We start from the raw sequence: 72,089 nt of genomic DNA, 5'->3' as shown, positions 1-72,089 counted from the left end.
CCAGGTTGTTCTCCTATAGGTGAGCAGATATATTAATTTAGATTCAGTAAGAGAACAACACTGAAAGGGAATGAGCTATCAAGTCATGAAAAGATGTGGAGGAAACTTAAATGCATATTCCGGTGTGACAAAAGCCAATCTGAAAAGTTACATACTATAAGGATTTCTATATAATACTCCAGAAAAGGTAAAACTATGGAGACAGTAGAAATATTAGTGACTTCCAGGGGATGAATGGACACAGAGAATGTTTAGGGCAGCAAAACCATTCTGTATAACATCACAATGGAAGATACAAGTAATTAAATACTTTTCAAAACCCACTGAATGTACAATAACAAGAGTGAAGCCAAATGATAATTATGGATTTCTATTGATAATGATGTGTCATTGTAAGTTTATTGATTATCACAAATGTGGGGGACATTGACAATATATGATGGCAGAAGGATATCAGAACAGTTCTCAATGTTGCTATGAAGAAAACAATATTCTAAAAATGTCTGTGAAGGCAAAAGGAGAAACTAATCAATAATGAAATGAAAATTAAAACATCAATAATAAAAAGTAAACTTTATCAACAAAACCAAGATTCAAGTTGCAAGTTTGATCAAGAATGATAGGTGAAAATAGACTTCTGAACCTTCTAGAAATGTAACATTACAAACATGTACTCACATCAAGAATGTCTGTCATTACTCATCCAGAAATAGTTGTCATTAAAGCAAAGAAAGGCTGAGAAAAAGGGATAGTGCCAGATTCTGATGAAGAATACAATGACAGAACTGTTTTATAATTTGAAACATTTGGAGAAGGAAGCCTATTAGAATTAAATGTATTCAATATACTGAAGTCCAAATCATCAAACAATTTAGTTTTAAAAGTTTGGTGCAATGAAGTGCAATTTTAAGTCCTTTATTTTAACTGAGTGTTTCCAGAAAATAGTTCTCTATTCTCACAAAAAGAAGCCTAGTATAATCTCATCCTTAATCTCTAAGATGGTTTTGATGAAAAAATATAATTTTAAAGCCCTAAATTAACACTATTACAAAATACTGATGGCATTTTCTTTTTATCTATAATGATTCTATTGAGGTTCCAGAAAATTCTCCCTAAAAAGATAAAATGCCATAGGAAGGAAGCAATTCTGTACTTCAAGATGCAAGAGCAATTATGCTTCTATTAAGTTAAGTCATCTCTGTAGATGCTGAACTGTAATTTGGCCCGTGGACTGTTGTGAAATCTGTCTGTTGACTTCAGCAAAAGCAGGCCATTTCAGAACAGAAAGGCCCAGATCTAATAAAAAGGTGATTCATGGCTGAACTCTGCCAAACAGAAAAGAAAAGAAACAAAGTCACAGGAAAAAAAAATCTGGCAAAAGAAAGCACAGCCTTGTAAAAGTTCTCAGTTGGACAGTGTCTAAGGAGTCTTTGAACTTGACCTTCACCACAGGCTCCCTCATGTTACTGAAGAACTGCTGCCACCTCATGGAGAACTGAAAGATCTCAGACACACTGATTCCACAATCACATATTTTCATCTTCCTTTTCTCTTTTATAAAAAGCAAAATACAAACAAAAAAACTAAAAAGAAAACGATAACATGAATTTCCTTATAAAAGACATAGTCTTCTTGATACAAATTTTCCTTTACATTAACTTCATTAATAAATACATTTGGTGTGGGGGGGTATTGGGGATTGAACTCAGGGAACTTGACCACTGAGCCACATTCCCCAGCCCTACTTTGTATTTTATCTAGAGACAGGTTCTCACTGAGTTGCTTAGTACCTCACTTTTGCTGAGGCTGGCTTTGAACTCATGATCCTCCTGCCTCAGCCTCCCAAGTGGCTGAGATTACAGGCGTGCACAACTGTGTCCAGCTAATCCTTATGTTTTTTGCATCAGTTAAAAAAAATTTTTAAGTTAAAAAATAATGAATTCAAATCTTTTTTTAAAAATATTTATTAGTTGTCAAAGGACCTATATTTTGTTTATTTATTTATTTTTTTAATGTGGTGGTATGAATTGAACCCAGTGCCTCACACATGCTAGGCAAGCACTCTACCACTGAGTCACAACTCCAGCCACATGAATTCAAATCTTGATAGCCATAGAATTATATAGCACACACATATGAGTGAAATAAAATATAATCTCACTTTAAGTAACCTAGATACACCATCAGTCAAACTCAAACATGACTGTGCAGACAAATAGTCTGACATGACAGGCTACAATTCTTCCCTGAACACATGCTTTACAAAGCTAATATCTAAATTTCAAAATTTGGGAACAAATTGAAATTGATTTTTATGTTCTTGATTCATCATCTTTTTTACAATATCCTAACAAAGTCAAATTTCCTTATTTTCTGTATTGTTGTCTCTCAAATTTCAAGTTCTATTCCAAATCATGTGATGTTAGCATTAGAAATAGGAACTGAAATATAACAATAAATTTATGTCCAAGGAGCTTTTATATCTTACTGACAGAGCAAAACAACATGGGCTTTCTCTGCAGAAGTGCCATAGTGTGGGTGGTGTTTCACACAAAAAAAATTACTTCTAAATATATGGTGTAAATTTTACAAATAATATCCTTCACTGGAGATTAAAATAATATTTTTAATAGCTATACCTTGGTCATTTGAAATTGGGTGAATTTAGACATTTCTATGTCCTCCCCTTCAAATGCTTCAACCACATGCTCTCCCTCACCAAATTTGTACATGAAAGTGAGTTTTGGGCAATTTTGTTCACCTAACTTTGAATCTATCCAAACTCTGTATACTGTTTGGGGCTCCACTCAAACTTTAGTAAAGTTTGAAAACAAATCTGAATTCCTGATTTTGTATTTTGCATGTCCTTCAAATTTTTCAAAAGTTGGAAGAAAAAAATGTATGAATAAATAGTCTGTTTTGAATTATATTACTATATCGAAATTTAAGAAACCTCTAAAAATAAGCTACACAATCTATATATGTATATAAGTACAGATATACACAAATGGTAGGACTTCAATGGTTCATCATATTATTCTTCATAATAGATCTATATTATCTGTACTATTTTGTAAAGATAAAAGTGATATTAAAATAAAAACAAAAGATAACTTGGTTTCAACATGATGATATCAAATTAAGCAAATTCAAGGCCCAATTAAGCAAAACAAATAGAGAGTATTGTGTAATGATAAAAGTTAAAACAATAAAGAATATATGCATTTTATTTCTTCACACATTAAATAACATAAAGCTCAAATGTTCAGAGCAACTAGAACCTGATAAAATCATCTATCATTATATTTAATACAACTCTTTCAGAATTTGTCAGTTCAAATACACAAAATAATGTTACAGATGTTAATGATACATGTTTTATTAATAAATGTATCTGTGTAAAAGTTTGTTTTCTATAAATAATATAAATCATTTCTCATATCCATGAAGTAGTTTTAAAAAATCAAAATCTCAACTCTATCATTTATTAGCTAGGTGACCTTGATAAGGTTACTTATAAAAAATAAAAATAAAAAATAAAACAAAAATATTTCTGAGTTTCCATTTCCTTCTGTGTACAATAAAAACCATCACTTCTACTGTTTGGATTATTGTAAAGGTTTAATGACTAATGAGTAAAAGAGTAGCAAAGAAACTGATACCTACGAGATAGAAATAATAGTGTTCTTTCTATAATATTTTTTCTTGATCTTTACCTTCCCCAACTTTAATACTAAGTGCTTTTTACTCAATTTTCACATCACTGCCCTCTACTACTTGGGAAAATTTTATATCCCCATGCTGGGCTAACCCATAACATCATTGCAGCTTAAAGTGAGTCAGATATCTCATTGAGCAGCATACCAGATGAAATGCTCTTGCCATTGGCTGTCCTATGTTACCCAACAATAAATCTAAAACGAGTAATGATAAAGTATGAACCAAACAATGAAAAAAATCATCAATTTAAATTCTTGGCCATGAAGACATTAATGGACACCAATATGTAGAAAGATCCGTTTCATATCCTGCAACTACAACTCAAATATAACCTAGAAGTTTACAGAAGAAAAAATAACTTTAAGGGAGAATAAAGTCCATACAATATGAAATTGACACACTTCTCAAAATAGGTTCTACGCAAAGATGAAATTCAAACTGATACACAAATAAAAAGGATACAAGATATAAAACTAGAGTGGGTTGTGATAGCATGCACCTATAGTCCCAGTACTTGGACTGCTGATGCAGAAGGATCACTTAAGCCCAGGAGTTCAAGGCCAATATGGAAAACATAGCAAGATCTAAAAAAAAGAACTGTGTGTATGTATGTATGCATATATAAAATGTCATTTTTATAAATTAACATGTAAATTTAATGCAGCTTCTATCAGAATTCTTTAGGACTTTTATTTGTAACTGAATAAAATGATTGACATAACAATAGCTATTAAAAACTACTGAGAACTTGCTTTATAAAAATATACTATAAATTAAAATAGTCATGATTTTGGCATAGGACTGTTAGTGAACCAGAATAGAATCTAGTAACAGATTCAACTATGTATAGGAATGTATCCTTTGATTGAATACCCAGCGTCCATCTAGCACCTGGGCCTCCTTGCTTTAATACCACCTCAAGCATGTATACATAGCTATGACCTTGACCTATCCCCTAATCCCAAGGCCAAGCTTCTCTGACATTGCTTGTCTTTCAAGTTCACTTGCCTTGATATACCCGTACCAAAATATTTCACCCATCCTTTGATTCTACCTCCCCCCTACTTCTATCAACAATTTTTTTTTGTTGGCCTCACTTTCCTCTTTATCCAATTCAAACTTCATAATGAGTTATTATAATATTGTCCCATGCATTTTTGTTCTCAAATAACTTATGCATCTATCTCTCATTTCACTCCCTTAGAAAAAAATCCAGCCCTGGCCAAATTCAACTTCCTACTCATTCAGTGGCTCTGACAGAACATACTGAGAGAAAAATATAAAAACAGATTAGCCTCCATATTTGATTGCAAATTTCAATCTTTGCATTGCTTCTTAATTCTACTATGTTCCCCAAATAAAAATTTCCTTCCTATTTTAAGATGATTATTTTTCATCTTCTCTTTCCTGAAACTCTCTCCACTAATTGCTTTAGTGATGACTTTAAAAACATGGATAACACAGAAGCAATTGAAAGAGAAATCCACCATACTCCCACCCCAAATCTCCAAGCCTGTCCACACCCATGCTCATGTGTTCTTTTCACATGGGGCTGTACTATCTCTTCTTCAATGTAAATTAATTTTTATTTATGTACCATTTTCATTCAAGCAGTGAATTTCATTCTTTCTCATCTACTCAAGAACTTTGTTCCTCTAAAGTTTGCCTGCTTGTAACTATTATTTTCTTTCAAGTAGAGCATACCCATCAATATACATTCTGTAACATCTCCTATCCAATCTCTTCCTGGACCCAATATCTTTCCATATATAATTCCATTCCAGCAAGAAATCCACTCTCTGTTTCCACTTTCTCCTTTCCCAGTGATTCTTTAACCACTACCACCAGGCCTTCATCTCACCTTTAAAAGCTGACAAGGTCACCCAAGACCTTTAGATTACCAAATCCAAATGGGAATTATCTGTCCTTGTGTGTTTTGACTCTCAACAGCATCTAAAAGAAGGCATCTCGAAGCATTTTATACTACAGGACAGCACAGGCTGTGGAGCCAAATGCCTGGTCTTGAATCAGCTTTGAATACACAGACAAGTTCTTTATCTTCCAGTGTCTAGGTTTATCCATTTGTAAAAGGAGGATAATAATACTATTCTAACACTATGTTAAAGGGTTTGGGAAGATTCCATGATTTAATGTGTCAAGTACTTTGGAAATACCTGGCAAACCATCAGCATTCAATATGTGTTGGCTATAATTGCAATTGATTGCTCCCTTCTTCTTGAAGTCTTTATTTCTATTGACTTTCACGATAACACATACTCCTGATTTTTAGGGCAACTCCCTCAGTTTCCTTTGGTGGATTCTCCTACTAGTCTTTTAAGTAGTGAAAGGTGGTCAGATTTATTACTTACCTTTTCTTCTTATTTATACTTTCTCCCTTGGTGATCTATATATTTCATTTGTTTATAACTTTAAATTTCATTTATGTACTAATGATTCTTTATACATACACACACACACACACATATATGTTGTAGTTGGACACAATACCTTTATTTATTTATTTTTATGTGGTGCTGAGGATAAAACCCAGAGTGTCTCTCGTGCTAGGCAAGTGCTGTACCGCTGAGCCACAACCCCAGCACCTATACACACACATATATATATACACATATACATACACATATACATACATATATGTATATATATTTCCAGCTCTCTCCTCTCTCCTGAACCCTAGACTTGTATAAAAATCTTTATTCAAAATTTCCATTTGGATATCCAAAGGCAACTCAAATTTAGTAAGCTCAAATTAATTTCCCTCTCAAGATCTGTTTCTCCCTATTTCCTACCTTCTAATGGAGTGTCATTAACCAGTTATTAATGCTAAACCACCAAGAATTATCCTTTGATTCCTCTCTTCTCATTTGCTTCTCCATCTATTAGAAAGTTTAATTGTATCTATTTTTAGAATATAATTATGCATTGCTTAATGACAGGAATACATTCTGAGAACTGTGTCATTGATTTTGTTGTGCAAACATCATGACAACCTAAGATGGTTATGATATCCCTAGGCAATCTGAAAAGACCACAGTCACATATACGATTCATTATTGATTGAATTTTTATTATGTGGTGCATGATTGCAAACCTTGGATCTAATTACTTCTTACCACCTTTAGTCTAATACATCAGCATCCCTTCCTTAGACTTTAACATCCTCCTTATAGAACTTTTATGCCACTGAGAACAGCAATAGTCTAACCTATATTTTCTAGCTTTCCTTATAGTTAGGCAGCTAGGTGATTACATTTCAGTCAGTAAAATAAACAGGAACATAATCTCTAAATAGTTTCCCTAAAGGGAGCTCACCCTGAATATGCTCTTTTGTTCCTCTCCTTCATGCTGGCTGGAATATGGATATGATAAATAAAGCTACTTTCCTCTAGCCAATTTAAACCATGAAGTAGTTTTGAGGATGGAAGCCTAAAGGAAGGATATGTTTAATGGAGCCATCAACAATGGTCTTGAATGATCATTTTGGGGCTTCTCATAAGAAAACCTTTGCACATTTAAACAACTATTATCTTGAATTTTCTTATATAAGGTGGAAGCTAATCCTAAGTAATACAATTCCTCTTAATTAAAGTTTGTCATTGGTGTCCTATCACACTTAGCATGAAATTCAAACTTCACTCAGGTCTACAAGGTCCTATATGGTCTTTCACTCATGGTCCATAAACATGGCTTTGTTATTTTCCAAGCTCACTAAGCTGGATATGCTCAGGCCCTTTCACATTTGTTACTCCCTCTGCCAGGAATGCTCTTATCCCAGATTTATATGTAGCAGGATCTTATCTTGTTACAAAAGTCTCCCTTCAAGCCTTACTTGCTCAGAGAGAATTTGCTTGAGGCCAACTGCACTTTTTATCCACTTATTGTGGTCATTTTCTTATAGTTCTACTTGTTATTTCAAAACCATGTAATTTGTTTAAGTTTTCCACTCTACTAAACGACTTGAGGGCATTCACTGTCTTTGATTTATTCACCCCTGTATTTCTAGGACTTGGAACAGTGTCTGGCAAACAGAAAGTATGAAATGAATCTTTGCTAAAGAAATCAATGAATTATGGCATTTATATTCAAGAAAAAAAGGCTTGTTTAATAGATTGTGTTGGCATACGTTGCTATCAGCTAGAAGAAAATAACATTATAAAAACACCATAAATAAATTTCAGACAGATTACATACCAAGAATGTGAACACAAAAGCAAGCAAACAACAAAACTACGAAAGCACAGGAGAAAACAAGAACATTTGTATAAATTGAGATAGGGTTGTCTTTTTAAGTAAAAGGGAACTTCAGAAACCATAAAAGAAATAGCTTTAAGTACATAAAAATGAAATAATTAAAAAATAAATAACTACTCTTGACTTAGGAGGGTATACCCAAGCATACATCTTAAAACTTTTTCATGGGTTAAAATATATTAAAAGCATTGAAGAAAAGAATAAACTGTAATAGCAAAGTCTTTGAAAAACATATTAAGATATTTATATAATTTATGCTAAATGGAAAAAAATAGATTAAAGAGGAGGAAAAAGGAAATCTACAATCAGTAGTTGGCAACAGTCAACAACAGCCAATCTGCCTGGGGGTTGCCAAACAAGCCTTTTGGTCAGTGAAGGGAGAACCAAATAATGTACTTTTTGACAATAGGAATGTCATGTATCTTGATTGTGATAGTGTTTATACAAGTGTACATATTTACTAAAACTCATAAAATGTCTTAAATGGGTGCATTTTATGTAAAATAAACCTCAATAAAGATTTTGAGGGGCTGGGGATATAGCTCAGTTGGTAGAGTGTTTGCCTTGTATGCACAAGGCCCTGGGTTCTAATCCTCAGCACCACCAAAAAATTAAAAAAAAAAAAAGATTTTGAGAATTGCCTTAGGAACCTATCCTCTGTAGATACAGAACAATGCAATACATAAGTTATTCACTGTAGAATTATTTATAATTTAAAAAATATTAGAAATATTGTAGGTAACTGTTTAAATAAACTGAACAACCCACAGTTTATTGTGCAATGCACAATTTGTGCAGTCATAATACAATAAGGAAGTGCTCTATGAAATGATGATTTATAGAGTGACTTTTTGGGCTATATTCTAAGGTAAAAAAGGAAGATTCAAAAGAGTATATATAGAACACTACCTTCTGTGAAAAAGTGGGCTGTAAGTTGCATTTTTGCAAAAAGAAACACAGGAAGAAAGGAAGAATAAACCAGAAGCTAGTGTTAACGACTTGCACAGTTCACTGTTCATTAACAGTAGCATGATTAAATCACTTAGAAAATGGTTTCAGTATTATACTTCCAAGGAACAGAGAGGGATGGGAACATGACTTCACTGATAGATCTTTTCATATAGTATCTCATTTTAACCACATCAATAATTATTCAAAAGATTAAAGGATGAAAAAGAACTTATAACTGAATACAAGCAGAAAAAAGTCAACTTAACTATATCACACTGATAATAAAACCACACAGAAAAAAGAATTTATTCAAGTAATTTGAACGTCTGATTATGTATGCCTAGTGAGATAACACCTAAAGACAAAAAGAAAGCAAACAAATTTTTGTTATTTCATTAGGATTGTGGTTCATAGTTCCATGGAACTATAATACTGAAACCATTTTCTAAGTGATTTAATCATGAGACTGTTAATGAACAGTGAGTGAACTGTTCAAGAGGTAAGTATATGCAGACATGTTTATAAAAATACATGATATGATGGATCTTATATGGTATGATAAAATTTATTACTGTAGTTTTAGAGAAAATTTTGGTTGTGTGCTTATCCTTAAAAAATAAATAAATAAATAAAGATATGAGCCAGGCACGGTGGTGCATAACCCCAGCAGTTCAGGAGACTGAGGCAGGATGATCATGAGTTCAAAGCCAGTCTCAGCAATTTAGCAAGGCCCTAAGCAATGCAGTGAGACCTGTCTCTAAATGAAATACAAAAAAGGGCTGGGAATGTGGCTCAGTAGTTGAGTGCCCCCGAGTTCAATTCCTGGTACCAAAAAAAAAAAGGTATGAGTGTGACACATGGAAATATTAATTAGCTTAAAATTCCTAGTGAAGAAAATATGGCTAAAGGAATACAAAACTAAGATTATAAATGTCTTATGACCAGGCATCTATACTATTTTGTGACATAGCAAGCTCAATGCTTCAAGCTTCTTTGATGTGTTAACTTCAGTGTGCTGAGACACTGGAGTTGCAGGGGAAGCCTGTTGTTAACATTCAGGTCTTCACAAAGAAGGAAACCTGTTAAGTATTCTCAACAGGTACCTCATTTGCAATTACCTACTCCCATCTCTTTATAAATCACTCCCGATTGATTTCCAGTTCACTTTTCAAGACTTGTTGTCTAAAGTGACCAAAAAAAAAAAAAAAAAAAAATCAAAAAGACCATAAACTGCTTCCAAAACAAAACAAACCCAAAACACTATACATACAATGCATATACACACACCAAATAAGGAACTTACTCAGAAACTAACTTTTTTGTGTGGTATTGTTATAGGACCCAGGGGCACTCTATGACTGCATACATTCCCAGCCCTTTTTTTATTTTTAATTTTTAAACAGTGTCTCACTAATCTGTCAAGGTTGGCCTTGAACTTATGATCCTCCTGCCCCGGCCTTCTGAGTTGCTGGGATTATAGGTGTGTATTACCAGTCCCAGTAGAAAAATAACTTTAAAATTATTTTTAACTGGAATACGTCCAGTTTTGTTCCAGGAAAAATTTGATCCTAGAAAAAAAAAAGTATTGTTTCCCTATGTGAATTATAAAAATGAACTCAAGACAACAGAAAAGCTGAGAAGACCAAAAGACCATTAGCCAAGGTAGGCTAATAATTAGCTTCTAATTGACACACACTGTGTTTTATGCTTCCTAATGCATTTAATGCTCACAACAAGCCTGTGATTTTTTGAGATCATTATTACGCTCACTTTCACTATGAAGAAACTGAAATCCAAAAGGTTAAAAAGGTTAATCAAGCTGGGCTAGGCTATGAGCCCAATTTTATAACAAAAGTCCACACTATTATGTTACACTGACTTCTGAGAAACTTGCAATAAACCATCATTTAAACTCATTTTTAAAAATTATATATTCCAGCATATAGAAAAAGAAATCTTACCAATCTTCTGGATCTAGTCAAACATGGAGTTGGCGACAACAAAAACACAATGGTTCAGTCTCCCTCTGACATGTAAAAAGAAAATCAAAGTGACCGACACTAGGGAGAATTTGACATATGGAAATCTAGGAAGAGTTGGCCTTAGAGACAGATAGGAGAAACTGTGGCCAACATGGCCTAGGAGTTGCACATCTGAGTCACCTCTATTCAAAGCTAAGCTTCATATCAGTTGTTGCATGGGAGGTTTCCTCCAAATGCTTGTCAGAGACTGGCTTCAAAATATTAAATTTTTAAATGCCTACAATTTCCTCTGTGTAAATATATAAACATTCAAAAACTATCAGGTTTTTTATTCTATTTTACTTAGAAAACTAAGGAAACCCTACTTTAAATAAAGTACCCATGGAGCTGGAGACTGTAGTGCTAAGTGAAATAAGCCAATCCCTCAAAACAAAGGTCAAATGTTTCTCTGTTATGTGGAAGCTAACCCACAATAAGGGGGAGCAGGGTGAAAACAGAAGTTCAGTAGATTAGACAAAGGGGAATGAAAGGAAGGGAGGTGGGATAGGAAAAGAAAGAATTCAACATAATTTTCCTATGTACATATCTGAATACATCACAGTGAATCTCATGATCTCATGATCACTGTACATCCACAAGAATGAGATGTCTCAGCTTCAGTATGTCTGTAAATGAAATGGTACTTTTTTTGTAATTAAACATGCAATATTGATGTTTTAAAATTAAACCTATTATTTTAGCTATGTCAATACAAACTTTTTCTGTTTTCACCATATTATCAGTATTTACAATCCCTCTTAAATATGAATATGAATATTTTGATTAGTGTGCTACTGGGAGTTAATTACTATAATTGGGCATGCAAAAATTGTGTGCCTTCAAATTAAAGTGCTGCAAATTTATAACTTCTTAACATTAATATTTAAAGAATATATTTTTAATATAAAAAATAAATCAAGTACACAGTTAAAGAAATTGATTAGGTGGCTGGATAAACCTAGAAGTCAATAGGTTTTCTATATTAGTGACAACTCCACAGGTTCTGAAATGAAAAAAAAAAAATTTATGTTCTATTCACTGATGAAAACACTTCTAGGAATAACTTTTATAAAAAAAGATACAGGACTTATGTGAAGAAAACTATAAAATATTGAAGAACAGTATAAAATATGAACAATACAAAAATGCCCATATATCCTAATGGCAAGTCTTTGACATTTAATTATCAGTTTTCTCAGAATAAATGCAGACTACCAGATGATTTCAATTTGAATGCTAATCTTTAAAAGTTGATTAAAATCATTACACTTTTGGTTTTTGAAAACTTTTTAGTATGCAATGTTTCAAACAAATTCCAAAACAAGTCATGGGTGAAGATGATGCAATACATAATAACAAGACCAGTATCCGTAACACATTTTAGAAAAAACCTCTTTCATATATTTTTTAAAATGACCCATCAATAGGAATAATGAACAAAGGAAATCTTTAAGCTTGATATGTTAAAAAAATGCCTTACAAGTGACTAAACTTTATAAGGACACTCACCATTAACAATTCTGCTTTATCAGGCCTCTATGGCAGTCTGACAGTAAATGACCTGCAGAGCCATTCTAAAAATGTTTTTTAAAGCACAAAATAAAAGAAAACCAATTAACTAAAATACATTACATTTCAAAGAGACTTTAAAATATAAGGACAAAGTAGATTATGGGAATCTCATCTATAGAAAAGTAGTGTTTCAGCTCAGTGAGAAAAATGTATGGTTCTGACACAATTGACTGTCCACACGGGAAAGAATGAGATGGCTCCTTAACTTGTGCTATATGCCAATGTGAATTCCAAATTACTACAAGTATGAACAAAAAATCTCAAACAAGGTTAAAGAGACTGTATGCATAATTTAAGGGTTGGGGAATCCAGATGATAAAAAATATAAATATTTTAAATTGTAGGGAAAATACAGGACAAAAAACATTTTTAAAAAACAGCCATAGGTTAGGACAATATGCTTATAAGATACACATGAGAATTAATATCTGTACTATATAGAAAACTTACATAACTGTTTAAAAATTACAAAAAACTGAAAAGAAAAACTGTCAAAGGATATGAATAATAATTTCAAAAAAGGCAACTACAGATGGATTAGAAATGTGAAAAAGTACTCTTTAGAAAATGCAAACTAAAATAACACTTGTGCTTCACAAAGTGTATCTTATAAATATCAAGGCAGCAAAAATTAAAGTATGAGAATACCTCTTGAGGCTGATGGGGAATGCAGGGAAAACAATGTCACATATTGCCATGGGAATGTAAATTAATGTTACAGATTTTTGAAAGCTATTAGCAAAATACATCAAAAATTTAAAACAACATGCTTTCCTAAACCCATGAATCTAACACTTAGATCCAAAAAGATATGTGTACAAGAATATTTACTGTGGTGATATCTGCGGTGGCAGAAAAATGGAAATACAATAATAATCCTTACCAGAGAGATAGTTGAATAAACTGTGGTAAGTCTATACCATGGGATATTAATATTGTACAACCATCAAAATGAATGTTACATGTACATAATAAACTGGCTTGTAGGCATTTTCATAATCTATGTTAGGAAGAGTAACATGCAAAGATGAATATACAGATTATCTCATTTCTGTAAACTATGTTCTTTAAATATAAGCAAATTGTAACTATATAAAAAATAAAGCTATGTATGTATGTACATATATGCATGATTTAGAGGCAAGGAAAATACAAAGAGGGTACATATGCCATGATCTGAAATTGATACCTTGGCAAGGAGAGGGGTGACAGGGAATGCTTTGGTGACTGTTATGGTTTGGATGTGAGGTGTTCCCCAGAGGCTCATTGTGAGACAATGCAAGAAGGTTCAGAGGAGAGATGATTGGGTTGTTAAAGTCTTAACCCAATCAGTAAATTAATTCCCTCATAGGGATTAACTGAGTGGTAACTGAAGTGGCTGGAAGGAGGTGGGAATTGGGTTATGACTTTGGGATATGTATTTGTATTCAGCAAGGCAAGACCTCTCTTTGCTGCTTTCTGATCATCATGTGAGCTAGTTCCCTCAGTCACACTTTTTGCCATGATGTCCTGCCTCATCTCAAGCCTCAAGGAATGGAGCCAGCCCTCCTATGGACCTCCTATGGACCTTAGTCCATAGTCCTCTGAAACTGTGAGCCCTCAAATAAACTTTTTCTCCTCCACAGTTGTTCTGCTTAGGTCCTTTAGTCACAGGGATGAAGAAGCTGATGAAAACAGTGACACAGAAACTAAATGACAGAATATAAGACCTTACAAATCAAGTAGCCTTAAAACAATGTATGAAGTCAACTATGTACATATCCATACAGAAATATATGGAAGTAATATCACTAAAATGTTAATAGTACTTAAGAGTAGTGGCTTTTCAAAGTAATAGACTTACTTCTTTCTTCCTAATGCAATATATACACCAGCAAATTGAACCTGATGTACACAAAACTCCTAACAATAAGAAAAACACATGTACTTATATAATATACATTTAGTTGTTGGGAAAAAATAAACTATGTCTAATTGGCTTAAACAAAAAAGAAATTTACTGGCTCACATAAGTCAAAGTCCAGAAATATATCTCACTCCACATCCCATGGGTTCCAGATTGCATCAGGGCTCCAACTTAGATGCCCTCTTATTTTCTTGTTATTGCTTAAGGTTGGCTTATTAGAAAAACTAGCTGCAGGAAGAAATTTACTCATCCCAGAATACTTTCTGCAAGAAAGTGTCTTTTCAGCAAATATCTTCTTGCATCTCCATAGTCTGATCAGGGTCAGGTACCCATTCCTAAACCATTTACTACTGAGGAGGGGAACATTGCTTAAAAGGTAACTGGGCCAGTCAACCTAGACAGATGAGCATGTAATAATGCCACCCAACCCACATACATGATTATCTGCAGGGATGTAAGAGGGGTTATTCAAACAGCAAATTGTGTGGTATTGGTGAGAGAAGTAGATGCTAATAGGTAAACACAACACACATAAACAAGAAATTCAAGTAATCCAAGTATCCAATTAGATATTACAAGTAATCAAAGAAATGCAAATAAAACTACATAATTTATTGTTTATCAACTTAAAAAAAGAGAGACATATAAGAGATGGTAAAGAGGCAAAACTGGTATTCATACTGTTAAAATGCACACATCAAAAATTATGTGTACCCATGTGCACACAGTGTGTACGTATGTATATATGAAGCAGCTTAACCTAAGAGGCATGTAAAGAAACACTGTTGATTCTTAAATATGAAACAATAAACTAGCAATGAAAATAGTAAAATGTAAACCTCACAAAGAAATTACCTTTTTTGTCCTCCAACCTGATTAATGTTCCCACTAAAATAAAACACAAAGATTTCTGAGGAATTCTACACTCCTTATTCCCACATTTTTGACTTCATCTATGTGACTCAGTCTATTTCTAGTATTCTCTTCTTCCAATATCTAGACAAAACCTGAGATAAAGTCTATAGTTGACTATCCATAGAAGAGTTGAAATCAGAACCAGAAAAACGTCTGAAAACTGACTACATGTATTTTTTGTTTGTTTGGTACTGGGGATTGGTACTCAGCCACTGAGCCACATCCCCAACCCTATTTTGTATTTTATTTGGAGACAGGGTTGCTTAGTGCCTTGCTTTTGCTGAGGCTGGCTTTGAACTCGTGATCTTTCTGCCTCAGCCTCCCGAACTGCTGGGATTACAGGCATGCACCACCACACCCGGCTCTGATTACATGTTTTTATCCTTCTATCTAACTAGAAACATTAATGGATGAAAACTTTTTAAGTATTATTAGCAAAATCTATGAGAGACATATAATGCTTGAATTCTGAAATCTTTATAATACTTAACACAATAGGATTGTTGTCTCAGGTCACTTGGAGAAACCAGAAAAAAAATCAACTAAACTGTACCTAAAAAATACTATGGATATGAAGTAAGTCTGTGCTGTCCCACAAGTAAAATAAGTAATGGTGTAAGAACTGCCTTATGAGCTTGGGGCTAATCTCACACTTAGAGAATTATTGGTATGTCTTGAGTATGCAAACTACAATTCATCAAAATCAAGACTAATTCCACTAGACTCAACTAAAAATGTAAATAAAGTGTGAGTTTATAGCTGGAAATTAAGTGCTTGAAATAAAACCACCCCAGATTTTTAAGCAAAAGACTGTTTCTAAATTTAATTGTTTTTTCATGTCCAATTACAAGTACCTAGGTAAGGGGCCATAAGCTCCCTAACATTTTACCTTTACTAAATCAGGGATGAGGGACCATATACTCTACTACCTGAACATTTAGGTCAAATGGGATTTGTTCTATAGCCAATAAATTTGAAATACTTCACTTATAACCAAAGAGACTGATAAAGCAGGGGAACTCCTTTAAGTTGGCTGTGTTCAAACAAAAGCTAGCAACTAGCCATAATACAAGGAGCAATGGTTAAGAGTGGGGTCAGGAGTGAATAAGCCTTGGAATCTAACTTGCTCATTGATTAGCTATCTTGATCTGTGGGAAGTTATCTAATATGCCTATTCCATTTTCTTCTTCATTAAAATGGACATAATAGGAATACCATTCTCTTAAAGTTGCTGTAAGGTTTACCGAAACAATTCAGCATTAGAACAGCACTTACCACCAAGGAAGCTTTCAATAAATGTTAACTATTACTCATAAATTGAAAAGTTAATTTGTTTAGGTCTATGTTGGTACTCCTAGAACTCAAAATACTATATTCTAATCATTTTATTTTGTACCATCTGCAAAAAGATCTTTAAAATACTTCAAATTATTCTGAAAGGCATTAACAAAATCCTGAAGTTGTTCAGGTGCCTGATTTTAGATATTACAACTATTTCCTTTAAAAAAACCTTCACTACAAAATATTGTGCATATAACACAAAATAGTAAAATGAAAGACACATAAATAAGAGAATTTGATAGCACTAAATTAAAATGCTCCTTAATTAATGGGAGTAAAAGGAAAATGTATAATACGTCCTGCACAAATGCATCTAGGGAAAGCAGGCTATATTTATTCAAAAACTACAAAAGATTACAATATAAATCTATCAAACAAAATTCATTTTTAAGGTTATATATGAGTGACTCATACGTATCCAAATTCTATCCAAATCAAGACAACAATCCAATGCACAGAAATATTATTATGTCACTCAAGGAGCAAAAAGTAATACACAGAAAAGTTTTGTCAATACAGACTACATAAATACACAAATCTAAATTTTAATGTAACATGAACAAATCATAAGTACACAGTTAACTACCTTTTTTCTAACATTGTAGAAGTAAATGTTTTATATTTAGTGAAATATACAGGATGTATGAAACCTTTAATCATATGTAATGTAGACTAACAAGTGTAAACCAAGTAGAAAATGAAGTTTTCACATGTGAGAATGTGCATTTCAGAAAGAATCCAACTTGAAGTAAATTCATTAACACATACTGCAAAGGTCCACAAATATGTTTATCTCATTTATAATTGTACAGAGATTAAATTGATAAGAAATTAGTATCAGAATCTTACTGAGGGGTATTGTAGTGACTACCCTTTAAAAGACATATTATTTGGGGGCTTAAAATAGCAGAGATCAATGTAAATTAAATAACATATGGATAGGAAAAATCATACAATTTGCAACAACAGAAGATTAGAAAACCGAATACTGCAGAAAAGATGTTAATGTATACAAAGTTGGTTTTAATAAGCTATTTGTTACTTGTTATAATAAATCGTCAAGATTTTCATTGCAATAGCATTTTCCCACACAGGTCAGAATCTGGAAGCAGTATACTCTTCTCAAATTGTCATTTAGTTTTGTTTTTTTCCTTTCCCATTTCTCAAAGTACAGAAATAGGTTTTGAATATCAATTAGCTATTTTTGGAGGTCATAAGATACAGATAGTCATAAAAATTACACAAGCTACACTGAGGTACCTGAATAAATGCTAACAACATTTATGAGAAAAAAAGATGGTTTTAAAAGTGGTAAGTATTAAAGGAGTTATGATCAACACACTATTTACGTCCTTCTGAAACCCCAGTGAGGGAAACCTTATTGCCATTCTGCCAAATGCGACATAACTAAAAGCACTGCACATAGGATTATGAATCCAATGTACATATAGAGGATCAAAAATCCAGTTAAAACAACTGAGCTAATCAATGAAGTAAATTAGAAGGTAATATGAAACTTCTTTAACATATCAGTACTATTTTAGAAGCATCATCAGAACAAATAGAGATTTAATTATGAATTGGCCTGGGCTACATTCTGTACTGAGAATTTTGCTTAGTACTAAAAGAGAATCTTAAACATCCTAGAAAAGCTGTGAAATCATGCTCTGTTATTCCTCAAAGGAAATTTAACAGGTTTGATGACACCAGTATACCTCCCATGGTTCTAGGAGTTCCATCTACATACCAAGTAATTCAGTAATTGACAGGAATATTTAAGCAGAAAAAAAAAAAAAAAGCAGCAGACCCTGTATTGACATACACTAAACAGATGGATGTTTTAAAAAATTACATGATAAATGTAAATCATAAAATCAAATGTACTCATAAAGGTACACCTATTTTATGTTACATATAAAACTGTAGATTGCAAACTGTGCATGCGTACCATAACATTTTACCTGGGAGGGCCGATGAGTAGGATTTCTTGCAAATATTTACTGCCATGATACAAAACAATTATGTGCAAACTGCAAGGTGCCTAAAATAGCAGTTAGAGTTTATATACAGAAAGATGTCACTATCTGATCAAATATGCAAGAGATGGAATTTCCCAGAGTTTATAACACAGAACAATAACCACCACAGGCTCCTCCTCCATGGCTTTCTTCCATGTGTGACAATTTGACTCCTTTATTCTGGTTCTCACTTTCCCATAGTCCAGGTGTCTGAATTATCTTTTCAACAAGTTCTTCAAAGGCACATTGTACACCATCACAGGTTTTTGCACTTGCCTCTGAAATTCAAAGAAAAAGGTTATAATATATACTTCCTGTCCATTTTCCCATGTTTTTCTGGAAAACTCATATCAGCCTACAACACATTGACAGTTGAATAAGCAATTTCTCCTCATAGGTTTAATATTAGTGAATTTCAACTCTAAAATTAAGCTACTTAAATTTTATCCATAAGATACAGGCATTTAAGCCCAGGATTTTGTGACTGAATTGTAACTTGTAAGGCCCTACTCTAATATTATGTCCAAGTTTTTTCCTTAGTTTTTCAGTTAACTCTTAAAATGACCTCTAAAGCAGATGTTATTCCTATTTTAAAATAAGGAAACTTATGCCCCAAATTCAACAATTATCCTGATGATTCTGTGCATGCAACCAAGCATCGATAGGTGGCAGAATAAAATGACGTACAACCATGAATACTGGTCTCATTTTATTTATGCTCATGAAAGTCAAGTGGACACTCAGCATTGATTCCTAAACTTACCTTACCTTCACTGTCTTCAGGTGACTAATTGTATTCCTTTTTCTTACTACCCCTCTATCTCTGCTGATAATCTATCCAAGAACTCAGAATTTTGTGCATACTAAGTGTATACTCTAATGCTGGGCTATGCCCTGAGCCCCTCATCATCTAGCTTTATATTGAGAAAAAAAACAAACTATCTGGCAAGAATGACCTTATCATTCCACTAATAAAAAAATTTACCAGGCTGGGGATGTGGCTCAAGCGGTAGCGCGCTCGCCTGGCATGCGTGCGGCCCGGGTTCGATCCCCAGCACCACATACAAAACAAAGATGTTGTGTCGGCCGATAATTAAAAAATAAATATTAAAAATTCTCTCTCTCTCTCTCCCTCTCTCTTAAAAAAAAATTTACCAAACTAACTGAATTTGTATCTTTTTTCTGCCTTCAGTCTATTACAACTGATAAACTTGTTCCTACCTAAATCCCCTTCACTAGACCTGGAACCCCATTCTTTCTCATGTAGTAAAGAATCATACTCTCCCTCTTCTCTAACATACTAGTCTCTAATGTGTGCCAATTTATTTGCCATAAAAAAATACACACATGAATTTTCCCTGTAACCCACACATCCTTATTGCAACCACCCAGTTTCCTCTAGTCTCTTGGGAAATTATTTGAGCGAGTTATCTAGAGAAGCAGCTTCCACTTTTTTATCTCGCATTCTTTTCTTCAAATGATAGCAGCCCTCCCTTATCCAAGGGCGGTAAGTACCAAGACATCCCTGAATATATTATGTTTTTTTCCTATAAGTCCATACCTATGATAAAAGTTTAATTGATAAATGAGACAGAGTAAGAGATTAGCAATTAATAATAAAATAGAATAACAATATATTGTGACAAAAAGTTATTTGAAACTTAGGAATTGTTAATTTCTAAAATCTTACATTTAATAATTTTAGACTAAGGTTGATCATAGGTTACTGAAATGTGAAAAGAGGAGATTACTATTCCCTCATTAGGCTCTTATTCCACACCACTCCATTGAAACCATTCTTTTCAAAGCCACCAACATCCTTTGTATTGTCAAATCTAACATCCATCCTATCTTTATTTGAAGTCTTTCAGCATTTGATACTGCTAATCACTTACTCTTTCCTTAAATAGTGTGTTCACTTCACTTCCACAACAATGAACATTCCTGGTAATCTTCCTATCTTACTGCTATGTCATTTACAACCTTACTTGCTAGCACCTTTTTCTGCTAGCCTCTAATTGTTAAGAGTGCCCCAAGGTTCAATCTTCAGATCTTTTATTTTTAAAGTGATCACTCTAATCAGGAGACCCTAAATGCAATCTAAATGCCAATGACCAATACATCCATTGGTTCTTATATCTAAGCAAAATTCTTGACCTCCCACTTCTCTACCCCAACCTGTTCTTTTCTCAATCTTCCACATCCTAATTAATGGCAGTATAATCCATCTACTTGCTCATGCCAAAAACATGGAGTAGTCTTTGACAGCTCTCTTTCCTTATCCTCCATACCCAATCCATTTACATAACCTGTCAGTGTTACCTCCAAGTATTTCCCAGAACTACCAACTTTCTACTACCCACTGTTGCTATGGTCAAAGCTACCAGCTTCATTTACCTTGTTCTAAAAGCAGAACAAGACTCTTGCTTCTGCTTCTCAGAGCCTATGGTGTACAAAAATGAATTTTAAAAAGAGTATCAGACTCCACTGTTTTCTACTACACTTGCAATAAAATCAATCTCTTTACCTTTTAGCCTTATCTTTCACCATCATCAGTCTTCTTCCTTTCCAACACATGCTATGTTCCATCCCACAAGCTTTCTTCCTGTTCCTTAAACACATTAAACCGATTCTGACCTCAGGAAATATCTGCTCTTCTCTTAGCTGGAGTTGATCACATCTAAAACTCACATGATGAATTTCTACTCAAAAGGCAATACCTCAAAAAAGTTTTACTACTTGATCCCCACCCTAGTCCTTCTATCGACACAAACCATGTTTTCTTTGCTTCATCGCACTACTTATTTATTTATATCTGTTTTCCTACCAGAATGTAGACTCCATGAGGGCAGTGAGTTGGTCTGTTTTATTCATTGTTATATCCTCCATGTTTAAAAATACTAAATAAACTAATACATGAGGGATATATAGCAAGTAAGAAGTAAAGGTAGTACTCATTTGTTTTCAAAAAACTTTATTCTTTCTACTTATACTCCCTGCTTCTATCTATATATGTTGTTCCCCAAAATCCATTTGAAAATTCCTAGTAGTTTCTAACACCATGGGATAACCAAATCAGTAGTTCCTAAAGCTGCTTTCACAATGGAATCACCTTAAGTACTTCAAATAAAATGCCTCTGGTTTTGTGATAAGGGACAGGGACTTGCAATTTTAAAAAGCTCCCCAGGTAATTCTGATATAGTTAAGCTCTTTTTAAGATGACAGGTTGGTAAACTTTATCTGTAAGGGTACAGATAGTGAATATTTTATGGTTTATGGTCTATAGACCTCTGAGGTAACTACTTAACTCTGCCATGTAACATAAAAGCTGTCATAGACAATATGTAAATGAAAGGACATGGCTGTATTTATTACAAATGGGAGAGCCAGATTTGGCCCATCCTGTTCATATGCATATTAATATTTGAGGAACATAAATCTGAGATAGCACCTGAGATGAAGCATTTCTAACAAGCTCCCAGGTGGTGCTGATATTACACTGCCAGCACATGGACCAGGAAGATACAACTTTAGCAGTGGGTGCCAGGCTGAACTGAATGCCATTAGGTCTTTAGAGAAATGATTCAATTGTATTCTACAATTTCACATAACATGATCCTATTTAATTTTATAGAAAGAAAGAATCTCATTCTATTGGTAGATTTTTTTGTAGCACAAGCCAACTATAAACTAAATAAATATATTTTGTGGTTCATAAACAAATAAATTTAGCAAAAACCCCACTTTAAAGTTCCTCGTTAATGAAAAGATATTCACTCATATACTTACCGATAAATAACATGGAATGTTTTCGTGCGAATTTCAGGCCTTCATTTCTATCAACTTCACGATTTTCCTAAAAGATAAATGCTATAATTAAGAAAAGCTGCCAAAATATAGAACCAAATTGCTAAGTATCTACCTTCTTACCTTATCAATTTTATTTCCAACTAGCATGTTTACTATGTCATTTCTTGTACAGTATGTTTCCAATTCATTTAACCAATTATCCAATTTAACAAAGGTGTCTCTTCTTGTGACATCATAAACTGAAATACAAGCAGAATCATTTATTAAATGAGCATTAAAAATAAGAAGCAATGACGTAATTCTGATATGTAGCTAGAAGCTGACTTTACTATATAGGCTAATCTGTTTTTTGTCACGCCTAATGAGTGTCTAGTATCTACTGATTTATACGGAAAAAATACATGTTGAAATACAAAACAAGAGGACACAGAAAAATGAAATAGCCCAATAACATGTAATGAGATACAAGGAGTAATAACAAGCCTTCCAACAAAGAAAAGCTAAGGACGAGACAGATTCTCAGCTGAATTCTAACAATACTTTAAATTATTAATTCTTTAAAGAAGAATTAATGCCAATACTTTCAAATTATTCCATGAAGCCATATCACTCACAGTCATACCAAAACCAGGTAAGAACACATCAAGGAAAGAAAATTACAGACCAATATCCTGATGGATTTAGATACAAAAACACTTAATAAAATATTAGCAAATCGTATTCAATAACATATTAAGAAGATTATATACCATGACCAAGTTGGTTTTTATTCCAGACAAGCAAGGATGGTTTAATACATGCAAATCAATAAATATAACTAATTACATTAACAGAATTAAGGACAAATATCACTCAGTAATCTCAATACATGCAAAGAAGACCTTTGACAAAATTCAGCACCCATTCATGATAAAAATACTAAAGAAACTAGGGGTAAAAGAAACCGACCTCAACATCATAAAGGCTATATATAAAAAATCCAAAGCCAAACTCAGTAAATGGGGAAAAACTGAAAGCATTTCCTTTAAAATCTGGGACAAGGATATCAACTCTCATCACTCTTATTTAGTACAAGAAACTAGCCAGAGCAATTAGGCAAGAGAAGGGAGTAAAAGGGATAAAAAATAGGAAAGGAAGAAGTCAAATTATCACTATACCTAGAAAATATAAAAAAAAAGTTCCACCAAAAGATTGCTAGAGCTAATAAACAAATTTGGTAAAGTAGCAGGTTATAAACTCAACATATAAAAATCAATAGCTTTCCTATATACCAACAAATCTGCTGAGAAAGAAATCTGGACAACAACTCCATTCACAATAGCCTCAAACAACAACAAAAACTCAAGAACCTAGGAATAAATCTAACCAACAATGAAAACTACAGTACACTTAAGAAAGAAATGAAGAAGACCCCAGAGAATGAAAAGACCTCCCATATTAATGGATGGGCAGAATTAATATTGTTAAAATGGCCATTCTACCAAAAGCAACACACAGATTTAATGTAATCCCCACCAAAATACATGACATCCTTCACAGAACTAGAAAAAAAAAAACAACAGTCATTTGGAAGAATAAAAGATCCAGAATAGCCAATGCAATTTTAAGCCAAAAAAGCAATGCTGGAAACATCACAATACCTGACTTCAAATTATACTACAGAGCTATAGTAACAAAAAACTGCATGGCACTGGCATGAAATCAGACACATAGATAAGTGGTACAGAATTATAAGACTCAAAGACAAACCCACAAAAATACACACACACACGCACATGCACACATACATACACACACATACACACACACACACATATCTGATCCTTGACAAAGGGGCCAAAAACACATTGGAGAAAAGATAGCCTTTTTTAACAAATGGTGCTGGGACAATGTTATCCACAGGTAGAAGAATGAAACCAGACCCTCATCTCTCACTCTGAACAAAAATCAACTAAAAATGGATCAAAGCCCTTAGAATTAGACAAGAAACTATGCAATTCCTAGAATAAAATGCAGGGTGAACACTCCAGCTTTTAGGGATAGAAAAACACATTCTCAACAGAATCCCTGAAGTTCAGGAAATAATGCCTAGAGTTAATAAACAAGATGGTATCAAATTTAAAAGCTTTGGGACAGCAAAGGAAACAATTAGGAATGTGAAGAGATAACTACAGAATGAGAGAAAAATCTTTGCTAGCTACTCTTCTGAAGATAATTAATATCTATGATATTTAAAAAGCTAAAAAACTTTACATCAAAAAAACCTCAATTAATAAATGGACAAATAAATCAAAGAGACACTTCTCAAAAGAAGAAATACAAATAGTCAATAAATACATGAAAAAATGTTCAACATCATTATTTATTAGGGAAATGCAAATCAAAACTGACATTTCATTTCACACCAGTCAGAATGGCAGTTATCAAGAAAACAAAATTAATAAATGCTGAGGATGATGTATAGAAAAAGAAAGGCTTTTTACACTGTTGGTGGGATTGTAAATTAGTACAACCACTATGGAGATCAGTAGGGAGGTTTCTCAAAAGAGTAGGCACAGAACACCAAATGACTTAGCTACATCACTTATCAGTATTTACCTTGAAGAATTAGTCTTCTTACTACAGTGACACACGAATACACATTTATAGCAGCAAAAATTCATGATAGTCAAACTATGGAACCAGTCTAGGTGTCTATCACCAGATGAATGGATACATAAAATATGCTATACATACACAAGAGTTTTATTCACCCACAAAGAAAAATGAAATCATGGCATTTGCAGGAAAATGGATGGAACTAGAGACCATCATGTTAAGTGATATAAGTCAAACTCAGAAGGTCAAGTGTCTTTATGTTTTTCTCTCCTATGCAGAAGCTAGAAAGAAAAAGGGAAAATAAAGGTGGGTATCTCCTAAAAACCAAAGGAGATCAGTAGAGGAAAGTGACCAAGAGGTTCGAGGTGGGAAATGCTGGGGAGTGATACTGTCCAAATTACAGATATATTCTGTGCATGTGCAAATATGTAACAACAAACATCAAACTGAACAACTATAAATATACCAATTAAAATGTGGAAAAAATATACAACATATCTTTCAGTCTTATTAAAACACATGTTGTGACAGAAATGAAATTGTATCCAATGTGATAACTGAAAAACAATTATAGAAAAACAAAAGCTATTCCCCCTCATAATGATTACAGAGATGTATCCAAATACCAAAAAATATTTAGGTCCCAATCCTGGAAAAACAACAAATTATTTTATATAAACATAAATACCTATGTCTCTCTTAATTTCTTAAAAAGACCAAATATTGCAACTTTGAAAAAAATCATAGCACAGGGCTGGGGTTGTGGCTCAGCAGTAGAGCATTCGCCTCGCACATGCGAGACTCTGGGTTCGATCCTCAGCACTACATAAAAATAAATAAGTGAAATAAAGCTATTGTGTCCAACTACAACTAAAATATATATAGATATTAAAAAAATTTATAGTACAGTTAGTGGATGGGATCTTAACTGTCTTCCTCTGTTACTACCTTCATCGTATGTCATCTTATATCATATTAAGCTTATTTGTTTTCTAAAATTAGGAGATATTGAATCAAAATGGTAAAATTTACTATCAAGTCATAAGTTAAAGAAACTCTCCCTATGATCAATCCATATTCTTTTAAACAGTCTCCCAGAAATACTGAGAACACTTTCAACTAACATCACTTTTCAACAAATTACACTGAAAGTCCACATTTGTTTTTCAAATTGTTTGATTTTGAATCCATAGTGTTAAGTACTTTATGCTATTTTTATAAACAGAATTGATAAAACAGATTCTCTTCTTCCTTTGTAGAGTGAAGAAAATATTAATCTAATGATGAATGAAATTTTTGGTAATACTCCAAGACAGACCAACACATATGGGTTTTCAGTTATGTCCTCATCAACATGTGCTTTTAAAATAAAGGAAATAATTTTATCTTTTTTTTCATTGCTACACAAAGAACTGAACAAAATTTTTAAAGTTGTAATATTCATTAATATTAAATAAGGAAATATAACTTCAAATTACCTAAAAGTAACCCAAGAGAAAAATAAAAACTTTCTGAACTTCCAGACTAGGAAAATTAGAAATGTCAGTAAATAATATTTTAAAACATTATATTAAAATTAAAAACTTACCTAATATAACACCCTGTGCACCTCTGTAATAGCTAGGAGTTAATGTTCTAAACCTTTCTTGACCAGCAGTATCCTAAAATTGACAATCAAGCATTATTAAATAAAACAAACTATAAATAAAAGATCGTTAACACACTGTTGTAAAAGTATAAAATCAATGACATTATTAAAAATAATATCAACATAGAAGCTCATTAAAACCCTGGAATTTAAATAAGCTGTATTTTTTAAAAGTATTACATAAAATAAGTATTGATTCATCTCTAGGAAAAATGCATCCAAGTAAAGATTTTTTGCTATTTGGGGTTTAAAATTTTTATTACACATGAAACCCATTTCACTGAAAGCCATGATTCTCAATCCAGCTGTGTGATCATTTTCTGAGAGTCTTTGTGTCCAACTCCCAATGATTCTGACTTAATTGGATGAGGTAAAGGGCAGAAAATTTTTAAATCTTCCCAGGTTATTCTAATGTAGAATCAAAGCTGAGAACTACTAACTTAAAGATGGTGTCTTGTTTTACTTAGGTAAGGAATTTTGGGGTTGGACTCTATTAAATAGAGTTTCTATGTATCTTCTTTTAGGAAAATGCACAAATGATGTATACTAAATATGAAACACAAATTTTGTAAGGGCTGTGACCTCATCTGTTCAATTACCAGTTTAATCTCAGTGTCTTATGCAATTTTTGGCATAGAATATAGAACATTTTTAGGGGGAAAAATGAATAAACTAATTTACTACTTCCAGGTCTGGTTCCTTCTGCCTTTTTTCTACCACTGACCTTGAATCATTGCTTTAGAGCAACAATACCAAAGCAGAGGCAACCACATTTATATAACATTTTATTAACATTTTGTTATATAACATTTTATTAAAAGAAGTTTGAACACAGATAGGCCCATTCATTTATATATTACCATATGGCTTGCTTTAGGGTTGGACTAAATATTTACTACCTGGCTTTTTAAGAAGTTTGAAGTCTGCTGATATAAAGTAACCTGAAGGACTGGGGTTGTAGCTCAGTGGTAGAGTGCTTGTCTTGCTTGTGTGAGGCACTAGATTAGATCCTCAGCACCACATACAAATAAATAAATAAAATAAAGGTATTGTGTTCATCTAAAAACTAAAAAAAAATTTAAGAAAAAACAAAGTAATCTGAAGGAAAGTAAAAATACATCAAAACTCAGTAATGCTATGACAATAGAGAATGTTTGAGGATATTTACTCCCAAAGAGAAACTTAAGAGGAAAATAATTTTCGATATAAACTACCTTGAACATAAATTATTTGTTCAGATACATTTATATAAATGTAGAATTTCCCTACTTCCAAATTCTCAGCATTACATTAACTAACCCCCATCCCTGCCATGTTTAAGTGAAGCAGTAACACATCTAAAATTCAACTTTCCAGATAACTTTATTTCTCTCTTTACAAAAATTCTTTCAGCCTCCAAGTTTCTTACAAATCTGCTTCTGATATTATAAATTATTCAATTTGCATACTTACTCAACTTTTTAAAAATAACAATATAAAATAAAGCTACATAAAGCACAGTCAACTCACTATCTAAAGCAGATTAAAATTCTGATATCATCATGTAGCTTGATATTTTGATTTAATAATCATTACTACATGGATGACCTCTAATCATGTTTGATCACTATTATCAAGTGATCAACACTTTATTTTAGAGAAAAAAAATCAACTAGAAGCCTTGATGATATAACGTCTATGTTCCTTCTATGTTTAACTATAACATCATTTTAAAAAGCAACTGATTATATATATATATATATATATATATATATATATATATATATATAAAATCATAGCCTTACACCAGTACCTATTTGAAAAAGCCAACTCATAAAAACTAAATAAAAAAATTCTATCCTAAAAAGACAAAATCATTATGAGAAACATATCCTAGCAATTCACTTATAAGCAAAACCCAATAAATTAGCAACATTCAAATTATTCAGTATCACTTTTGGAACTCCATCATGTAAAGTATCATAAGCCATCTTTTTTTGAGTAAGAAGGAGAAAAATAAAACAGATATGGAACAGAAACTTGGAAATTTAAGAATTATCTGTTTTTCCATACATAGTACAATAGTACACCACACTTTTAACAAATAATTTGGGGCATGAAACAATTTAGTTTAAGACCTTTTCATTATGACAAGGAAAAAAGAGTTCTTCTATTTGCATACATAGGGAAACAGTATCCATAACTTTAATTAATTTTTCAGAACTAACAGAAAGCAAATGAATATGAACCTTGTTCTCTCTACTCCTCATTGAAATCAACTTTAAAAACTGTCTTTCATGAAATACAACATAAAAATATGAACTATAATTCAAATAAATATATCCACAAAGACTAATGTTTTAAAAGTAAAGAAGACATAAAAAGTATTCTCATGTTAAAATATTACATATTAGTTTGGCACTTTACATGTGAATATTAAAATAGAGCAGATATTTAAGATATTTTGGATTTACTCATAAAAATACTCAAATAAGTATGATAATTTTGAGTGAAAATCACAAAACCCTACGTTGTAGCACTGGACCAGAATTTATATGAACTATATGCCTAAATGGAAGTTAAGCTTTTGCTTCTGTTTCAAAAACAGCAATATGTGATAAATGAAATAACATCATTGTGAGATAAAAGAAGCTGACCTTTTAAGTGTTTATGTTGTGGTTTTGTTTTCTAAAATTGTAAGGAGAGAAGGGATTATTAAAGAGAGATATAGATAAACCAAGGGCTAGAAAAGATCTAAAAATACCAAATAATAGAATTATGGGAGTGGAAGTGAGGCAAGGATACAGAAGAAAAGACAACCTCTCAGATGCAATTTAGGTCATGATGAGTATATGTTTAGAGAAGATAGCAGGGGTTAAGGGCTAAGTTTAATTATTCTATTTGATCCTAGGAGTAGTATACATGTGGGATAGTAAACCCATTTTATTAGTATAAATAAAACCATAGCATAACTAGAGGCAACTATGGTTTCATGTACATCTAATATTGAGTGGAAAGGCCTTCCTGACTACAACATGACACTCTAATGCCATGAAGAAAATAAATTATTTGACTATATAAATACTAAAACCTTGGTATGGTAAAAACATCCCCACCAGTAAACTCCCTAGCTCATCTCATATTTAACAATATTTGAGTATAAATGGCAAACTGAAAAAAAGAAATTTGCAGCACGTCACAGAGTTAATATTACATGCATAAGAACACAAACATTCACTTTAAACAAGATTTTAAAGATAAATGAAAGAGTAAGAAAATATATGATAAATAGCTAATATTTTTAGTATATAAAGACAAATTTTGGAAAAGATGAATGCTAATATAAAATGGGCAAAGTAAATAAAAATAAAATTCATTTTGAAACATGATCATAGATCTGAGAAAAAACTCAAAAGAAATGTAAGAACAAGTAAAAAATTATTACTCAGAGATTCAAAAATGAGAAAGATTAACAATACTGATTAGAAATTAAGGTTTGGAAGAGTGAATATAAAAAACACAATTGGTGGAATGTAACTCATAGCGGTGGAATGTAATTCATAGCAATACAAACAGAAAAATAAGACTTTTTGGTATCACTGTTAAATCTTCACATTATTTAAACCAATATCTCTAATTCTAGGTGTACATCCTAAGGTAACCAAATAAGTACACACAGATATATAAATCATGATGCTCAATAAAGCACTGCTTGTCTTTGAGAAAAACTGGTATTAAATCCATGTCACTGAGGGATGGCTGAGTTAAATAATAGCCATAAAAAGAAATACCAGGTGACCATTTAAACTGATGAACCTCTACACCTAATGACACACAAAAAAATCTATACATTGTGAGTAGGCAGGGGGACAAACAAGTTAAAAAACACACATATATGTATTTAATATTATATATACACATGACTAGATATTTTAAAAGATGTTCACTAAAAATTTTATACTGATAAACTTTTTTCTCTATTAATTTCTTATTAATTACAGTTTTTAGAATGAGCTAGTATTATTCTTAAGTGGAAAAATTTCTTCTTTAAAAAATATTTATAAGTCTATTTAAAGATATCTCTTTAAGAATACCTGTCAGCATTTTCATTAGGCAAGTAGAAAATAAATTTAAAACAAAAGAACCCTCCTGTATGAGAGAAAAATCTCACTGAAATCATCAAGCCTCAGATCCTCTTCTAACCTACGTGTTTCATGAAGCCACAGAAATGGAAGAAAGAAGCAAAATGTTAACCATGGAAAGCATATGGAAAATCAGATCCTCACTTCTGTAGAGAAGCCAATATTCTTAAATTGTTCAATATATTTTACTACAATATAGTCCAACATTTTCCAAAATGTTTCTATTAGATATTACTATTTTGATTCATATCAAATATAGTTGGGGGAGAAGGTAAAATAGGCTAACAATCAAAATATGACATTAGGTAAAAATTAACACAAATATATTAAACACACTGTTATTATTTTGATATAAAACATGATGGAAATAGTAAATTCAAAGAATACTAGGAAGATGAATGACATTATAAAATACACAAACATCTGCTTTTTCAATCTGTGATTGATGAACAGGCAGCATTTAGTATTTAGCCACCATGTGGAAAGCATGTCACAATTTGATGATTGCTATTCAGTTCTGAAATCATTTATCATATTACAAAATGCATATGTTTAACTATCATAGTACTTGTAAAAAAATAGATATTTTATAAGAAATATGTATAATACATATTTATATGTTAGCAATAATGACTCTTGGATGTTTTTGACAGTTAATGGTACCTTATTCATCATTAGCAAGGAGGGGTCTAGTCGGCAGAGCAATGTGGATCAGAATAGTAGGATTCACAGAGAAATGAAAACAAGCCAGTAAGGAAAGACAAGGTAGTAAAAAGCAAATATAAAGTGGCAAACTCAAATTTTTAAATATCTATAACCATAGACATGAAAAATATTTTTCCTCCAAGTATCACTTCTCTTCCCTTCCCCTAACAAATGCCTTTCATGTTGCTTTAGTCTAGCTGGTTTTTTAAAAACTCTAATGGAAAATATCCAGTAACAATGACTCTGACAGACTAGGTAATTTTTTTAAATTCTTTTGTTTTGAAATATACTGAAGTGATTATAAATTTTAAAAATTTAAGTAAAACAAGTTTTTAATTACCCAATTTTAAGATGAAACTATATATTATATATTCATTAATTAACAAATATCTCAAGTTATTTAATACAAGTTTTCATTTTCCTCTAATAATACTTAATAAATCAATTTCTGCTTCCCTAAAAAGTATAAGTTTAATACTTATTAAAAACATTTTAAAAACTCTTACCCATATTGCAAGTTTAGCCTTATTTCCATCCACTGAAATTGTTTTCACCTTAAAGTCAACACCTTGAAGAAATTAAAAATATAAGTCATCCAGACATATACTTTTAAAATTCAATATTATTAACAAAACCATAAAATGGAAAAATCCACTTATCAAGTGCTCAAACTCACACCCCAAATTCTTAGAAATATGGATATGGAAATTAAAAAAAAACATGTTGCTAAAGATCATCAGCTCAGGATTGAATAAGGATAAGTGAAAATCAGATTCAATAGAATTCACTCACTCACCTACCTGTACTTCCCCTAAAAAGAAAAATAAAATTCAATTTAAGGTGATAATTAACTACTCACATTTAAAACCAAGAGCTAGAATTATGGTGCTAAAAGAATATTAACTGATTAAGGATCATGGCAGTTTTCAGGGGCTCCCAAATTATATACACACTGTTTTTCACAGTCCTTTACTACCCACCAACCACTAACTCTGATCACAACTATAAGCAGTTTAGAGGACTGGTAAGAATATGAATGGCTCATTTACTCCTTGTCTGAGGTATTCTTTACTTTTGTCCTAAAAAAATTAGATTTATATAACCTAATAAATGATCACTTGCTACCACACAATTTCATAAAGAATTTACATATAGAAACATTTGTCCCCAATCTTGTAGGAAATCTTCATAATTGATAGAAGGGTGCCCAAAATTCTATGAAAAGCTTCTCTAAATACCAAATATATGTAAAGAGAAAAAGAGCTTCATAAGTTACCCAAGATTTTATTACAGCAGTACCCTCTCCCCCATTTTGCCTTCTTTCCAAAAAAAAAAAAAAAAAGGAGCTGACACATGCCATCTGGCTTAAGTAAACAGAAACTTGCCACATCTTTAAAAGAGTATCAAAAATAATGTTCAGTCTATCCCACTGGCCAGAGGGGAAAACATTAGCTCAAGAAATTTAGAAAATAACTTATAAAAAAGATCTTACTAGCTTATCACAATCAATTCAGAACAGCTCCAACGAAGATGAGCAGCACTTTCATGTACTAAATGCTTAACAGAACACCTGTCATCAATATGGAAATATATCAGTAATTGAGGGTGATTTTTAGTGATCATTACACCCACAAATGAGACAATAAAAACTCATATTTAAAATATTCATTGTGCCTAATTTTTTTTGTATTCCAAAGAAATAATATTTTTAAAAAGTTTACATAGTCCAAGGAAAACTTAAATGTAGCAATCAACCAAACAAACAAAAATCTCACATACTAAATAAGAGAAGAAGGGAGAGAAGAAAAAGAAGAAGGAAGGAAGGAGGGATGGAAGAAGGGGAAGATTCAGGGAAGGAAAAGGTTTGGACTCAGAGTAAGCACTAAATTAAGGTCACTGGTAGACACTACACAGAATGTGTTCTCCTGGATATCTTGAGAATTGACAGTTTAAATTCTCAGGGGAAAGTATATGAAGAACTTTTCCCTGCTTTAACTTCAGAAGCATGTCCAGGGCAACCAGTCTCTTTCCTAATTAGTTTTCCCAAGTAAAGAAACTCACTGTTCCCAGAATATTTGTGTTTCCTTCCTTCCCCACCACTTTTTCTCTTTTATTATTTCTTGTTTTTGCACATTTTGTCAATAGTCCAATAACTATCTCTATCATAGGAAAAATTTGCATGTGGATAACTAACAATATTTCCAAGTCATCCTTTTGACACATTATATCTGTAATTTACCAATAACAACCAAAGGAGACAATGCCCACTGGAGTGCTACTGTCAAAGCCAACAGAAGTAAAAGGATGACTCATCTGGATCCAAACCCCTAAGTCTTCATTCTTCCTCCCTTGGATTCTTGATGAATCTCATTCAATTGAGCTCTTCAGTTTTTATACTCTAAAACTGATTTTTTACCATGCCTGGTTTTTTTTGGGGGGTCTGACTGATAAATTGTCTTTATTGGTAGCAGCAACAGGAGTTTTTTTTGTGATTAATTTGATTTTGCCAACTTCTTACCACATTTCAATAAATCACTTTCAGCCTCTTCATATGGATGACAAGGAGCTCATAAGAGAAGTAGAATTGTTATTTCAACTTTTCTTTTGTTCACCTGTGTCTGCATTTTTCAATATGATGTCTAGTTCAGTTTCTTTGCAGGAATCTCTTTAAGGCCTATTTTATGAAGGGTATTTTATTTAAAACGAGATAATATATTCAAAACAGCCTTTGAAACAAGAGGTCAAATATGAAAACGTTAACAAGGAATATTTAAACTCAATAATGTATGTTTGTGAATGGAAGAAAAGAAATATCAATTGAAGTATACCTGTTTTGTCAAAAAGGAGAAAAATCAATAAATAAAAATTAACCGCAAATTGACACAAATGTCAAAGGAAATTTAAACATGTTTTAAAAGTCAAGAAGACATAAGTAAAACAAAAGAACCAAATTAAATTTCTAGATATAAAAATTGCAATGTCTGAGATGAAAAATACACAGGATGAGATTAACAGCATATTAAACATTGTAGAAGGAAACATTAGTAAATGTGAGGAGATAACAAAAGAAATTACCCACAAGAAAACGCAGAAGAGATTCAAAGAAAATGAGACAAGTGGGAACTCAGTGATGTTAGCAAGATGGCTGACCAGAGGTGTAAGGCTTGCTTCACTTTGCAAAAAAAAAAAAAAGAAAAAAAGAACAAAACAAAGAAAACACAAAACAAGACCCCAAAATAAAACAAAATAAAAAATGGCATGTTTGAGGCATGTTATCAGAGTATAGCTAGAGATGTGGCAGAGATGTCACAAACATGGAGACTCATGGTGGTTTTATAAAGAGAAGAACTATGCCTATAGTCTCTACTATCTCCTCCAGTTGAGATCAACTCTGAACCAAAAGAGACTTTGCACAGAGGGTAATGAGTAAGCAATTTCCGCTAATACCATGAATGCCTAATGTATTTGCTGCCGGAGAAGCCTGTAGCCCTCACTGGCCCTGATCCTACTTTAGTCAGTGATTAACAGAAATTAATCCACTGATTAAGTTAAATCTCTTTTGATCTAATCCTTTCACCTCTGAAAATTCTTGCATTGTCTCACACATGAACTTTCGGGGACATCTCAAATCTAAACCATAACAGATGCATTTCAGATTTTGGATTTTTGGATTAGGGACACCCAACATGTACTACTAATTTTACAGAAAAGAAAAGGATTATAAAATAATATTGGACAACTATACACCAACAAATTGGATAATCTAGGTGAAATGGACACAATCCAAAAAACATACAATTTGTCAAAATTGGCTCACGAAGAACTAGAAAAATTGATCTACTAGAGAGAATGGATCAGTAATCAATTCTTTCCAGAATGCAAGAATGGCTAAATATTCACAAAACAAAGAAACAAAAATCAAAACAAAACAAGGATCAAGGTAATATATCACATTAATTGAAGGGAAAAAGATCATCTAAATTGATTCAGAAAAAGGCATTTGACAAAATCAAAACCCTTTCATAGTTAAAAAAAAATTCACAAACTAGGAACAGGAGGAAATTTCCTCAACACGACAGAGACCTTATATGAAAACTCACAGCTAACATCATACTCAATGGTGAAGGATTGAAATTATTTTTCCCTAAGAACAGAAAAAAAGAAAAGAATACTAACTTTTTCCACTTCTATTCTACAGAGTATTGAGTTTTAGCCAGATACATTGGGCGGGGGCTGGAGTAGGCAACCAAATTGGAAAGGGAAAAGTAAAATTATGCCTATTTACAGATGATATGATCTTACATGAAAAAAACTTTAAAAGGCTCCACACAAATACACATATAAACACTGTTACAACTTATAATCAATTTCAGTGAAGTTGCAGGATATAATATCAATAGGCAAATGTCAACTGCATTTCTATACACTAGTAATGAAAAATCCAAAAAGGAAACTTTTAAAAACTAGTCCATTTAAAACAACATGAAAAAGAATAAAATATTTAGGAAAAAAATGTAACTAAGAAGGTAAGGACTATACACTGAAAACTACAAAAGTTGCTGAAGAAATTCAAGAAGACATAAATAAGCAGAAAGGCATCCCATATTCATGAATTGGAAAGCATAATATTGCTAAGATGACAACACTACCCAAAGTAATTTACAAATTAAACACATTTCCTATTAAAAATTCCAACAGCTTGTTTTGCAGAAATGGAAAAACTGATACTCAAATTCACACAGAACTGAAAGAGGCACTGAACAGCAAAACTTTCTTAAAAAAGAATAAATTTGAGAATTAACACTAAACCCTCATATACATACTGAAAGGATTTTTGACAAGGGAGCTAAGATTATTCAATGGATAAAGAACAATCTTTTCAGCAAATGGTTTCACAAAAACTGGGTGTTCACATGCAAAAAGGAAAGAAGCTGGACTCTTACCTATTCCACAAACAAAAGTTATCAGAAAATGGATCAAAGATATCAATATAAAATCTAAGTCCATAAAACTCTGAAGAAAACATGAAAAGCAAATCTTCATGAATGGAATTTGGCAATCATTTTTTGGATATGACAGTAGAAATATGGCCAATAAAAGCCCCAAATACTGGATTTTACCAAAATTTACAAGTTATCAAAGGACATTATCAAGACTGTGAGAAAACAACCCCCTCATAATGGAAAAAAAATATTTGCAAATCATTATAACTCAACCTCAAAGGACCCATATAAAAAATGGGCAAAGGATTTGAATGAACATTCTCCGCCCCCCTCTCTATATATATTTATATATATGGCCAATAAGCACATAAAATATACTCAACATCATTTTGCCATTAGGGACATGCATATCAAAACCACAATGAGATACTATTTCATACCCATTAGGATGGTTTTTTTTTTTAAAAAAGGAAAATAACAATATAGTGTTTGCAAAACCACAATGAGATACTATTTCATACCCATTAGGATGGCTTTTTTTTTTTTAAAGGAAAATAACAAGTATAGAAAAGGATTTTGTTAAATTATAACCTTTGTGCATGAGAATCTAACCTATTGCAACTATTGTGAAAAACAGTTTGACATTTCCTTTAATTCCACTCCGAAGTATATACCCAAAACAACTGGACAACAAAGTTCAAAGTTCAAAGTTCTTTAGCACTACGAAAAGGTAGAAGCGATAAGTGCTTGTTGATGGATCAATAGCTAAGCAAAATATGCCATACACATACAACGGAACATCACTCAGTCATAAGAAATGAAATACTGAGATACTACACCATGGACGAACGTTGACAACACTGTGCAAAGTGAAATAAGTCAGACACAAAAAGACACATATTTTAGGATTCTTCTTCTGTGAGATATCTAGAATAGGCAAATTTGCCTATTCTAGATATTTTATTATACCGAAAGTAGAATAAAGGTTACCAAGAGCTTTGGGAAGAGCTTAGTATAGAATCAATGTTTAATTGGTTCAGAGTTTCTGTTTGAAGTGATTAAAAAGTTTCTGTTTGAAGTGATTAAAAAGTTTCTGTTTGAAGTGATTAAAAAGCAGTGACTTTGGGAAATAAAGGTTACCAAGAGCTTTGGGAAGAGTTTAGTATAGAATTAATGTTTAATTGGTTCAGAGTTTCTGTTTGAGGTGATTAAAAAGGTTCTGGAAATGGATAGCAGTGACAGTTGCACAAAAATGTGAATATGCTCACTCAGTGAATTATTCATGTAAAAGTAGTCAAAATGGTAAGGTATATGTTATATATATTTATCACAACACCAAAAAAAACCCCCACAATTCCCAACACTATAAAATAAGTAAGTAAATAAATATAGATAGATAACCTTGGCGTTAAGTATCTATTAAAGAAATTGAGTCTATACTTACTACCCATGCTGAGGTGGGAGACTCCAGAGCCAAACTGAATTTCAGTAAATACTTAAATAATAATACATTCTAAAAAGATCTTGCAGGATCTGGAAATGGTGGCACATGACTAAAATCACAGTTGTTCTAGAAGCTGAAGCAGAAGAATCTCAAGTTCAGAGGCAGCTTCAGCAGCTTAGCAAGACCCTGTTCCAAATTTTTTTTAAAAAGGTGGAGGCTGGAAATGTGGCTCATTGGTTAAGCACCCCTAAGTTTAATCCCCAGTACAACCCCCACCAAAAATATCTTGTAGGAAATTGAAGAGAAGCAAATGCTTCCTTCATTCCTTGTCTTTAAGTCCTACATCACTCTAATGTCAAAAACTGACAGAGACTTTAAAGAAAACTATTTACCAATATCCCTCATAAACATAAATGGAAATCCTAAACAAATTTTATATAATGAATCAAAAAAATGTATAAAAGAACAAAATGTCATGATCACAAAGGGATTATCCCAAAAAATGTAAGGTTGGTCTAACATTGAAAAAAAAAAATCAATGTGTACTTCACTATATTAAACAACAACAACAAAAAATACCACATGATCATCTCAACAGATGCAGAAAATACATCTGACAAAACTCAAAATGCATTCCTAATAAAACCTCTCAATAAACTAGTAATAGAAGGGAACTTCCTTTACTTGATAAACAACATCTATGAAAAGAACACAGATAACATCATACTTAGTGGTAAAAGACAAAAAAGTTTTACCCTAACATCATGTACAAAATAAGGGTATCAACTTTTACCCCTTCGATTTAACATGGTACATTATTACTGAAGATTTTTAGCTAGAGCCATAAGAAATAAAGGGCATATAGGCTGAAAAGAAAGAATGGACTAGAATCTTAAGGAAAAAAAAAAAAACCCTTCTAGAGCTTATAAGAAAGTTCAGCAAGGTTAAAGAATAACAACAACAAAAAAATCAACATTAAAAAATCAGAAATATTTATTTATTTAGTAATAAAGGAAAAATGAAAAAAACACCATTAACAATGAAAATCTATTGAATATTTAAAGTTAAATTTGGCAAAAGTTATGAAAATACCTATACACTGAAAATTACAAAACAGAGAGAAATTCTGAAGACCTAAATGGAGAGATAATAAAAATTAGGTTCTATGATCATAAAATCAATATTGTTAAGTCAATTCTCCTCAAAATGATCTATAGATGATTCCTTCAAAACCCAGCAAGCTTTATTTTTAAAACAAGCAGACTCTAAAATTCATTAGAGAATGCAAAGGCCAGAATGACCAAAACAACCTTAAAAAAGAACAAAACTGACAGATTAACAATATCTGATTTCCAGACTTTTTTATTATAACTTGACAGAAATTAAGACAGCGAGATAATGACATAAAGACAAATAGATAAATGGAATAGAATGAAATCCAGAAATATATCTGCACATATAATGACAACCAACATTTTTACAGAGGTACAAAAGCTTATTAAGTGTAGAAAGGACACTCTCTTCAATTGATAGTGTTAGAACAACTAGATCTTCATATGCAAAAGAAGAAAAACAAGAAATTTTGACCCATACTTCATGCTGTATTCAAACACTATTTCAAAAAATTTTGCTTGTCACTGATGTACAGAAATGCCTTTGATTTATGGGTATTGATTTTTATATCCCGCTACTTTGCAGAATTCATTTACTAGTTCTAGAAGTTTTCTGGTGGAACTTTTAGGGTTTTCTAGGTATAGAATCATATCATCAGCATATAGTGCCCATTTGAGTTCTTCTTTTCCTATGTGTCTACCTTTAATTTCTTTTGTCTAATTGTTCTGGCAAGTGTTTCAAGAACTCTGTTAATAGAAGTGGTGAAAGAGGGCATCCCTGTCTTGTTCCCATTTTTAGAGAGAATGCCTTCAATTTTTCTCCATTTAGAATGATGTTGGCCTGGCGCTTAGCATAGATAGCCTTTATGATGTTGAGATATGTTCCTATTATGCCTAGTTTTTCTAGTGTTTTGAACATAAAGGGGTGCTGTATTTTGTCAAATGATTTTTCTTCGTCTATTGAGATGATGTGGTGAATTATATTTATTGATTTCCATATGTTGAACCAACTTTGCATCCCTGGGATGAATCCCACTTGATCTTGGTGCACGATCTTTTTGATGTTTTTGTATTCGATTTGCCAGAATTTTATGAGAATTTTTGTATCTATGTTCATTAGGGATATTGGTCTGAAGTATTCTTTCATTGATGTGTTTTTGCCTGGTTTTGGAATCAGGGTGATGTTGGCCTCATAGAATAAGTTTGGAAGTGCTGCCTTTTTTTCTATTTACAGAAATAAATTGATAGTATTGGTATTAGTTCTTCTCTAAAGGTCTTGTAGAACTTGGCTGTGTATCCATCCAGTCCTGGGCTTTTCTTGGTTGGTAGACTTTTGATGGCGTCTGCTATTTCATCATTAAAATTGATTTGTTTAAATTGTGTATATCATCCTGATTCAATTTGGGCCAATTATATGACTCTAGAAATTTGTCGAAGTCTTTGATATTTTTTATTTTATTGGAATACAAGTTTTCAAAATAATTTCTAATTATCTTATGTATTTCTGTAGTGTCTGTTGTGATATTTCCTTTTTCATCACGTATGTTAGTAATTTGAGTTTTCTTTCTCCTTCTCTTCGTTAGCATGGCTAAATGTCTGTCAATTTTATTTGTTTTTTCAAAAAACTAACTTTTTGATCTGTCAATTTTTTCAATTGTTTCTTTTGTTTCAATCAATTTCACTGATTTCAGCTGTAATTTTAATTATCTCAAGTCATTTATTTGTTGACTTTTTTCTTCTTTTAAAGAATGAACTCCATGCATTGGGTAAACGAGGAAAACTACCCCATTTACAATAGCCTCAAAAAAAAAAATACTTGGGAATCAACTTAATGGAAGAGGTGAAAGATCTATATAATGAAAATTACAGAACCCTAAAGAAGAAGTCAAAGAAGACCTTAGAAGATGGAAAGATCTATCTTGCTGTTGGATAGGCAGAATTAATATTATCAAATGACCATACTTCCAAAAGCACTAAACAGATTTAATGAAATTCTGATAAAAATTCCAATGACATTTCTCATGGAAATAGAAAAAGCAATCATGAAATTCATCTGGAAAAATAAGATACCTAGAATAGCTAAAGCAATCCTTAGCAGGAAGAGTGAAGCAGGTGGCATCACTATACCAGACCTTAAACTGTACTACAGAGTAATAGTAGACCAAAACAGATGGGTAGACTAATGGTACAGAATAGAGGACACAGAGACTAACCCACAAAATTACAATTATCTTATATTAGACAAAGGTGCCAAAAACATGCATTGGAGCAAAGACAGACTCTTCAACAAATGGTGCTAGGAAAACTGAAAATCCATATGCAACAAACTAAAATTAAACCCCTATCTCTCATCATGCACAAAACTCAACTCAAAATGGATTGAGAACTTGGGAATAAAACCAGAGACCCTGCATCTAATAGAAGAAAAAGTAGGCTCTAATCTCCATCATGTGGGATTAGGCCCCAATTTCCTTAATAAGACTTCTGTGACGCAAGAATTAAAATCAAGAATCAATAAATGGGATGGAGTCAAACTAAAAAGTCTCTTCTCAGCAAAAGAAACAATCTGTGAGGTGAGTAGAAAGCCTATATCTTGGGAGCAAATCTTTACTCCTTACACATCAGACAGAGCACTAATCTCTAGGGTATATAAAGAACTCAAAAAGCTAAGCACCAAAAAAAAACCAAATAACCCCATCAATAAATGGGCCAAGGATCTGAACAGACACTTCTCAGAAGATGACAATGTGATCAATCAACAAATATATGAAAAAATGTTCACCATTGCTAGCATTTAGAGAAATGCAAATCAAAACCACTCTAAGATTTCATCTCACTCCAGTCAGAATGGCAGCTATTATGCATACAAACAACAATAAGTGTTGGTGAGGCTGTGGGGAAGAAGGTACACTCATACACTGCTGGTAGGACTGCAAATCGGTACAGCCAATATGGAAAGCAGTATGGAAAATTGGGAATGGAACCACCATTTGACCCAGGTATCCCTCTCTTCGGTCTATACCCAAAGGATTTAAAAACAGCATACTACAGGGACACAGCCACACCAATGTTTATAGCATCACAATTCACAATAGCTGAACTGTGAAATCAACCTAGATGCCCTTCAATAGATGAATGGATAAAAAAAAATGTGGCATTTATACACAACGGAATTTTACTCAGCAGTAAAAGAGAATAAAATCATGGCATTTGTAGGTAAATGGATGGAGTCAGAGAAGATAATGCTAAGTGAAGTTAGCCTATCCAAAAAAACCCAAATGCCAAATGTTTTCTTTGATATAGGCAGTCTGATTCATAGTGGGATAGGGAGAGGGAACATGGAAGGAAGAGACGAACTCTAGATAGGGCAGAGGGGTGGGAGGGAAAGGAGAGGGCATGGGGTTATTAATGATGGTGGAATGTGATGATCATTATTATCCAAAGTACATGCATGAAGACACGAATTGGTGTGAACATACTGTGTATACAACTAGAGATATGAAAAATTGTGCTCTATATGTGTAATAAAAATTGTAGTGCATTCCACTGTCATATAAACATAAAAATTTAAAAAACAGTAAAAAAATTATCCTTAAAATAAAACCTAATCTGTAAAACTTCTAGAACAGAGAAAAATCATTGCAACCTTCTGCTTGGCAAAAGCTGAAAAACTGATAAACTGAATTTCATTGAAATAAAAAAAACATGTACTTAGAAATATACTGTAACAAAAATGAAGACAAGTCAAAGACTGGGAGGAAAAATTTTGCAAAGCACATAGAATATCTAATAAGGGACTTTTATGCAGGATATATGAAGAATTCTCTAAACTCAAAAATAAGAAATAAACCCAATTTAAAAACTAACGAAAGACTTAAACAGACAGTTCACACACAAAAATAAATATATACAACAGCAAATAAGAACATAAAAAGATCCTCAACATTATTAGTCGTTAGAGAAATGCATATTAAACCACAACTCACAGCTATTTGAATGGCTAAAGTTTAAAAGGCTGCTCATACTAAATGTAAATGAGGGATGTGGAAGAACAGGAATTCTCATACGCTCCTCACGGGAATGCAAATTGATATAATCACTTCATAAAAATACAGCCAAACTGTTTTCCAAAGTTAAATATACATACACCATATGACTCAGCAATCCCCCTGCTGAACAGGTACTATAAAAAATTAATATTCATATAAAATCCTATACATGAATGTTTACAATAGGTCTATTCACAATTACCAAACCTAGGAAAACTTAAATGTTCTACAATAGGTGAATGGATAAAACCCAAGTGGGACATTCACAGAATGGAATTAAACTCAGCTGAAACAAAAGGAAATAAATTATTTCCAACAACTTGGTTGAAGCCCCACCATTAAATACCATTAAGCAAAATAAAAGAAATATGTCTCAAAAGATTATATGCTATGGGGTTCCATTATAAATGACAGTCTCAAAAAAAAAAAAAAGACCTAGGACCTATCTGGGGAACAAATTACTTACATTGTCATCAGCATGCTATAATCTTAGCATTTGTTTCTACAGATGACAAAGGCTTTTTAGTAATATGAACAACCTATGATCTATCATTCTGCAACTCTCCATGTTTCATTTGAGATGGAAATGAAGATACCTTCATATTATATACAGGCCTATTCCTTCAGTAAAATCTGAACTTTAAGCAAGTTTATTTTTCTACCAATTACTATTCCTCTACTCCACATTATACATTACCAGCCATCCTCTCAAAAAAAATAAGTTTTGCTACTAAGTAACACTTTTTAGAGGAGCAAAAAGCACAAAACCAAATTAAAATGGATATTGAATTATTAGTGTTTTAAATAATTACCTTTCTTATCATACATATAAATCTATAAATATCATTGCTATACAAAAGCTGAGTAATATCTCATTTTTACTAAAAGTTTAGAGGCACTATGAATTCATATTGAAAGAAATAAAAAAAGAAGAGCTCTTTGTTATAGAATTTTAAGTAAGAAATATAAACAGAATGAGGGCATTTGAAAAATCATTTGACAACCAGAGCCGGGCTGACAGGATCATGTATTATCCTTATAACCTGTTGCAGGTAAGAATTATCAATAGATACTAAAATAAGAGTGTAAAGAGTGTAAGAATCAGAATGTCTGTCTATACAGTTTCAAAAAATATCTCCATAAGAAATCTATTAGTTATAAAGGGAAAATATTAACTTCACAGTGGAAAATAATATATCACAGGGCTGGGATTGTGGCTCAGCGGTAGAGCGCCAGCCTAGCACAACGGGACATGGGTTCGATTCTCAACACCACATAAAAATAAAGGCATTGTGTTGTGTCCATCTACAAAAAAGATTCTCTCTCTTTCTCTCTCTCTCTCAATCTCTCTCTCTCAATCTCTCTTTAAAAATAATAATTATATATCATCCTATGTGACCAAAGTTGCATTCTAATGGGACAAATAAACATGGTTTGCTCCTGACATAATGTGTGGAGAAGGTTTTGTGAAATTCATACCAAAAATACATGGCTAGAATCTAACCATGAAGATACACTCAACAAGCACAAATTGAGGGACATGATACAAAGATCTATAATTTTCAAAACTGTCAAGGCTATGGAAAGACAAACTGAAAACCATTACAATTAAAAAAGACTGAAGAGAACTGACAACTAAATTGAATGTTTGACCCTAGATAGGATCCTAGACTAAAAAAATTGTTTTTCTTTTGTTATACAGAATATTAATCAGACAATTAATGAACCTGTCTGTAGACAGGAGAATTATATCCAAACTCATTTAGGAAATAAGCATTAAAATATTCAGATTAAAAACATGTCTGCAACTTATTCTCAAACAATTCACTAAAAAAGAACACCATTTAAATAGAAAATAATAAAACAAATGTAATAAATATTAAATTGGGGGGAATTTGAGTAGAATATATAAGCATTCTTTACTATTTACTAGAACTTATTTCTAAGTCTGAAATTATTTCATAATAAATGAAAACAAATAAAGCCAGTTGAAAGAAATTTTTTTCTTTTCCCTGACAATAAATAATACTATAGTCATTTAGAATTGGAAGAAAAATGTATCTCTCACCAAAACCTCTCAACTTACAGATGAAAAGATCCAAGTGTTAAATGACTTGCTCAAGATCACACCTCGTTCAAGAAGAAACCATGACAACTGTACAGATCTAACCCAGCTGAACAATCTTTCAACTATTCCAAAATGTCTCCTAATGGCTTTATATGTTGTCTACTTTCCACATATGTGATATTAAAATATTTACTTCTATTTTCTCAAATATTATTATATGCTAGCGTAATAAACCACTTTCAGGCAATCTAAAATTTATTTTTAAAAAGCAGTTGGGGCTGCCAGGCACAGTGGTGCATGCCTATAATCTCGGTGGCTCAAGAGACTGAAGCAGGAGGAATCACATGTTCAAAACCAGCCTCAGCAAAAGCAAGACCCTAAGCAACCTACTAAGACCCTGTGTCTAAATAAAATAGAAAACAGGGCTGAGGATGTGGCTCAGTGGTCAAGTGCCCCTGAGTTCAATCCCCAGTACCAAAAAAAAAAAAAAAGCATTTTGTTATCATTGCTCCTAGTAATCTTTAATAGATATTATCAATAAATGAGGGAGTTCAGAATATATACCAATCTCTGCAGTAAATGTTAAAACTATAAAATTGACCAAATATGTATTATTCACCATTAAAGCCCCACCTCTTAGGAAAGTATCTGCTATATAATACTCAAATTATTGCGTATGCTAACAAATTAAAAGAAATCCATAGTTATAGGAATGAAACATGTATAGATAATCACATTAGTAACATCAACAAAATGCCATGGGTAAAAGATAAAGAAGTTGTTTTTGCTGGGTGAGATGTAGAAAAGACTTTGGAGTTAATGACACCAAAGTTAAGTCTTGTTTTTTTATTTTTTATTTGTTTTAATTAATCTAAGTTAAGTCTTAAAAGACAAATAAAATTGCAACACACATGGAAGCAGTGGGGTGGCAACAAGAGGATAGGGGGATTAAGACAAAACAACAATTTTAAAAATTAAAAAAAATCCTTCTAAATTTTTAAACTTAGGCTTACCTATTGTTGCTGCAAGTTCTGGATCAAAAGTGTCATCTGTGAACCTCAAGAGCAGGCTAAAAGAGAATTAAAGAGACAGATTAGGAATTCAGCTTTTATTTCTAATCATACGACAAATGTGTTCATCACAGTCATATTTTGTCACAAGTTATTAGACATATATAAGAAGAGCTGATGTAGGACAGCTCTGGTAATACTACCTCAGGGAAGAAATATCAGGAGAAATTAAATTATTGAAAAGGCAATTTTCTAAAATCCCAAGAACAAAGCAGCTTACTATAAATGTATACCCTATGTTCCTCTCCACAGTTCCTCAAATACAAAAAGGTGTTTTTTGTTTTTGCTGTTGTCAACTTAAAGAAAAATTTGTACTGGCATGCCCTTCTAAGAAAATGATAGCTTTCATGGATGAAGGGGGTGAAAATCAAGTTTCTTGAAATGAAATGAAATAACTTTAAAAATCTGTTGGGTATCTATTCTGTACTCAAGTAAAAAGAAAAAAATATAAAAGCATAGTATTTTGTAACAAGAAGTATAACTTTTATCCATGTGCAAAGAAAAGATATGGTAAAAAGGAAGGGAGAAAGATCAGTGACAGGCAGAGTAGGTATATTCTGGCAAATATTCCTTAGGTTGTATGAAACTAAATAAGCATTTTGGACTAATGAAGGCTTTTAAAGAAAGGAATGAAAAACATATTTTGAAAAGTTAATGCCAGGAAAAAAAAAGGAAGAAAAATCAACAGAAGAAGGAGTTAACAGCCATTATTATATGGTTGTGAGGAGAGAGGGAAAGACTAAACTTGGAAATGGTAAAGAAATCAGAAAGGAAGAGATGAAAACAAGACATCAGATTAGAAAGGTATGCTAAGATTTTACGTCTCCCAGCTTTATTTTACTTAATGAGGCAGAAGGGTCAATTATTAAAAGTTGTTCAAAAATAAAATCTATAACCAGGCATGGTGGTGCATGCCTGTTATCCCAGTGACTCAAGAGGCTGAGGCAGGAGGATCGTAAATTTAAGGTCAGCCTTAGCAATTCAGCAAGGCCCTGAAGAACTCAGGGAGAGGGCTGGGATTGTGGCTCAGTGGCAGAGCATTCGCCTAGCATGTGCGAGGCCTAGGTTCAATCCTCAGCACCACATAAAAATAAATAAAATAAAGGTATTGTGTCGAATTACAACTAAAAAATAAATATTAAAAAAAGAAAAGAACTCAAGGAGACCTTGTCTCAAAATAAAAAATAAAAAGGGCTGGAGATGTGGCTTAGTGGTTAACTGCTCTTGGGTTCAATCTGAAATACAAAATAAATAAAATAATAAATCTAAGCCTTTCTTTAAAAAGCCCAAAATTTACAAAATTAATCAATCTGCTCTTAAATAACTACTAAAGCATAAGTTAGTTTTATCAACCTGTTTGTATTTAAAAAATTAAGAAAATCATTACCCCATGTCTGAATTAGAAATTTTATAAAACTTCCATAGATTGTGATTACTGCTGCTAGAGAAAGTTTTGTCCACAAGTTTTGCTAGTTTCAAAACTCAATGTCATTTAATTATATGTAAGAGATTTAAATTTGGTTTTATTGTATTTGCTGTAAGACAGGCACCACAGAAACAAATGAAAACACAAGAGTCAACTAGGTTTTTCTACTTAACATCTTAATTATATTTTTGCTTACTTGCAACATGAGTCAGGTAACAACACTAGTAAAACACCTAATAACTTTTTAAAAAATTATTTTCTTCTCTCAGTGTACTCAGTTACCCACAATTTAAGAATAACAGATATATATCTACACTTGGTCAAACAGAAAATATTACTACAAAAACTTAGGCTTTCCTGGTGCAGTGGCACACGCCTGTAATCCTAGTGGCTCAAGAGACTGTGACAAGAAGATTGCAAGTTTAAGGCCCGCTTTAGCAACTTGGTGAGGCTCTAAGCAACTTATTGAGACCCTGCATTAAAATAAAAAATAGAAAGGACTGGTGATGTTGCTTAGTGTTAAAGTCAGGGTTCAATCCCTAGTACCAAACAACAATAAAACCACAAATAACAAAATTAAAAAAAAACACTTAGGTTAACATAACCTTATATAGTAGTAATAAAATATCATAATAATACAAGTAATAATGGTATTGACTTATTTATGAACATATAATATACCAGGCACTAGGCCAGAGATTTTCCTTCCATAACTGTATATCCTTATAACAGCCCTGATCGTTGGTACTTTGTCAGAAAGATAGGGAATTGGTATGGTATAAAGCAACAAATCCAAACTGAGTGTAAGTCAGATCTTTGCCAGGGTACAGTGGTAGCCCAAAATATATTCTTAACTCTAGGAAGGATATCAATTTAGATAACAGAAGGGTTCTATAAATTCTTCCCTGTTCTTTATACACTTTGCTACATTTTTACTTTATCAGGCCTAGCCATGAATTAGAATCTTAAACTGTACATTTAATTTTGGATAGTGTTTGAGAGGTTTCTATCCCAATCTCTTCACTTTTCCAGCGAAGGCCTAGAAAGTTCAAATATCACACACAAGGTTACACAAGCAGCAACACTAGTTTCATAATCTTGGTATCACAAAGTCTTTACTCTCTTAACAATATGAAATAAACTGGAAGGAAATCGACTAATCAGATTAAGATTTTTTTATTTTTTATTAAATATTTATTTTTTAGTTGTAGTTGGACACAATACCTTTTATTTTATTTATTTATTTTTATGTGATGCTGAGGATCAAACCCAGGGCCACATACATGATAGGTGAGCACTCTACAGCTGAGCCACAACCCCAGCCCAAATTAAGATATTCTTTGTTGGGCAATAATTTCTCAACAACACAATGCCATTTCACTTCCACTTGATCTAGCTCTATAAAGAAACAGAAGCAAATTACTAGTTAGAACAACACTTTATGAGCATATGTATGACAAATGTTTTTGTACTAACTTGCCTTAAAAATCACTCACTTCAACTTTAAAGTCATTTATTGTTTTCTATAACACATCACACTGACCAACAATGTCTATCTAGTTATAAAAATAACAGCTATGTCCCTAGGTGCAATTCTTTCTTTGAAGAGTACCACTGTTAAAATTTTGCAGTGAATAGTTCACAACTCACCATTAAGTACTGAGAAAGTTTTAAATGAATTTTTTATATATATATATATGATTGTTAGAGTGAATGAGCAAAATTGATAAATCCATATAACAGGCCATATTCTAAAAGGGGAACTAATTATCTCCAGTTCATTGTACCTCCAGTTAACCTTCCACAAAAAAAATATACACAATTTAATTCACCATCCACTCATCATAAATTAATGTCCCAACCTATCATATATTGGGTTAAATCACATGAAATGACAACCAACTCTTCTTGTATTCAAAAACAGCTATTTCATGTCTTAAATGAGGGCCCTATCTCAAGGGAAACAAAGAGGAAGGAAAGAAGGTTATGCAATTTCTAGTAAAATAATGTTTACTGTATTAACTTCTGACCTTCAAATTGTACAAAAATAGATGGTGATCATGAAAATGATTTTGTTCACCCTTTACACACACACACAATTATGCTAACCCAGAGTGTTTTATTAATCTACTCCTTAGTATGTGCAAATTCTGCATTTTAGTATACAAAGTACATTAAATGAGAAGAACTAAGAGAATGTACTGTCAAACTTGAAAAAATTTACAAATTTTCAGATTTTTTACATTAGCTTGCAAATCCTTAAGTACCTAGAAAAGTAAGACTTCATAATCTTAAAAAGTTATTTGAAAGAAAGGTACATCAGAAAGTACAGCTAAATATGAGATTGCTTACAGCCCCTGGAGTTTAAAGATCATCAATAAGACCTAGACTATACAATCATAATCAGATGGTAAGGTTGACTTCACCTGGAGAACTCTGTTCAAAACCTGGATGAACTCACAAACCTCTGTCAACAGCCACTTACATCCACATCTGTCCTAATATGCAACTCTTGTGTATATTATTTTCCCTAAAGAAAGAGTCTAAAAAGGAAAGACAACACGTCCTTTGATCTCCATATGATGTGGCAAAAGAGAAGGAACCATTTCGCCTTATTTTCAAAGGTGGCCACAGCTTAAGCGTTCAAACCTTATACTAAAGTGAAATTTTCAAAAGTACAAGGCAAATGGGTTCGGTTCTTTCACAGCCTACTAATATTTTTAAAAATAAGACCCGACAATAGGCTGCGCCAAAATAGGCCAGGAATGTGACCTAAGGCGTCACGAAACTTCCTGTGTGGAACATTACGTATTTAGAGAAAGCCCGACAGAAATTTCAAAGTGATAAAGTTACAACTCGTGTCTCCGAGGGGGTGAGAGGTAGCCTGAACCCCAAGGCCAAGGCGAAGCGTCGATCCCTGCTGGACTCAGGCCCAAGCCCGCCCGCCACGCCCTGAACTCCGCGGTGGCAAACCGGCGGCCCTGGGAATTGTTTATCCTCGGTGCGACAGGAGGAACATCCATCCAGAGAACTTGGGCCTGGTCGCAGGTGCGGGGCGGGGCGCGGGGAGCAGAGGCCGCAGGGGCTGCAGGAGCGCGCGAGAGAACGACGAGGGCGCGAGCGAAGAGGGCCCGAGCCCGGCCACCGCCGGGCCGGCGCCGGTTACCGTTCCCGTCACGACCCAAGAGACAGAGGCCGCGGAGGCAGAATGTGCCCCCCCCCCGCCCTCGTCACTGCCAGCACACCGCCTCACCTGGACTTGCCTACCCCACTCTCGCCGATGATGAGGATCTTCAGAGTGGTCAACACGTCCTCGTCCATCCTGACCCTGTTCTGCTCAGAGCCCAGCTGGCCACAGGGTCCGCCTCTTAGCCCTTCACCGCGGAGGGTTGCCTGCGCATGCGCACCGCTCGACGGCTGCCACCTTCCTTTCAAACCGGGTGTTTGGGTTGCTGAAGCTCGGGACGCCCGTTCCGCCTTGAAGTAGCTCTGCGTCTGCGCACGCCGGGAGTCAGGCGTCTTTCGGGAGAGCATGTTCCTCCCGTGCGCAAGCGCAGATGGGGAAAGCCGCGTGTGACCTCTCTTCCCAAGCTTGAACTCCTCCCCAACCCTGAGATAGCCCTCCTAAGATTGTGTAATTGGGCGATGACTTGAGTCCCAGGAGTGTGTACAAAGCTTCTTTTATTGCAGCAGTCGCTCATGACAGCTGTTTTGAGGTGGGAAAATCATTCCGCTTTGAAGCAGATTACCTTAAATGTAGGTCCAACACTACCATATAATCACTTTGTCATGTTATTTAGCCACCTTAGCCTGTTTCTCCATCTCAGGGAGACAATAATTACTCTTATTTGCTTCTTAGAATTGTTATGAAGACTAAATGAGTTAATAAAGTCCTCTATGAAAGATGCAAATAAGTTTTAACCTCTTAGATTGAAGAGTATCCTTCACATGTTAATTCATCTTGAAAGGGAGTTGTAGACTTCGTGTAGATCAGGTGCTTATAAATCTCTGGCACAATTCCAAACCAACTGTTCTTGCTTATAAAAACTGTTTCGTCATAACTGCAGGAATTGTGTATGTAAACCTTGTCTCTTCTACCACACTGCAAATCTTAGTAAAGGTACCAAATCTTTCATATAATACCTAACAAAGTGCCTGGTACATGGCAGGCACTCTATAAACTTTAGTTTTCATCCCTTATTTCCTTACTTTCCGCTAATGTCATACTCAATGGATATTTGATTAAAGAATATAAGTAAAATTTAGGAATTAATTTGTCAAATAATTTATAAAGCTCTTATTAGGTATCTGCATGGCTCCTTCACCTTCTTCAGATCTTGGCTCACGTGTTTCCTTCTTAATGACGTTACTTCTCACGTGTTTCCTTCTTAATGAGGTTACTTCCCTATTCAGTACTAAAACTTGTAAATCCCTCCAGCATTCCCTCTACGTCTTTGTATTATTTGTCTGCATAACATGATCCTCTGAAATACTAGATATTCTAGTGCTTTGTTTACTGTCTAATTTTCCCCCAAAGAGAAGTCTTATGGGGCAAGGATTTTTTTTGGTTTGTTTTGTTTATATATATCCTCATATATATAAACATACATCCTCAGTGTCTAGAATACTCCATGACACATGGTATGTGCTAAATACATAACTGCCCAAGACATTAATTGAATGCATGTTGTAGAGTTCATACCTAAACTTGTAGAATGATGTCAGTGAGACAACCTTAATCTCTCTTTGCAATTTTCTTGCTCATCATTTAAACACTCTTGTTCTTTGATTTTTAGCTTGTCTTTATCTTCTTAATCTATACACATTGTCACCTTTTGTCTTTTTAGATTTACATGGTCACTTATTCCCATTTTCTTTGTTCCTAAATTATTTTTCTGGCCTAGATTTTTCTCCTCAGATTCAGGCCAACACACAACTGCCAAAACATCTCCATATGAACATCCCCAAGTCGAATATGCCAACTTAAACATGACAGACACTGAACTCACTATGATACTGCAGCCAAATTGGTATTTTAATATGCTAATTAACTAATTCTGTGTTCTTCAATCCATCCAGAGGTTCTTCACTGCCTTTACAAATATTTGTTAGCTTATTGTAAATATTGATATCCTTCCAACCTCATCTCTTACTATTGTGTATCTTGCATTCTGTATTTCAGCCAAACTAAACTTCTATATTTTCAGGTAACCATGTTTTGCTTATCTCCAGGACCTCATGTATATTGTTCCTTCTGCCTGTAGTACTTTTCCTGTCCTCTCCTCTATACATACTCTGGCACATTTACTTGGATAACTCCTATTCATTCTTTGTGTCCCATCTTTTGGATTCCTTCCCCCAGACAATTCCCATGGCAGTGTTACTTGTTTCTCTTATGTGCTCCGCTAATAGTCTATACTTTATTGTGGTGTGCATCCCACAGTATTATGTTGTTTACCTCTCTGTTCTCCTAATAAAATGTATGCTTCTCTAAAGCAGAATTGTCATTTTTTGTCTCGAGCATCTAGTACAGTGCCTAACCTAGAGTAGTTGCTCAAAAAGTGTTTGTTGATATAAATACCCAAATCAACCTTCGGAATTTGGAACAATGTCTGAGATGTCTCTCAGCCTATATAATCACTATCTTGAACATTACAGCTGGGTGGAAAACACTCAAATAACTTCTACTGCACACCCATTATCAGGCACTCCTAGACAGAAAGAAATCACTTATGCACAGATTAAGAAAGGTAGTATTTTACCTACTAAATGAGTGATATAGACAATAAATTCTTCAGAAAAGCATTCAGCAAGAGTACAGTATTCCTCAGAAAGGTGGATTGGTTCCAGGACTCTCTGGGTATGCTAAAATCAGTTATTTTTGTAAAATGGCATAGTATTTGCATATAACTTATGCATTTCCACATGATTAAACATGTCTAGATTACTTATAATGCCTACCACAATATAAATGCTATGTAACAATGTCATTCATTGGTTTACTATATTGGTTAGGTTGTAAGAAAAATATCTATACATGTTCAGTACAGATGCAATTTTTTCTGAATATTTGCAGTCTGCATTTGGTTGAATCCACAGATATATAACTCAAAGACCCAAAGATCTGGCTGTAATTTGTCACTGAAATTTAGAACAACCAGAAAAGTATTCATGAAGGAAGCAAGACTTAAAAGAAGGGTAACATTTAGACAAGCATGATGGGCAGGAACCTATACTACTAGAGATGGAATACATTAAATGAAAGGACTCACTTGACAGCCATAGAACTTTTATATAGGAAACACAAATGGTAAGAAGTAGACTGGGAACAACTTTGACTGCTAATCTAAGGCATCTGTGGTTTATTTTAAGGACAGCTGGGTACCAGAATATCTTTGGCAGTATTCTTGCTTTTTGTTTGTTTGACATTGCTGGTGATCAAGACCAGAGAATCCATACACATTAGGTAAATGCTCTACAATTGAAAAGTCTACATACCATATAATTTTGACTCTGTGACATTCTAGAGAAGGTACAACTGTGGAGATAGTACAAAGATCAGGAATTTGGGGGAGGGAGGAATGAATAGGCATAGCACAGAGGATTTTTTAAGGCAGTGAAAGTATTTTGCATGATAATATAACAGTGATAACATGTCATATACATTTATCCAAGTCCACAAATTGTACAACCCCAAGAGTGAATCCTAATGTAAACTCTAGTCTTTGGATAATAATGACATCTCTTCATCAATTGTAACAAATACAGCACTCTAATCGTAGATGTTGATAAGGGGCAGCCTATGTATGTGCAGGGCAGAAGGTATATAAGAAATCTCTATCTTTCAATTTTGTTGTGAACCTAAAATTTCTCTGAAAAATAGAATGTATTATTTTTAAAAAGTGGTAAGATATCCCATTAAGGACATCAAGAAAAAGAATAGTGCAGGAGACTAGGAAAGGTACAAGTTCTGCTAACCAGCAAAGAGGACACAGATAATATTAAGATTTAGGGTATCAATTTGCATACTTTGAGGTAGTGAAGTATTATAATGTACCAGTTTCATTACTAATTCTCCTGTATAGTACTAACAGTCATTATCAATAAGGGCTAACTTTGTGAATTATGAAATGGTTATTTCCCAATGATTTATAGAAATACATGTTTTTAAATACACTATTTTATGCTAGTAATTCAAATTAAAATTTTTACTTAAGTTATGATGAGTTGCTTGCATTTTTGTCTTATTTTTTCCATGTTTTAGTATCTAGAACACTAATAAAATACTTTGTAGGTACACAAACAAGAGAAGTACACACTTTTATTTTTTTAAAAAAGAAATTTGCATGGCTGGGATTGTGGCTAAGTGGTAGTGTGCTCGCCTCACATGCATGAGGCACTGGGTTATATCCTTAGTACCACGTAGAAATAAAATAAAGATTTTGTGTCCACCTAAAACTAAAAAAATAATTATAAAAAAGAAATTTTCATTTATTTCCATAAATTCTTGGCTCTCGTGGATGTTTTAATATAATATTTGCATGAATATATTTAAAATTCATAGAGGAAGAGTTCTGTTTTTGCATCCTGGTCCACTCTGAGGAGTCTATTCTTTCCATACCTCCTAAGTTTCAGTCTTTCTTAGTGTAAACTACTTTTCAAATTCTATTTATATGAAGTTTCCCAATTTTATCATGATGAAAAAAAAAACAAAATTTGTCTTATTTATATCTTGAATTCTGTAGCTCCCCCAAAATGTTATCATATCTATAATTAAATTATTAAATATTAGAAAATATGGTAGTCTTAACTTCGCTATAGAGTGGTTATAACCTAAAAACATAGATAAGTACCCAAAATAAATAGTGCATTGTTCATACACTACAATACAAGATATGGTCAATGTTTAACAATGTATAATTCAATATGATATGTTTTACATGAGGTTTAGAAAGTTTCCTTGTACTACAGGTTTTTGAGTTTTTATTGTGAGTGGTTGTTGATTTTGGCTAAATACTTTCTCTGCATCAGTTGATAAGAACATGCGGTCTGTTAATGCAGTGGATTACATTGACAGATTTGTATTTTTGGCTATTGAACCAGGCTTACATTCCAGATAATCCAGAGTCAGTGTTGGTATACTAATTTTCTAAAAATTACAGTATCTGGGGGCTGGGGATGTGGCTCAAGCGGTAGCGCGCTCGCCTGGCATGCATGCGGCCCAGGTTCGATCCTCAGCACCATATACAAAACAAAGATGTGTCCGCCGATAACTAAAAAATAAATATTAAAATTTAAAGAAAATAAATAAAAATTACAGTATCCGATTTGCAAATATTTTATTGAGGATTTTGAGGTGATATTGGTCTGTAGTTTCTTTGTTTATGCATTATTTTTTTAGTTTTGGTATCAAAGGCAATGCTGATCTAGTAAACTGAATCAGGAAGTGTTCTATTTTCTGGAAGAGATTGTGGAGATTTGACCTAAACTCAATTTAAATTTACCTTTTCCCTAAATATTTGTAAAGTTCACCAGTGAAATAATCTGGGCCTGAGCTTTATTTTTTAATAGTTTTTATTTGTAATTTATTTAGCAATTGGATAGTATTGGTTTATTCCTTTCTTATATGTTTGGTAGGATTAACCAGGAAAATTAATTGGTCCTGGAGATTTCTTCTTAGAATACAATTTAACTGATAAGTATTTAAGAGAGGAGCAGGGTTATTTGGATTATATCTCTTTAATTAGTTTTGATAGTTTTTTTTACCAGAATAAGACCAGCTCACTTAACTGATAAATTTATATGCATGGATTAGGTTATTATCCTAATATATGGGCATAAAATGATTTCCCCTTTTTCTTTTCCGATATTGGTAATAGGTGAGATTAGACATTTTCCTTCCTTCTTTTTTCTTTTTCTTTTTGGACTAGAGGTTTATCACATATTTTGGTCTTTTCAAAAAAAAAACCCAGCTTTTTGTTTATTACTTTATCTATTTTTTCTGTTTTCAACTTCATTGATATCTATTCTTTTATTATTTCCTTACTTCTGCTTGCTTTGAGTAATTTTGTTCTTCTTTTTCTACTTTCACATTAGGAAGTTCTAGTTATCAACTTGACATCTTTCTTTTAACATAAGCTTTGAAGGCCAGAAAAGTTCCACCAAGTACTGAGTTGGCTACATCCTATAACTACATTCTAATGTGGTATATTTTTATCTTATTTTATTTCAATATATTTTCTTATTTCCCTTAAGACTTGCTTCTTGACCCAAGAATTATGTAAACATAAGTGGTTGATACCCAAGTATTCGGACATTTTTTGTCACCTTTCTGCAACTGATTTCTTTTTTTTTTTTTTAATTTTATTTATTTTTGTTATGTGGTGCTGAGAATCGAACCCAGTGTCTCACACATGCTAGGCAAGCACTCTACCATTGAGCCACAATCTCAGCCCCTCTGTAACTGATTTCTAGTTTGATTTCATATGGCAAGAGAACCATTTATAGATTTTAAGTATTTAAAATTGGTTAAGATTTGTTTTATGAACCAGGATACCAACCTTGGTGAATGTTCATGTGCATCTGAAAGGAATAACTATTTTGCTGTTTGGAGTTAGTTAATAGTATTAATCAATTCTTTTACATCTTGCTGGTCTTATGTGCACTATTGCAAAACAATATTAAAATATCCAACTATAATTACCTATTTCTCTATCAGTTTTTTGTTTGGCTCCATTGGTAGGTGCAAATAAATTTAAGATTCTTGATTAATTGATCTTTTTGTTATTATGTAATGTTCATCCCTTCTCCTTTAACTCTTTTTCTTTGCTCTGAAGTCTACTTTGATAAACTATAATTATTCTAGCTTTTTCTTAAATGAAGCTTGCATAATATAGCTTCATATTTAAAATAAGCTTCTTGTAGGCAGCAAAGAATTAGTTCAAGATATTTTTAATCCATTCTGACAATCTTTGGTTGTAACTGGTATATTTAGACGATTGAATTTTGATCTACTTTTGATATGTTTAGACTTACATCTATAATTTTATAATTGGTATCTTGTTCCCTGTTTCTTGTTGCTGTTTCATGTTTCCTGACTTTGTGGAGGTTATTGGACATTTTTTAGTATTACATTTTAATTATATATTTTAGCAAAGTTTTTAAATGTTGTTCTAGGGATTAAAATAAACACACTTAACATTCCACAGCCTACTTAGAATCAATTTTACCTCTTCAAGGTGAATGTAAAAATCTTAGAAACATCTCTGTAACACTCTCTTATGTTTTAGTTGTCTTACTCGTACATTCATTGAAATTCCTGTCACATACTGTTAAATTGTTTTGCTTTCAAACATTTAACATATTTAATGAACAAAAAGGGAAAATATATTTACTCTGGTATTTATTCTCTCTGTTTTTCTTTCTTAGTTCCTTGTATTACCGATGTATTTAGGGCATCCTCTCTCTTCTGTCTGAAAAATTAACTTTAGTATTCCTTATTAGGTATACTGTTAATGAATACTGTTTTCCTAATCTAAGAATGTCTTTCTTTCACCTTTATTTTATATATATATATATATATATATATATATATATACACACACACACAATATTCTTTATATATATATATATATATGTATTCTTATATATATTCTTTCACCTTCATTTATATACATATAATATACATAATATTTTTTTAACCAGATATGGGATGAAAGTTTTCTTTCAGCACTTGAAACACATCTTATTTCTGACCTCCATGATTTCTGAGGATATATTTAGTCATTTGAATCTTTGTTACTCTATAGGTAACAAGGCATTTTTCTCTGGATACTTTCAAGATTTTTTTCTATCTTTAGTTACACATACACACATTGTAGTTTATAATAGAGTTATACATTATAGCTCATATGATATCTATATGTATACATACATATATATGTTAAAAATATATATATATCATACATACATACATACATACATACGAGAGAAAGAGAGTGAGTAATGGATTTCATTGGGTTTATTTCTTTCAAGGCTTGCTAATTTTTTTAAATCTGTAGGTTTTAAGTTCTGCCAAATTTCAGAATTTTTAACCATTTTGTCTTTTTATAGTTTTTGGCACTTTATAAAAGTTTTCTCTTCTCCCTCTGGGACTTTGATGACACGAATGAACTTTTGCTATTGTCCCATAGGTCCCAGAGTCTATATTCTTTTTTTCAATAATTTTAATCAGTTTCTCCCCTTTCAGGTTGGATTATTTGAATTATCTTCACATAAATTGGGGTTTTGCTCTGACAGCTATATTTTTCTATTAAACTTATTCAATGAATTTCTAGTTTCAGCTATGTTGTATTTCAATTCTAAAATGTGTATCTGGTTCTTTCTTAATGTATTTATTCTCTGAGACTATTTTTTCATTCATTTTAAGAGTATTTTCTAATTGCTTGCTAGAGAATTTTTAAACAACTGCTTTAAGGTCTTTGAAAATAACTTCAAAGTCTGTATCATCTTAGCATTGGAACATATTCACTGTCTTTTTGAGTTGAAATTTGCCTGAGTTTTTATCAACTGAGCAATTTTGGATTATATTCCAGACAAATTAGATATTGTTTTAAAATTTTAAAACTTATTTAAAGCCTATGAAAAAATGTTGGTATTTTCTTTAATCAAGGAGCCTACCTGATTATATTGAGGAAACAAGTTCTAACCAACTTTCTATTGGCTGTGGTTCCAGAATCACCTCAGTTTTCAGAGCCTTTGCAGGGCTATTTGGATCTATCTAATGTATGTACCACCCAGTGGCCAGTTTCATATAAGGGCAATGAGAAATCTGTTCTCCAAGTTTTTGATATGCTGATCAGGATCTCACACTCAATCATATGACCTTGAGGGTTATCCCAGGAGTTCATAAACAATTGTAGGGAGATACTTCCTTAGCTCCTTTTTATTCCTAATCTGCCTAATATCTTATTTCTTATAGATACTTGTGTCAGTCTTCTAGGAAGAAAGCTAGTACTTTATTTACTCTAGCTGTGCTGTGGAGTTTCCATAACTGAGTCCATGTCCATTGTGGGAGGACTGAGAGAGAAAACCAAAAACAACAAATAAATAAATAAATAAAAAGTAGTTACTGGATATAATATCTTTAAACCATAGGTCTACTGAACAGAGAGGACATTTTTCCTCCCTAAGATTTTTACTGACTGCAGGCTCCTGTTGCCACTGGCTGCTTTTTAATGCTATAGGACTGTTTAGAAGCTGAGACATAAGAGAAGAAAGAAAAGAAAAAGGAAGAGGAAGAGGAATTGGGGGAGGAGGAGGAGGAGGAGGAGAAAGAGGAGGAGGAGCATGAAGAGGAGATGGAGATGGTGAGCTCCATACTCTGAGCTCAAAAGTTACTTTTCCACTTTTCAAGTCATGACCAGAGGTCTTCTGAGGCTTCATTGCCCAAATCCAGAGCATCAAGCTTAGGCCATTAATGGAGAGAGGGGGAGAAAATGTAAAATTATTGTGGGTTTAGATGTATATCAAATTCTGCTCTTCTTTCCAAAACCATATACTACTATTTACTTTTAAAGTTTTCAAATAGGACTACTTATATTCTTTCCAGGTTCTATAGCTTAAAGTAGTGGGAGAGACAGCAGAGTCTATTTATTCCATCTTACTCAAAACTAGACCCTTTTTATCAGTTGCTTTTAATTTTTAGAATTTCTGACATTTTTGTCCACTACTGGGTTATATCTATTGAGTAACAAAAGAATAATCTACCATGTCAACAGTTCAAACAGAATACCTTTCAATCATGCATTTGATATGAGGATGCTGACTCATAATGGCAATAGGGGGGAGGGGAGCATGGGAGGAATGGAGGAACTTTAGATAGGGCCAAGGGGAGGGAGGGGAAGGGAGGAGATAAGGGGGTAGGAATGATGGTGGAATGAGTTAGATATCATTACCCTAAATACATGTATGAAGACATGAATAGTGTGAAAATACTTTGTGTACAGTGACTTGAAAAAATGTTCTCTATATGTGTAATATGAAATGAATTGCATTCTGCCATCATGTATAACAAATTAGAATAAATAATTTATCAACAAATAAAACAAATATTTATTTTTTTAGATCATTCACAATCTTTGATAAACATGGAAGACATTTTCAGAGCCTGTTTCATAGTATTCTCAACCCAGTTATTTTATCAAAGGAACATCCATTTAAGAATAGACTGCTCTCCCCCTCCAATGAACCAGTAGTGAGCTGGACCACTATAAATCAAAATCTCTTGCTGAGCTGCTCTTACTTAAGGTCAGACATGTCTATAGCTCCAGTACAGCAAGAAGTGTTGGCAAATAACATCATGACAAATGTCCGGGTTCCTACCTGCCTCTCTTCTATTCAGAGACTCAAGTTTTCCCCACTCCTGGTGCTATGGTGTCAGTGTCCTATGGATCAAGCCAGCTGGCTGGAACCTGCTTCCGGACTTATTCCTGCAAGCCCCATTGCCTGGGGACTATGTTCCGTTCTTCTTCTTCTCTAGTTCTGAGATAATTCTGAGAATGAGCTGGCTCTGTAACTAATACTCCTACTTCCCTGTTCCACAGAAAGCTTGTGTCCTTGTCCATTGTCAAGTTCTCATTATGGCTAAACTAGATTAATCTGTCTACCAATGTCAGTTTTGGTATTTTGATGGCAGAACAAATCTCCTACCTTCTATTTGTGATAATTTTATACCCCTTTTTATATAAAAGATTTATATAAGATCCTCTAAATGCATTTACATCCTAATGTTTTCTCCCTTAATGCATTGACTACCATTTTGGAAAAAGAATACTGGTGATCATAAAAAGCTTCATTTTTTTGTTCCTAATCTTTTATTTTAAAATAATCTTAGGAGTCAGGGGTCTTGCTTAGTTGCCCAGACTAGCCTGAATTCCTGGGTTTAAGGAATCCTCCTTCATCAACCTCCCCAAATTGGGACTTAAGGTACATGTCACCAGGCCCAGCTTTCTTGCTCCTAATTTTAATGAGAATAGCTATAAAGTTTCAACTATTGTTTGTTATATCCTATAATTTATTGATGTGGTGTATGATATCTGTAGGTTTTTTTACATTAATCTATCCTTAGATATTAATTGATCTTCCTTTGTACTGTTTCACTATTTTCTGGCATTTTAATTGTGAGTTTATATATATATATATATATATATATATATATATATATATATATATATATATATATATATATTCCTGAGACTGATTCATGTTTTCCTGTAAGTCTCTGTCACTTAGAAATGGTCCAAGCAAAGCAGGCATCGTTCTATACAACAACTTATAGTATAGGCAAATCTTTGCTAAGGACTCAACATGGTAGATATCCACTGTTTCTTATTACTTTAAATATGTTTCCCCTTCTGCAGTTAGTAACTGTCTATATTCCTTGGGAAATATTTCTTTTAATGTCATTTGCAGGAAGCTTATCTCTTATCTCATCAATTCCAGGGGGGTGGCATATAACCAAGACCCAGCTAATCAGCTCACTTGCCTAGTAAAAATGATTTTAATTCAAGATGGGCACATGATTCAACAGGATGAAATTCTAGGACTCTTACTGAAATTGTTAGAAGTGAGAAGTGCATTTTTCCAGAGATGGCCAAAGGTTAAGACTCGGGCCTAGAGGTTACTAGGAGCCTTCATGCTATTGTGAATAAAGGACCTGAATAAGCATAGAACCCAAAGATAAAAGCAAAGAGATGAGGACAGAGAGCTACTGGCAATACAAATTGACCCTCTAGACTGAGCCAGACACACACTCATATGCTTGCAGAACTTTCTGAGACATGAACTCCTCTTTTAAAGAATTCATGATATTTTTAAGAATATATATCTGAGTAGAGAATGATATGGTGAACACTCCTTTTTTATCAAATATGTTAAGCATCGTACATGAGGTATTTTTAATATGACAGGTTCAAAGACAGGTTCAAGACACCAGGTTGCTCCTTATTGATTCTTTTCCTCCCACCCAGACATAATTACTGTCATAAATTCAGTGCTTATTATGCCCACACATGGTGTTATATTGCTATTTCCTGTTTATGTATCATACAGAATTTTAAACTATATAATTTTGTCAACTTATATAGATACTTCTGCAACATGCCTTTTTCATCTAGTGTTAGGTTTGGGGGATTTAACTATGTTGAGAGATGTAGCTGTTAATTCATGTCAAGTGCTGTATTCTATATTCCATACAATTATGTATTCATCTGTTCTTTCGTTGATGTTTTCGTAGGAGATCAAAACATGCCATCCTGAAATATGTCACATTGGCATGAATGTTATTTTGAGCTGACGCATTTGGGATTCAACACATGCAGAAAAAAATCTTTCCTAGAGCTTCTCTTATCTGACTAAAAGCAAAAACTTCTGAGAAATGAGGTCTGCCACAAATCTAGAGAAGTTTTATGGCAAGGAAGAGATGGAAAGTTGGTGCTGATTGAGACCTGAACAAACCAACCCCATTCCATTTGTTTCCCCCATATATTTACTTTGGCAAAAGCTCTTGAAAGCCTAAAACATTTTCTCTGTCTTGTCACTTCTTTGCAAGTTTATTGTTCTTAGCTAAGCTGTTCTTTAAACCCAGTTTCTAACTTGCCCTATGAATTATTTATCACTGAATTTGTCTCACAAACACGCCCACTGCATATGCTCATAAACTCTTTTATCCTCTTGTTAACCTGTATTTTATCAGTCTAAATCACAGTTCCTCACAGCCATAGAAACTGGGAGAGTGGAGACTTTTCCAATGTTTTGATATTTACATTTTCCCTTATAACAGGTTGAGTTTGAGTTCCCATTACTCTCCAAGCAAAGATTCTTCATTGACCCATTCATAACATCTCCAAAAGTTCCTTATGTAGCTCTCCTTTCAAGGACCCTAAAATCCCCAGCATCAAAGTCAATTATGGTTAAGGCCTTGTTTGGGGAAGGCTCTCATAAAATGAAGGTATTACTCAGGAGGAGCCAAAGGTGAACTCATCATGTGTTGCACAGAGTGTAAAATAGTTACTACTTTGAATAGCAGTCTCCTAAAAGAAGAGAGGGTCCTGAGTGGAAAAGAGTAAGTAATTCTCTTCATGTGATACCGTGAAGGAATATAGCAAGTCTGAGCTGGAGGGTAATTGGAGCAGACTTTCTTAATAAGAGCACCAGGCACCTGAGAATGCTTAGCTTTGCCTTAAGGAGAAACATGAACTATCGACCTTACTAAAGCAGTTAGGTCTAATCAGACAGACCTGATTTCAAAGCTTCACTCAGTAATTTACTGTCTGTGTGATCTGAAGAAAGCTGTACAAATATTTTAGCCCTGATCATTTGTGAAACAAAATGAATTGTATCTACCTGTAAGTGTTGATTGTATTATGTAACATGATGACTATATGGTGATGGGTGAATATCAGATCCTCAGGAGGTGGTGATATTAATTTAGCTATTTCCATTGTTTGAGATTGACATCAATGTAGGTAATTCTCTAGGAGCTTTCTTATTTTGAGGGCTGAGTTGAATACTATTTGCTTTGAGCCTCTTTTCAAAGATGGGTCTTAAATGTAAGAAGTTTATCAGGGAGTATTCTTTTTCTTCTGGCAATGACATTTCTTGGAAGTCTGGAGTAAATCACCCAGTGTGATATCCATTCTCCTATTCTCAATACAGGGAAATATTACGTTAAAATAAACATGAAGAACAACTGAAAGGGGAGAATTTTTTTAAAAAAAAAAAACAATTTAAACAGAAGGGAGGCATAAAGAGAAAGCATAATCCCCAAATACTTTCTTTGATACTATAGAGAAGGGTTGTATTCAGGGTTGTTCTTCCATGAAATGAAGTACCTAGTACAGGCTACTTACAAAGAAGAGATTTATTTAACTTCCATTTTTGAAAGTTCAGAGTTGAAATAGCATAGCACAGGCTCTATGACAAAGATCACCCCCTGGCTGCATCACCTCATGGTGCATATGGTAATAATGGGTCTTAGACAGGAGCAAGCATGATTACATCTCAGACCAAGAGCAAAGAGAGAACAGGATGGGACAGTCTTGCTCCTTTTATAACAAATCTCTTGAAAGAATTACCCAAAGTATCTATCATATGAAAGCTACCAAAGTGATCACAGCAGAACTACCTGGAGGTTGCACAAGAAATTCTTCATGCTCCAGTGACCTAAGCAACTCCCACCAGCCCCGACTCCCAAAGGTTCAACTACCTCCCAATAATGCCACCCTGGGATAAATAAGAGATTTACTTAACTTCCATTTTTTGCAGGTTCAAAGTTGAAACAGCATAGCACAGGCTCTATGACAAAGATCACCCCCATATCCAAACCACAGCAGGCATTTAGAAGGGGCTGGGGATGTTTGGTGCTGATTTCATGTTTACGAGTCCCAGGCCTGTTGACACATTTCCTTCTGACGTGCCTTCTTAAGTCATTGCCCATCTTTTAGTTTCATGCAGGTAGTGGGGTAGAATGCAATTCCAAGGAAGGTCTTTTGGCCACCATCCTTCTTAGTGATAAAGAGCCAGAGAAAGCAGGCATATTATCAGATTAAAGAAAGCAAGTACTGTTTTTTTGTGTGTGTCTTTTAATTGTGGGAAGAACACTGAGCATGAGATTTGACCTCTCAACAAAATTTTAAGTGTGCAGTATAGTATTGTTAATTATAGAGATGTGTTATATAGTGGAGCTCTAGAATTTATTCATCTAGCATGACTGAGACTCATTATTCTTTGTAAGAAAAGCCCTCCCAAAAGCTCTGCCAATACCAACACCTCTCTTTGGACTCATTTCAAACTGAACTTCTAGGATACTCCCTTTCCTTGCCAACCATTTTGAGCAAACTTCTCAACTCACTCTCCTCTCTTAGAATATCACAGCAGATTCAAAATAAAAAGATGTAGTCAGTGAGTGACTGATGATTGTTGTAGTAAAATTGTTTTCTGAGACAAAAGGGGGAGCATCCTGCTTATGTGGCTCTACTTAGGGGTAGCCCTCGTGTCTTGAACTGAATGCTACTGAATGAGAGTAGAATTTAGTGTTGAAGAAGACTCAGCTTCCCTTGGGAGTGGATTCTAATGAACAGATCTTCATGGCAGGGATTCTGGGGTCATCTGATCATTCCTGCCCAAGTGCTCAATGGATAATTAGAAATAATGGAGGTAGTTTGCCAGTTTCTGACAAATTTAAGGATAGCCCTTTAATTAAAAGCAAAAAGTCCTACCTTAGGTTCAAGGGGTAACTGGAGAATCCAATTTGGTCTGAACTTTTAGTTATCTTCTGGTATTGCTGATTTGCTTAAAATGAGATTAAATGGAGCTCCAGGAGAAGTTGAGAAGTTGTAATTCTTTCCAGCATGAGTTATACTTTAGAAATACTCAGAACTTTAAAACAATTGATACTGGATGCCATTTCTCAAAAAATGCTGATGTCTTGGTTTAGTGTGGGTCCTGAGGGATATTTTGCTTTTGTCTTATTTAATTCTACGGATAATTTTATGTACCAGAGGTGAGATCCACCGGGAGAGAGAATTCCCCCATACTTCAGGGGCAACATGTGCAGAGATGATCACAGTCTAAAATGATGGTGGTGATGATTCTGAGAACAATAAACTTCACACACAGTGTAAGCTCTCCTGGCAGAACTCTAACCACTAATTAAAATATATCATGTCCATTGAAACTGCTATGGTTTGAGTAAGTGCCCCTGGAAGGCCCATATTTGATTCCCTTGGGAAGTGGTGCTATTGGGAAGTGGTGGAAAGTTAAGCAGCCTAGTGGGAGGAAGTTATGTCATAAAGGGTGTGCCCTTGAAGGGAATACTGAAACCCTGGTCCCTTCACCTCAGTTTCTCTTCCCAGATACCATGAGGTGAGTAGCTTTTTTTCTACCATGCTTCCTGCCATGATATGCTGCCTTGCATATCTCCAATGAGAACTAAACCAATTCCTTCCTAGTGAAGCACCCTCAACAACCTAACTACTTCCCACTAGGCTCTACCGCTTAAAGCTTCTACACTAGATTCCAAAATTGCCTCACTGAACACCAAGATCCCAATACATGAATCCTTTGGGAAGAAAAAAAACCATATCTAAACCACAGCATTGGCCTGAAATTAGGTGATTTTGAACTAGGCTCCCAAACTGTAAAAAGGAATAGTATAACAGTGCCATAAAAATGACCCGGGCCCTTATGATATAGCTAATTCTCACAGATAGCCTATAATTGCAACTTTAACCTTCAAGTATAAATGATCAGTGTTTCACAGGTAGCTGTGAGGTTGGATAGAGTAGTAAAACCTGAAGTCAGACGATCAGCTGAATACCTTGGGAAAGCTGCTTAACATTTCTAAACCTGTTTCCTCCTCTATAAAATGGTTGCAAATAACTCAAAGGTAAAGATTCTGTGAGATATAAATGGAAAAAGACATATTTAAAGTAAGTCCTTTAGCAGATGGCATATAATAAATACTTAATATTTCCTTCCTTCCTTCTTTGTCTTCCATAATATTGTATGAATATATTATAAATTGCAAAGTGCCATAAAAAATTTACTAGAAAAATTATCAAATTATTGACTGTTTACTTGCAAGCCCTATTTCTTCTTAATACATTTCAAGAAGCAGAAAGAGTATTTTTGCATAGTAAATTAAATTAGTATTTTTGATGCAGTGATTTTCAACCAGGGGTAATTTTGCCTTCTAAAAATCATTTGGTGAAGCCTGCAGACATTTTTGTTTTTCACAATTTGAGGATTGCTACTGGCATCTAGTGAGTATAGAGACCCAGGATGCTGCTAAGTAATCCTACAATGCACACACAGGACAGCCTCCTACAACAGAGAACTATTCCAACTCAGAATGTCAATAGCACCACTGTTGAAAAATCCTGTCTTGGTGGTAAGACTAGTTAGTCTGGTTAGCTTTAGTTTCAATTTTGTTGAGTTCCTATGCACATATTAACATTCTTTAACCTTAAAATATTTGTTCTTAGCCTGTGAAGTTTGAAAAAGAAAAATGAGAAGATTCATTTCTAAGGTGTTCTCCGTGCATACATGTTCATGAGAGCCTGTTACATCAATGCAAAGCTTATATTCTGCCCCAGGGAAGTCTAGAGAACTCTCTCACTAGACAGTCTTCTCCACACCCCATTAGAAGATATATTACATTTTGTAAATGTTACCATTTTGAAAACCTGTACAGTCCTGCCTGTCTCAAGCAATACTTAGTAAGCCAAATTCCACTGTTTTCAATTCATTCCATGAATCAACAAAGTAGATGAAGCACTTTCTAGTAGGGAAAATAATTTTGTCAGAGTAAAGCCCTTTTTCATAGCAAAAACAATCCTAAATCTTAATTTTAAAAATCAGGATGAATGAAAAGATTGCTCAGAAATATATTCTGTTACAGTAATTTTCAGAAATATTCTTCCCAGGTATAAATCGAGCAAAGGGTGTATAAATCTAGCATCCTGGGTCAACAGCTTGTGTTCAGCTTCTTCATCTCCTACAGTTCCTGCTGCTAATTCTGTCATTCTGCCACTGCTCCATGACAGGGTCCTGAGGTCTAATAAGAAGGCCAGAGCCAGGTAGGCCAAAGATGCTGGGAAAACATGGTACCACAAGTAGCACAGAGTCCTATTTATTATATTGTTTACTTTGTACTTTCATGATATATTATTTATTTGATCTTTCCAACAACCCATTGGTGTAGACAAGATAAATATCATTATCCCTAGTTCACAAATGAAAAACTGTAAATCTATAAAGTGTGTCTTGCTCTAAATCATGCAATTATTAAGTGTCGAGAATCCAGGTCTTCCAACTCTTGACTTCTTTATAGTAAATAAAAACATAAAACTTATCATATGCTTACTTCTTTTCAGTTCTAAATTTTATTCATTTGTCTCAACTGCAGAATTACAGAGAGAATTAGACAACTGACCTGGTATAGTGTGGCCTGAAGACACAGAAAAGGGCAGAGATCTTCCAGAACAAATGTATCTTAGCTTGCTGGTGTTCTCCAAACCAAAGACTATCTGTCCTACAAAAATGCCTTTTGGGAAATCACTTATTTCCTAAAGTCATTTCATAACATAATTAATCATCTTGGATGGATTTTTCAAAATTAGTCTTTATTTGTTCTTGCTTAATTTTACCCATTACTCTAATTTAAACCATATTACTATGATTTAATGTGCTTTTCTTCAGAATGATTATTTTAAATATTTAAAGACAGCTTGCTCCAAATTAGTAGTGTTGTGACCTGAATGCGTATGCATATTTCCTCCATCAACTCTAAGAGAGCTATTCACTCTTCCTTGATCTTTTAATTTCCTTAACTTCTTACTTGAACATTCACTGTAAGTTTATACATAACCTAAAAATCTTTTTTTTTCTTAGAATAAATTCTAAGTCATGCTTGCTCCAGTTGTAGGAAATAATTTTTATGGCAGTTTTATGTGTGTACATGTGCAGAGATAATTTTACTTATATATATATATTTTTTTGTTTTGAGAGGAGTTAAAAGTTTCACAACTAACTCAGTACTATTTAAAGTTAGGATTCTTTTAATATACAAAATTGTAGCTTATCTAAAAACTACGAAGGACAAAACCAATAATATAATATTCCTATAGTGGTGTATAGTTTTTGAATTAAGAATATATATACCTTCTAACTTTTACAAATATAACTCAAAGTTATATTATTATTTTGCTGTTGTGCTTTGTAATTTCGTAACTTCAAAGACAGCATAGATGTGATTCATTCTCTTCTCCCTAATAATAAAGGAGGCTTTAGCCTGAAAAAAAAAATTCTGTTCTGGAATCTTCTAGCAGAAAACAGGGACACCGTTGTTTTAGGAGTCATCATAAACCTAAAAAAAATTCAGCAAAAAGAGGAGCATATATGTCACTGGATGAAGCTCATTTGCTTGAGCTAACCAGCTCTTTAGTATTTCAATCCTTGTTTATCTTTGAACTATAAAGACATTTTTTCTTGTAACTGAATACTTATTTTCTCCTTTTCAATCCATTTTTTAAGATAGTAAAATTTTTATTATTGCTAATAAATTTCTGCTTTGTTGAATAAGTTTATTGGGACCACACAAACCAAACCAAAAAAAAAAAAATCAGTCTTTCTGTGTCATACACACACAAATACACATTTGTGTTGTGAAATGTTACCAATATATAAAATGTACATGTATATTTTTTTTAAAGAGAGAGGAGAGGAGAGAGAGAGAGAGAGAGAGAGAGAGAGAGAGAGAGAGAGAGAGAGAGAGAGAATTTGTTTTAATATTTATTTTTTAGTTTTCGGCGGACACAGCATCTTTGTATGTGGTGCTGAGGATCCAACCCCAGCCGCACGCATGCTAGGCGAACGCGTTACCGCTTGAGCCACATCCCCAGCCCAAAATGTACATGTATATTTAACAAATTGTTTTAAAACTATATGCCATTGCAACCATCATGTAGTTTACAAAAAAGAAATTTTGAGCACTCTAGCAACCCACCCAAGCAGTTCTCTCTACTCCCAACCCCTGCTTCTCCAGTAGAGGCCACTGCTATTCCAACTTTTATGCTAATCATTTTCTGCTTTTCTTTATAATTTGGATAAACATTTGTTTGTAAGATGCATTTATATATCATGTGTAGCTTTAATTCATCCAGTTTCATTGCTGTGTAAAATTTAACTTTATAAAATTACTACACTTTGTCCTTTCTGCTGATGATAGCCATTGTTTCCAGTGTTGATCAATTTTATCAATAAAACTACTGTGACCATTCTGGATATGTATCTAAGCATATGGCTATGAGTGAAGCTTCTGAGTCACAGAGTAGGCATAACACTACATTACCATATAGAGTGAAAACATTTCCAAAAGTAGTCGAGCCGGTTTAACTCTTGTCTGTTGTACCTGTGAGGGCTTGCAGTTCCACTTCCTTGCCAACTCTTGGTATTATGAGACCTTACACTTTCAGTTAATCATGTAGCAATTTAGTTATCTAACTAAATGGTTCAAGGAAAACAAAGTTCTAGGTATCATTCTTGTAACTTCTCTGTACAGAAAACTATTGACTAGGAATTCCTCGGTGCTCAATCTGGGTTAGCATTCTCAATAAGTGGAGTTCCACTTACCACATGTCTAGATACTGGAAATATATGAGTCAAGCGAATGAACAGTGAAATCCAACATAACCTATTTGATGACATGGTAGTAGTATCTCATTATAATTTTACCTACATTTCCTTGACCCCTCATGAGGTGGAGAAACTTTCCTGTCTCTTGACCTTTTGGATTTCCCCTTTTGTGAAGGGCCTAAGTGCTTTATTTGGAGTCTTTTGCTCATTTTTAGAATTCATCATGATTTTTTCCAATAAAGAAGTTCTCTGAATGTTCTGTATGCTAGTCCTCTGTCAGTTCTACAGTTAAAACATATTTACTCCTATGCTTTTACAGCTTTTATGTTTCTAAAAAAGGAACTCTTAATTTCAATGTAATTGAATTTTTGTATCTTTTCCTTTAGGTATTTTTAGGTTTTGGGGTCATGTTTAAGAAATCCTTCTTTTTTTTCTGAAGCAATGAAGGTAGTTACCTTTATTACAGTCTAAAATTTTATAATTTTTGTCTTTTACATTTTGGCCTTAATCTGATCAGATTTAATTTCTATATATAATATGAGGTTAGAGATTTAATTTCACTTTATTCCATCTGGACATCCAATTATCCCAGAAATTTTATGGAAAGAATTTTCTCTGCTTCTAATTCTTTCACTTCTGTCAATATAGTAAGGTCCATATATGTGGAGGTGTTATGCTCTAATTCAGGACCCCCAAAGGACCACCAGAGACCCAAGATCTATGTAAGCAGCAAAGAGGTGTTTATTGCGAGCTAGCTGGGTCCTCCGCGCGCGCGCACACACAGTAACTGGTGACTCTAAGAAGCCCCGAGCCCAGGGTTTGCAGCAGTTTTATACATTCTTTGGAGAAGGCAGGGACTTCACATACATCATAGCAAATCATCACACACCGCGGGAAAATCAAATAACAACTCTAAAACATGATTAGCACATTCATTGGCGGGAACAAGTTGGGTAGTGGTGATTGGTCAGTACAAAACGGGTATTCATTTGAACTGATTGGTTTAAGCCAAGAGGGGTGTACGTGTTGAACTACATGGTTTCCCAACATGTTATTAACTACCATAAACTACTGGGAGGGTCATCTGGCATCCCAGGTATTTCCCTGTCTCATGCTAATTGGTGGCTGCTAGGGGGTTGCAATGGATCTCCACCTAGCCTGACTGAGTCAGGGACACCTGGCG

The 72,089-nt window shown here is 33.5% G+C and overlaps 1 protein-coding gene across 1 annotated transcript; it reads right to left on the bottom strand.

Moving 5' to 3' along the window:
* Positions 1 to 15,033: 15,033 nt before the first annotated feature.
* Rab18 (RAB18, member RAS oncogene family) lies at positions 15,034 to 51,347 on the bottom strand. The gene is made up of 7 exons (XM_026410604.2): positions 50,964 to 51,347; positions 46,228 to 46,283; positions 32,105 to 32,166; positions 26,713 to 26,785; positions 22,647 to 22,765; positions 22,506 to 22,572; positions 15,034 to 18,994 (listed from the first exon to the last, which is right to left on the bottom strand). The coding sequence occupies exons 1-7, from the start codon at positions 51,242 to 51,244 to the stop codon at positions 18,819 to 18,821; spliced, it is 834 nt and encodes a 277-aa protein (XP_026266389.1). The 5' UTR covers positions 51,245 to 51,347; the 3' UTR covers positions 15,034 to 18,818.
* Positions 51,348 to 72,089: the final 20,742 nt, after the last annotated feature.

This window comes from Urocitellus parryii, chromosome 9, assembly GCF_045843805.1.
Source record: "Urocitellus parryii isolate mUroPar1 chromosome 9, mUroPar1.hap1, whole genome shotgun sequence".
In the NCBI taxonomy this organism is placed as follows: Eukaryota; Metazoa; Chordata; class Mammalia; order Rodentia; family Sciuridae; genus Urocitellus; species Urocitellus parryii.
This window is presented reverse-complemented; position numbering and strand designations above follow the sequence as displayed.

Bases quoted from the DNA above. Each gene is read 5' to 3' on its own strand.
- Rab18 (XM_026410604.2), bottom strand. From the start codon at position 51,244: ATGCTCTCCCGAAAGACGCCTGACTCCCGGCGTGCGCAGACGCAGAGC. The intron at 32,167-46,227 runs GTAAGCCTAAGT...AATTTCTTCAAG, and splicing joins AGAACTTGCAGCAACAATAG to GTGTTGACTTTAAGGTGAAA. The intron at 26,786-32,104 runs GTAAGAGTTTTT...TGTCAATTTTAG, and splicing joins AGGCTAAACTTGCAATATGG to GATACTGCTGGTCAAGAAAG.